This window comes from Eubalaena glacialis, chromosome 10, assembly GCF_028564815.1.
Source record: "Eubalaena glacialis isolate mEubGla1 chromosome 10, mEubGla1.1.hap2.+ XY, whole genome shotgun sequence".
In the NCBI taxonomy this organism is placed as follows: Eukaryota; Metazoa; Chordata; class Mammalia; order Artiodactyla; family Balaenidae; genus Eubalaena; species Eubalaena glacialis.
In genome coordinates this window covers 794,644-864,812 of record NC_083725.1, presented here as the reverse complement: position 1 = coordinate 864,812, position 70,169 = coordinate 794,644, and the positions used below count along the sequence as shown (strand labels likewise).

The 70,169-nt window shown below is 56.5% G+C and overlaps 1 protein-coding gene across 1 annotated transcript; it reads right to left on the bottom strand.

The window, feature by feature from the left end:
* Positions 1–23,620: 23,620 nt before the first annotated feature.
* Positions 23,621–64,915, bottom strand: IGSF9B (immunoglobulin superfamily member 9B). Its single transcript, XM_061202525.1, has 20 exons — positions 64,852–64,915; positions 55,676–55,873; positions 54,073–54,219; positions 49,154–49,305; positions 48,787–48,904; positions 47,596–47,737; positions 47,184–47,329; positions 44,845–44,987; positions 44,428–44,568; positions 44,229–44,345; positions 43,841–43,991; positions 42,947–43,058; positions 40,721–40,896; positions 39,423–39,649; positions 38,599–38,683; positions 36,636–36,797; positions 36,332–36,377; positions 34,121–35,770; positions 26,729–26,850; positions 23,621–23,829 (listed from the first exon to the last, which is right to left on the bottom strand). Exons 1-20 carry the CDS (start codon positions 64,913–64,915, stop codon positions 23,621–23,623), a joined length of 4,308 nt encoding a protein of 1,435 aa, XP_061058508.1.
* Positions 64,916–70,169: the final 5,254 nt, after the last annotated feature.

The window sequence follows — 70,169 nt, the reverse complement described above, 5'->3', positions numbered from 1 at the left end:
TCCTTCGTTCCTGAGGTCAGGTCATGGTCAGGTAATGATGTTCCTGTAAATCTCCACCGAAACAAATGTTATTCTCGGTTCTGACAAGCAAGGGCAAGGTCCCAAGTCACAACTTTCACCCTCCGAGGTCCAGGTCCCGGCTAAGAGACGGGTGTCCCTGCCCGAGCCAGTTACCCTGTCCGGGAACATTCGTCCAGCACTCAGTCTGGGTCCTCCCACCAGTGCCCAGGCCCAGCTGAAGAGGCAGATCCTAGCTGATGGTGCCCTCAGGGCCAGGTCCCCAGACCCTGGCCAGACGTCATCACTGAGGGAGCCAGGCACCCAGGACCCAACTGGCCCTCAGGCTCTGCAGGCCATCCAAACGGGGGTTGGGGGGCGCGGGTCCTGCGGACTGCAACCCATGCAGACTTCCACTGCCACTAGGTCATGGAGGCAGGGATGGGGGAGAGGTTCGCCGCTGCCTCAAGGCCTGGGCCCAGCCAGTGGGCGGCCGTGGCAAGGGCTCTGGAACTCTGCGGGGCACAGGCCCCAGCCTTCTCCCCGGGCGCCAGCTCACACGCCGGCCCCAGGGAGAAGGCCACGACCCGCCTCTTAGCGCACTCTCACAGCCAGGACCACCACCCCGCCAACCACTGGCCCAGCGGGGCCTCTAAACCCAGCACTGTGGTCTCTCGTAATGGTTGCCTGGTAACGGCTGTGCACCGCCCCGCTGCTATTACAAGTATGTGCACTTTTTTGTACATCAATTATACCTCAGTAAGGTTATTAAAAAAAAGAACTGAGATAATAAATATTTACTGTTGCTTAAAACCATTAAGTTTAGGAGTAATTTGTTATGAAGCAATAGATAAATAATACTAAATGTATATATATGCATTTTTTGCACCTTTTTTCAATTTAATAATATAGCCTAGAAATTATTCCATGTGATTTCATAAAGATCTTTCTCATTTTTTTTGTAGTTTATAATACTACATTGTGTACCTGATTGAATCTGCCTCTTGTGAATGTGCACTTCCAATATTTTCCTACTGAGATAACACATTAATAACCCTGTGTACATTTGTTGTCGTCATTGATGTTGGAGGTGGGGCTTCGGGGTAAATCTGTAGAGGTAGGCTTGCTGCTTCCATGTGTGATGTACGTGTAGTTTTGTGAGATGTTGCTAGATTTCCCTCCATGGGGTTGTACCGTTTTTACTCCCACTGGCAGGATGTGAGCATACCTACTTCACCAGGGCCTCACCAACAGAGTGCTTTACCAAGTTTTTGAAGTTTTGCCAACCTGATAGATGAGAAATGGCATCTCTGTGTAGTCTGATTTGCCTTTCTGTAATTATGAGGAAAATTGAGCATGTATTCATTTGTTCAATAGCCTTTACATTCTTTGCGAAGTCTTCACGTGTTTTACCCATTTATCTATTGAACACTTAGTTTTTACTTTTATTCTTAGAAGTTCTTTATACATTAGGTATATTCGTCCTCTGTTTATGCTATATGTTACGAATATTTCCTCCCAGTTTGTCATTTTCATTTTGGCCATGCTTTGCATGGCCTTTTTGCCATGTAAAAATTTTCCTAGCTTTTACACAGTCAAATTTATTAATTTTTTAATCGCATCTGGATTTTGAGTCATAGTGAATTATGTAGGAATGCATCCATGTTTTCATCTAGTGCTTGTGAGAGTACTTGTTGTTACATTTATGTCTCCAATTTGGGGGGAGTTTATTAAGAATATCAGTCTTCCCTGTGCATCAGTTATTGATTGCTCAATAATGCTACATTAAAAAATCAACTATAAAATGTCGTGGCATATAACAATACGTGTTTATTCCCTATCCTTCTGGAATCAGTTAGGTGTCAGCTAGGTATCTCTCCTGACCTTGGCTAGGCTCATCCACGTATCTGGGGATCAGCTGGTCTACCCTGGCTTCCTATATCGGCTGCCTCCAACTGGAGCAGGTAGAGCAATGTGGCCCTGCTTCATGTCCCAGTAGTCTTCCAGCAGCTACCACGGATGTGTTCTCGAAGCAATGGCAGAAGCACAGTAGAGCAAGCCTTAAAGCACAGGCTCACTCAAACTTTTGCCTGTGTAACAGCTGCTGAAATCCCAGTGGCCAAAGTAAGATACCTGATCAGGTCCAAAGTCAAAGAGGGAAGGCTAAAAAGCTACACAGCAAAGGATTTGAATACAAGAAGGGATAAAGAATTGAGGGCATCCACTACATCCTGCGGTCTCCTATATCTAGTTCATCCTAGATCTCTGCTTATCATCTCAGGCTTCTTGAAAGTCTTTATCGCTCACTGTCTCTATTTCCTCATCTCCCCTTCCGCTGTATTTTGGCTTCATCTCTTCACCTTTCCACTAGAACTCTTTTCAACACGGTTGCCAATGGGCTCTAAATTGCCAAATCCAACATGCATTTTTGGTCCTATTTTATGGGACAGAACATGTTAGTTGAGCGTTAATCTGAGTCCTGATTCTGCAGGCAGATGTCTGTGCCAGACTCTTCCAACTACCCCTCAGGACCATTCTCCACCCTGTTCTCCCTGCTCTCTTCCACTGTGGGTTACATCAGTGTACTCCTGTACTAGTTGGCTTCAGTCTGTGGAACCCTTGTCAGGAGATTGGAGGGAGAAAGGAGAATAAGATCAATGTATTTGTTCCCTTGGTCCCATACGTGAGGTTATCTGGGGCTGGCTATGTCCTTTGTTACTGCTCCTCTCCAGGTGGCCTGCTCTGTGACTCCTTCTCCTTCCCAATTATGGTGACCTCTCCTTCTCCTCTTGCCTCCAGGCCTAGGATGGTGTCAGTCAGCCACTAATTGCCCTCGGCGCCTGCACTGCCCCACGTGGTCTTCCTACGCCCCTCCCACACCTGTGAGATAGTTCCTTTATAAATAAGCCTTCCTCTCATCACCTGCTTCCTGGTGGAACTCTGACTGACACAGCGTGGCATCATTCATCACCCCCCTCTCCGTCTCATCATGTCCATTTACATGTGGGCTTGGATGGTGCTCCTTCTCCTCACCTAATCACACCCAGTAATTTACACTGAGGCAGAGAGGGAGAAAATGGAGACAGTTCCTGATCCCTACCTTTGAGATTCTAGGGACTGAGGTGTCCTCACAGGAAACAAAAACAAGCACATAAAATAGAAGGAGCTGGCACTTCACGAATGCAGTGTGTGGCTCTCGCCAGGCTGTGGAGCTCAGCACTAACATGCATCCTTCCGGTCTACTTGGCAAATAAGATATGGAGGCATTGAAATGTACGGTTTCAGTGAAAAGCTATCATGATTTTCACCCCAGCTCGTGAAGACGTGCAGGTGATATTTACATGACCTTTCTGTTATCCTTGACCGTACTGACCACTTCCTCCTTATTGAGACTCCCCACCCCCTGGTTCTCCTTCCCTTTCTGACCTATCCTGCTAGGTCTGCTTCTTAGGCCCCCTTTTCTCTGCCTGCCCCTTAAACATTGATGTTTCCCAGGATTCTGGTTTTGGCCCCCTGCTCACTCCTCTCGCCATGTTTGCATAAGGAATCTCAACCACTTCCATGATCTAACATGAGGCTCCATTTGTTCTTCCTCTGCAACACAATGACTTAGGGACATGTTGGAAAAAGCCAGGGTCAGGCGAGGAACCTGGTGGATCCCAGCGAGAGCTTGGTGTGCAGAGATTCTGAGCCCCAGGGGGTGGGCAATAACAGCCATGGGACTATGCCTAGTCTCTCTGTCCTCCAAGGAGCAGAGGGAGAGCTTAACACATGAGCTGAGTCTTCTCTTGTCCCAAGCCTAGAAGGATGAGAGATGATCAGGGAGCCGAGAGGTTCATCTTGGTGCCTTGAAAGAGGGTTGGAAACTCCCTGCTCCAATATTGCTTTCACAAGGAGCCAAAAAATGATATTTGCAGATATGCATGGTCCAGAGACTGTATCACCTATGAATATATCTGAGTAAAGAACTTGAGGAAAGACTTTACTCTCAAAAAATCTTTTCAAGTCAAAGACTTTAAGATAGAGGATGATGGAAAAGAAACAGTGGTAGGTAATAAACACATACAAAGTCTTATATATGTACATAGATACATTCATAGATATCATTTTATATACGTATGTAGTCAAATATATTGAAAATGAACATTGAGAATGTGTAATTTAAGAAATAAAAATTCTTAAAATTTATCTATTGCAAGATAAATTCTAATAATAGCTTAGAATAAATATACTAAGCTATCTCAGCAAAACCTAGATATTAGGTGGGGAGGTAGAAATGTTCAAAGATGTCGTTGCAGATCAGGAAAGAGGAAAGTAGGGATGTGAAAATGTTCTAAAGCCTTATCATGTGCAGGGTGTGGGAAGCAGTCAGATAACAGGTGGGGAAGGACATATGGACTTAATAATTAGGAAAGGGAATATAATCATTAATGGAATGGGAAACAATAGTTAATTTAATAAAAGGGTAAAATAGCAATAAATAGCAACTGAAAAATAAATAGCAAACCTGCAAAAATAAGGAAAAGGAAAATCAGGAAACCACAAAATAAAAAGAGTAAAAAATATTAAATAAATTAGAATGCTATATAGTGTAACAGTTGTTACTCAGTGTGAATGAACTGAATGTTCCTTGTTAGACTGAGTTAAGAAACATATTTATAGGGCTTCCCTGGTGGCGCAGTGGTTAAGAATCCACCTGCCAATGCAGAGGACAGGGGTTTGAGCCCTGGTCCGGGAAGATCCCACATCCTGCGGAGCAGCTAAACCTGTATGCCACAACTACTGAGCCTGCGCTCTAGAGCCCGCGAGCCACAACTACTGAGCCTGTGCACCTAGAGCCCGTGCTCTACAAGAGAAGCCACTGCAATGAGAAGCCCGCGCACCGCAACGAAGAGTAGCCCCCGCTCACTGCAACTAGAGAAAGCCGCGCACAGCAATGAAGAACCAAAAGCAGCCAAAAATAAATAAATAAATAAATTTATTTTTTTAAAAAGAAGCGTATTTATAAATATGCTATTTAGAAAAAAAAAAAAAAAGACAGCATACTTTAAACAAAGATAAAGGTAGGTTGGAGACTTCCAGTGTTGGTAAGAAGGCCAACCAGATAACCTAAAAGCTTCCTGCCTCAAGGTCCTAGAATGCTGGATAAAATAAAACAAGCATACTCCTGAATGGATAGCCGAGTTTATAAGAAAGCATGGATTATTGTCAGTAACCAAAAAAGTGAATTGGAAACCAGAGTCCTAACCTGAGCCGATGCTATAGTTGACCTAAATGGGGGTGCCTGTGGAGGGGGTTGGGGGAGGGTCCAGACCTGTAAGTAGAGAGCTGAGGTTTTAACACTGAGTGGCAAGGTATGAGTTGTATGCCTGCATAAGGCAGAGTGTTGCCCTGACATGCATGTAAATCCAGGACCCCTGAAAGACCACATCCTCTTGGCAAGGAGGCTCATGTCAATCAAGAGCACTTCTCCGGCAATGGGGAACCTGTGAGCCATTAGCTACCAACACTCAAAGAAGCTGGGGATGGATGCACTTGTCCAGTGTAGGGGATCTGGGTGGGACACTACAGCACCACCTACTGTGCTCCCAAACCTTTAATTGGTGTCCTGGGAGACTTCCACTCAGCAGTCATCAAATTCTGCCATGCTGTCAGAAATTTCCTGCCTCCTAGGCCAGGATTCATCAGTGGTCACTGTCCGACTTTCTCAGCCACTCTGTCCCCACCATTCCACTGAGGCTACCCTCGTCAACATCATCAGCCACCTCCCTCTATGCTGTCCAAACCTAAAGTCACTTCTCTGTACTTACCTGAATTTTCTTCACTCAGTGGCTTTTAGTACCTCTCTTATGCACCCCTTCTCTTCTCTTTCGACCCTCTTCCTAGCATTCACATGCCACCTCTCTGAGGATGATCCCCCAATCCATATCTCCAGCCCCAGTCTCCCTCCGGAATTCCAGACTCATATATCCAATTACCTACTTGGCATCTCAAAAACGATGTCTAATAATCATTTCAGATGTTACAAACTCTTGACTTGCCTCCCCTTTCATATCTCCTCTTCCTTCAGTCTTCTCATTCTCAGTCACCCAGGTAAAAATGTAGGAGTCATTCTTGATTCCTCTATCTCCCTCACCACTCACATCGCCTCTTTCAGCAAGCCTGTCAACTCTCCTTACAAACATGTTCCAAACTTACTTCTCTCCATCTGGACTAGGACCACCCAGGTCTAACATGCCATCTTCTCAATGTTGACTACATTAGTGGTCTCTCACCAGCTTCCTGCTTCTGCTGTTACTCTCCTGCTCTTACCACCAGCAGTTAGAGGGATCTTGCCTTTTCCCAGTCTAAAAGTCTCCAATGACTTTGCGTCACACTAAAATAACGTCTGACTCCTTGTGCTGGTTTACAAAACCCTGGCTTCCCACTCCAGCCTTATCTTCTTCTCCTCTTTCCCTACACACTCAGCATCCCACTGCTTTTTCTGTTCTTCAGACGTACAGAACTCAGTCCTGCTCTGGGGTCCCTGCATTAACTGCACCCTCTATGTGGATGATCTTCTCTGTAGAACTTTACCTGGCTGGTCTGTTGGTATCACCAATGAGACAAGGCTTAAATGTTACTTTGGAGAAGTCTTCCCTAACCACCCAGTTTAAAGCAGCCAACCAGTTGCTCTATGTAATGCCCATTACAATTTAATATGGATGGGTTGATTGATTGATTGATTGATTGATTGATTGGCTGGCTCCCTACACCAGAAAGTAGGCTGTGGGAAAGCAGAGACTCTATCTGCTGGTTCCAGGTCATTCTCCTCCCCTTCAGGCTGTTCCTTCGAGGTGTAAGCCTTTCAAATCTACCGCCTTTCCCCTCTCCTCGTTGCTGACATCTCCCATCCTCAAGACTCCCTTTTATTCATTGATGGCTCTAGCTCCTGCCTCAGTCTTCCTCTCCTTCCAACTCCGCCATCCCTCTCAGTGATGGCCTACCTAGGTGATCTACCCACCACCCTGGCCTCTTAGCTCTTTGAGCTCCTCATCTTCAGTGAACTTTTCTCTCACCCTGTCTGAGCCATCCACTCCCACAGGCACACCATGGACCTGGTCATTACCAGAAATTCTTCTTCCTTTAAATTATGAACATGTCTTACCAAGATCTCACCACAGGCTCCTATTCTTCAAGCACAGTGGCTCAGCACTGCCCCTCCCCCAAAAAACAAGACTCCAAACCACTCCAAACCACTGGACCCATCATCTTATATTTGTGCATATGAGTCTTGTTCTCTTATTTACTTATCAACTTTAGATTCCATGGTTTATTATGGTTATTATTTTATAATCTCCCTAAACTACCTTGTCCCTCTACCTCCATCATACGTTCTGAGAAAATCCACTAGTCTGGATAAACCCCAATGTATTATCACCAACCTCGGATTGACACAGAAAACAGCCCAGCAATTCTCAGCAATTCTCAAGTGAGCTCATTTACTCTTCATAGTTTTTCCATCACCATGACCCCTCAGACTTTTCATCTGATAACCTCGTCTCTCACTTCATAGGAAAACACAAGTCATCAAAGGAGAATCCGCCCCACCAATTACCATGACATCTGGCATCTTCCTCCTTCCTGTCCCAAACAATAAAATAGCTCAACTTTTCTCAATGGCTGGTTCATCCATGTGTGGTCTGGATCCCCTTTACTGTCGTTGTATCAAGGACCTTGTTACTTTTGTTATCACCTCTCTCTCTTGTCATTAGCTTCTTGCTCTGTTGGTTCATTCCAGCGGCATAAAAACATACTTTATTTTGTTGTTGTTGAAATGTAAAAACATACTTTAATATCTCCCAACATAAAAGTGAGTAAAGCTCACCCTGTGACATCATGTCCTCATTGGTAACCATCCCATTTCTCTGTTCCTCTTTGCTACAAGGTGTATTAGCTCTGTCTTTTATTTTCTGTATTCTGATGCTTTTTTTATTCTGGAGCCTTGATGACCCTGGAGGGACTGCCCCTCCCAAGATTAGCCACTTTCCAGAGAGAGCAGATAACGTGCCCATAAGTTCACTTTTCAAATACAGGCCAACCAATCCAATGCCTACAGCACAGCCACCTCCTTTATCAGACTCTCACACTCCAGGACGTTATTCCCCACCCTAACCACCCCAGGGCCAGGTACCAAACAACCAGTGGCAGCCCCTATGCCCTGTTGAAATTACTCAGATCAGCCCATCCTAAGCCTGCCACCCTGCCTCGCCCATTCCTTCCCCTGGAGACCACAATAAAGGCTCCTACCCACAGTCTCCCCCAACCCCCAGCTCCTGACCACCCTGGTGCTTCCCCATGTTATGGCATGGTATGTCCCCCTGTACTGGCACTGTAACAAACTATTTTTTTAATGGCAATTGTCTCTTGATCTGTTGGCCTTACTATATATACACAAATGTCCTATATTTTAAAACACCAGGCTTCTCAAAAGTGTGTCTCTAACTGCTCACTTCCCGTGCCTCACCTCACTCCAGCCTGGTGTCTGCTCCATCGTCCCACTGCCGCCGCTCTTACCGAGGTTACCAATAGCCTCCTCGTCCAGGATGCCAAGTAGAAGAGGTGTTTTCTGACTAATCGTTCATTCTTTCAGCAAGTTTTTAATAAGTCCCTCTTTTGTGATAGGCACTCGGGCCCCAACAGTGAACAGGACAGACAGGGCCTAACCCCCAAGGAGCTTACACCCTAGTGAGGCAGACACACGATGAGCAAGTGTGTCAGAGTGTTATGGGCACTTAACAGGCAACACTCCTGCTGCCTTCAGATTGGCAACCCAGACTGAGGACGAACAGGAGCTGTGTGCCTCTCCTTCTCAAGAGGGCCGGTTACCTCCAGCACACCCTCCCAGGGGGCAGCCTGGTCGGCCCTAGCACCACGCACCGGGCCTCTGCAGCCTGGGGAGGCTCCAGTGCAGAGTGGCTGCCTTGCAAGGAGAGACTGTAAAGGCTCTGGCACATCCTCTCCTCGCTGTGCGGGTTCAGAAAGGGTGTGCTTCCCCTCAGAGCCAAATGAAACAAGGGCTCCAGGACAACCTGTCCCAGCAGGAAAGCGCGTCATCTCTCTCGTGGCAATGGCCAGTGGCTGAGCCGCAGAGCCTGTGACTCAACCTAGGGCCTAAGGGGGGTCCTGAGGGACTGCCCAGCGCCCCTGACCCCTGACATTTGAGCCTGTATGCCACCCCGCACCCCACCTTGTTTCTAAAGGAGGGAACCTGGCAAGACCAGCTTCCTCAGGAAGGATAAATGGTTTGCCCGCGTTCATCAGTTACTAAATGGGGAGCCGACATTGTAAGTGCAGATGGTTTAGGGGCTGGGGCTGAGGCATAAGGAGAAAGGCACGGTTTCTCAAGAGCAGAGTGATCCGGAGCTGAGATCTCAGGGTCCTGGGGAAAGGACCCTGTCCCCGGCTGGTGAAGAAACAAAAGCATCTTGAGATCCTTCCTTGACAACATGTTTGTAGACAAAGGGTCTGAGGCCCCTGACCATAGAGGAAAAGAGTTCAGTGGAAATAGGGGAAAGGGCCCCAGAAGGGGAGGCTGGGGACACAAAAGGAGCTTTGGCTGGTTTACAGATCTGACCCGGCCACACCCTGTACCATGCCATCGACAAGGTGACGAAGGGTCCCTTCCTGCCCCAGGACCAGCCCGGTCTGTCCCGCAGCCTAAAAACAAAGGGTCTGGATCCCTGAAATCAGCATTCTTGAGGTTTGTAAAGTCCATGAAGTTTTCTTGGCACATGATCTCTCCCACCTTTTTTTGTCACCGTAATTTACCTGAATTCCCATTAATAGGTGTACTGACATTGCTCAGTAGGGCTCCGAAGTCTCATTCCCCTACGTGACCTCACTGGGGACACAGATGTCCTGGGGCTGGTTTGTGTCTGTCTGAAAGTTAGCCTAAAGAAAACAGTGCTGGGCCAGGACTCAAGACTGAGGCCTCTTCTTGCTTTCTAGGCAACTTCTTGCTGCCTCAAAGCCTTTGTGGAACAAAGAGGGGTATGGAAGGAGGAAGGGGAAGGAGGGAGGGAGGGAAGGAGGGAGGGAAGAACGCAGGGATGGTATAGGCAGTGGGGGGGGAGGGGGGAGGGGAGAGGAAAGAAGGGACATTGGTTGGTTGGCCCTAATGGGTCTCACTGCCCACTCCTGTCCCTAAAAAAGACCACCACCTGTTTTACTTAATCCATAAGGTCACCATGGGCAGCAAATGAAATACATGTAAAAGAATGTTCTAAAGTGTGGAGCACTGGGTTAGCATGAAGTTAGGGACAATTTATAATAGATTAAAGGCCCTTAAATATCACAGTTTAACACAGAGGAGGGTCTCCTGACCTAAACTATTTATTTCTCCTCACTACTTAATTTTTTTAAAACTTAGCTTTGCCACAGAGCTGACAGATCTAAACAAAAAGGTTCATTTCTGCCCATTTTCTCAGCCATCCAGGGGATGGCTCACAGCCTGGTGCAGAGGCGTTTGAAGGGTTGGCACTTTTGTGTGAAAATGGGAGACTACAAAACACTTTAAGTATCTGCTTTCAAAAATTAAGACCAGAGTATATGAAATACCACAAAGATTTTCATTAAGGCTCAAAAAGAAGAAGGACCGAGGAAACAGGAAACAGACACTAGGAGAATTGTGACAGTTCATTGAGGCAGAGAAAGCCAGATAGACACTAGGAGGCGCTCTCCCGGCACAGCAGCCCCGGGGCGCGCAGCTTTTAGGGCATTTATATGGAGACTTTTTTACCACGGCAGGTGTTTTTAAATTTGTAGATGGACCTGGTTTTGTTTTTTTTTTTTTTTTTTGGCTGGTGGGTTGGCTGTTTTCTTCACTTGGAACCATGAGCATAAATAGAAATATCATATTTTGGTATTTGCCCTCCACCTAAAGACCAGATGAAACTAAAAATAAGCATAGTAGGAGCTGATAGATTACCAGAGTATTGCCTAGACAGAACATAAGGAAGAGAGGCTGTTAAGGAAGAGGAGGGGTGCCGGTGTGGTGGGGGAAGGTGAGCTGATCTCGCAGTCGGTCCCGCAGATCCACCCCAGGGACGACAGCCCCTCCGAGTGGGAGGAAGCGCGTTCACCACGGAGCAGGCGCTGCACCGCTGACTCGTACGTGAATGTTGCCGCGGGCCCGTTAGAGCTGGGACCCGCTTAGACAGGTGGAGTCAGGCCCCAAGACTGTCTTCATCCACACAACTGAAGAGTCAGCTATCTTCTCCCTGTTCTTAAAGATGTCAGGCATTGTGAAGTCTGCAAGTTGAAAACTTTGAGTGGTCCGTTCAGCTTTTGCTCAGGGGCTGACTTCTGAGCGTGAGGGCCCCCCGCCAGCACTGATTCAAACTGCAGCCCACGCTCCTCCTCACTCCACCTGCCCCTCATCCTGCCCTAGTTTCTTCCCAAAGCTCTTATCACCTTATTCTACAACATGTGATTTTCTTATTGCGATGATTGCTTGCTGTCTGTCTCCCTACCACTAGCATGTAGGCCTAGAAGGGTAGGAGCCTTGCCTACTTGTTCACGATGGCTCCCGAGTGAATTGTACAGTGACCCACACATGATCTACCCTCAGTGCACGTCTGCTCAGTGAATGAAGAGTATTTCCTTCACCTCCAGCCTCAAATCCTTTCACAATCATGTTGAGCCATGAGTTTAAAATCTGGGGTCGATTAAGGAAACCAAAAGCCAGAGGTGAGATTAGATGTCATCAGAAGGTACCTCCCAGGTATAAATAAAAGTTAGAAAATGAACTTTTTTAGCAAATGTTTATTTATATCAAAATACAAAACATTTCTGAAGCAGAGTAATGTTACATGAGAAGCAGTTAAATCCTAAACTTCTTTAACTTGCAACACTCCTGGCATTCCTTCACTGGCTACACATCTTGTCTCCCATTGTGCCCTTTCTTTTCCCTTTGCTTGTTTGCCCTTGTTTGTGTTTGCTTGTTTTGCTCTTTAACTCACTATATGAACATGCAGTGTTACTGGCGATGCATTGGTTAGTATCCAGCAAGCCTGGAAATGCCAGCGAGGGGAGCCCGGCACAGTGACCTGAGCCGAGGCTAGCCACAGGTCCTCTCCTAACTGAGTCTGGGGTGTCACTCAGCTTTCAACTGGCAAGAGCCTAAGGCCAAAGGTCACTGTCCGTGGTAGGCAGGGCAGGCGTTATTGCTTAGGCCACAGAGCAGGCGTGGCCAAGGGGCACCTCTGGCTGGGTCTTCTTTGTGGATTGGGAAGAAGGGGTTGGGCAGCCTGAAGGGGTGGCAGCTGGAACAGGCCCAGGCCCAGGACGGGAGGTCAGGGGACCCTGCAGGAGGAACCCCTTCTCCAAGAAAGCAAGCCAGAGCTGGGAAGGAGAAAGGTTCCTGCCCATCCTGCCAGTCTGTGATTTGGTGGTTGGAGGTGCCTGCCTCTTGGACGGGCCCTTTATAAATGCTTAGACTTTGGAGATTTTGAGGAAAAAGCACCTGGTTGAGAGTGTAGCTATTTCCATAAACCTCCATTCCCCGACAGAGAGGAAAGGGAAGGAGACAGGAAACGGGGGAGGACACCCTACCCCTCTCATTACAACCAGCCCACTCCCAGAGCCAGCCTGGGTCTCCCCTTCAGGCCCCCGGTTGGTGCATTCACTTTGGCATTGTGCACCTGTAGCACACCTACACACATACACCCCAGCCCCCCCACATGCACACACATGCACACACACACACAAATGCCTGGTGTCTTTCCAGAGTCTACTCAGGAAGCAGAATGGTGCCCCATCTTCACCATCATCCTCCGCTCCAAGGGGTCTCCTTGGCCCACAGATCCCCGAGACCCGGGCCCAGGCTGGGCACACACTGGCATTCCCAGGCTTTGAGAAGAGGGTGACAGGACAGGGCCCTCACCAGAGGCAGGTTGTACAGAGTGTAGAATATGTTCGTATAAGGCTTTGGTACAGCACCGGTTAAATGTTCTTATCATTTGATTTCTAAGTTGTCTCTTAGAAGAAAAAAAAAGCTTACTGAAAAAATAGTGTTTTTATTTACTTTTGAGTTACATACCTGAAGTTCAAAAAGTAAGCCTCTAGTTGCCATTCAGATTCACACTCAAAGGTGTTCTGTGTGCATCTGTACAATTTGTTGGTTTGTCTTTAATGGTTAACCAAAGTCAGCCAACCAATACCATGAAGTCAGCTGCCCATGGTAACTGACTTTTTCCAGTGCATACATACAGAAAAGACAGAGAGAGTGAGAACACAAAAGCCACCCCTACGTCTCCCACCCCAAACCCCTAGGGGAAAAATCAAATAGAGGACAAAATACAGCAAGATTTAAGGAACCAGTTGGTTGAAGGAGGTTCAGTCCAGCTGGCCTCTTCAAGAACAGCACCATAAAGCACCCTAGCGCAGTTACGTTGTAGTACTCAACATTCGAGAAATGGAAACGAGGTTTGAAGGATCTTCACGAGAAGACCTGGCATGGATGGGGGCAACCCCCAAAGAAAGTCGAAGAAGGAAAAAGCGTTTGCTATGAGAGCAGGAACTCCCATGACCAAACCGAGAGTCATACCCAGATTCCTCAGAAAAGAGCTAATGCAAGAGGCCCCGGGCAGACAGAGGCGCAGGGCCGTTGGGGTGTGGTGAGGCGGCCGCGGGACCCCTCCCCGCCCCCCTCCGTGTCTACAAGCCACTGGGTGAAATGGGGAAAAGAAATCCACACACATGCTTCCAGGTGCGCGATGGAAGAATCATACCCAGGGTGATAGAGTCTCTCCTGGTGGAAGAGAAAAAGCTGGAGATGAGAGGAACCGGGCATCACTGACATGAAGCCAATAGAGTCCCTTCGGGTCAGCGGCTGTGAAGAGGAGGAGCAACTGGTGAGCACACACCCACCCGCGCCCCTACCTCTGGCCCCGCAGATGGCGGTTCAGAAATGAAATCTGAACGAGGCATTAAGACCTCTGGAGACGGATGTATACGACTTGGCAAGGGGGGCTTTAAACTGCTATTCTTCCCTAAGCCAGCCATTCCGTCTAAAATCCCAGCGATCAAGACCCCTGCACACAGCGACCCCTCCCAGGCCCTGGGCACGGCAGCACAGAAGAGACCCCTACGTGCCAGCACCGGGGCCAGACCCTCAGGGACAGGGAACGTGCCGTGTGGGTTCTCCTTTCTCCCACCTGCCTTGACGTTGCGCAGAGTGGGTCAGCATGAATACCTACAGCAAAGAGGAGCGGAAGGGCCAGAGGGCAATGGGCAAGCCCCGCTTCCCCAGCTACTACTCGATGACCGAGGAGAAAGGACACGGCCCACGCTGATCCTTGGGTGAGCAACGCTCAGTGAATCTGTCTACTCCAAACCCTGTTCCATAGAGCGGACAGAGGTAGCAAAACTAAAACAATTCTGTAGATGCCCCCACCACATACCAACAGGGAGAAGCCCCAACATTCAATATCCCTTCCACCACACGGGGACCGAGGAGTATGGCACAAGCACCTGGGGTGGCGCGTGGCTCCAGGCCCCAAAGACCTAACCAGAGCACCCATCCCACCCGCCTGTCTTATCAACTGAGAGGTTCAAAGACAGAAAACTTTGCTTACTCCACATATAATCAAATCTCAATCCATTTTGCCCCACCTGCCTTTGTGAAAGGCTGGTTCTTCAGAGAAACTGGAGATCTCGGCTGGGCTATCTATCCTTTCCCCGCCAATGTCTACCCTTTCGCCATCTTTCTGAGGCTCAGGGCCAGGATCACAGACCAGGTAGAGATAAATATCACATCCCCTCCAAGCTCTGAAATCTCAAGGTAGGGCTATGTCCCTTGTCTTCACTTTTCTTCCCATAAATGAAGACTCCAATTGGAGGTAGAGGGATGGGATGGGAATGCACAGGTCAGTGACTCCTTGATGCTAAGGACCACATCTAGGGTTTCATATGGAAAGAAGCAAGAGTTTGAGAGTAACCCCAGACCCAGTGGGGTACTAACCCTCTGAGGGGCCTGTGATGCCGAGGTGATTTGTTTCGCTGGTTGCATGGTACCAGAAGTGGGACAGGGTCTGTGGAGAAAGAGAGAGGATCGCTCTAAGAGCCAGAAGAACAGTAATGGAAAGCCCTCTTGGTGTGGAGGTTTTGGCAGGTTGGAAAAGGGTGCAAGCCGGGAAGGGACATAGAATGTGCTGCTTTTCCTCTTGTTCAACCTCCCTGAAAAATCTTACAAGAAACATCTGGCCATATCCTCCTTTGGCCTCCTGAGAAGATTGCAGGAAAGATGAGTTACCTTCCAAGGATGGACACACAGCCAGTGGGACCCAGTATTGGAGCTCCCCCGGTATTGCATGGACAGAGCCCATTTTCCTTCAGTATCCTTGGGAAATGAGAATGTCTTGAGCAGGAATGCAAGGGACTAAGGACAGTGCCTGAGTGAATGCCAGGGCCCCTTAAGTCTACAGTATGGTGGGAGAAGGGTCAGGAGTCAAACTCGAGCTCCACCCCTACCTATTCTTCCCATTAATACCCCAAATGTAAAAAAATGCCCTTCCCATGGCTGAGGCATCTGAATTCCTCTAATGACCAGACTCCATAAGACAAAAGTTCTTGGCTACCATGACACTCTAGTTGGGGAGGAGGGGTTAGTATTGCATTTTTTTAGTTGACCAGCCGGGTGTGGGCAGAGAGACTGCCTGCACAGGTCTCTCCTGGCTGTCTGCACCATTTGGCCCTGCACCAGCTTCAAACACATCACTCTGAGCTCTTGGCAAGTCAAGAAAAAGCTAGCACCCAGAGACGATTGCTGAGGCTGCAGGGTGCGTGGTCCTTGCAGCGTATTTGAGGTCTTGAGTTCTCAGCAAGGTAATCTTCAGGGCACACAAAGTTTCTTGCTCAAGTGCCACCGAGTGCCTGCTCCCCAGACTCTCCAGTTCTGGGTCAGACTCTACTGATACATTGTTCAGTTCTGGAAGTCCCAGGCCAGGTGCCAGAAGGAGGGTCCAGCGGCCCCATCCTCCGCATTACGCCCCAAGTTCTCCTCTCACTTCTCCTCCTCCACTCAGTGTCCCAGGATTGGACCATTCTGTTTCCAATGCCACCTATTTTCCAATTAAAATAATAACTGGAAAAAAGCGTCTATGATGTATTTATACCAGATACTACAACCACACTGGTTCCAAGAATCTGCAGCAAGAATGACCAGGGTGTTCTTCTCCAAGACCAAGCCCATGCCATTGGCCTCACAGAACTCTCCTGAGATGCCACACCCTGCAGGAGTGCTTGCGTCCAAGTGCTGCAAACCAGGATAGGTACTGCTGTCAGCCCCCAGGTAACCTTAGTGAGGGCACCACCCCCAGCAATATGGAATATGGGCACGGACTCAGAGTCTTCCCCTCTCCACACTCACTATATTAAGCGCCTGTGCCAAAGCTTTCAAGCCGCAGTGTCCCCTCCCAGTAACAAGAGACGCTGTGGATCCTGGCTCTCCAGGGCTATCAGATCCAGTAGCTTCCCACAACCCTCGGCTCACTTGTCCTCTCTTCAGCAGCACTGTTTGTTTTGTTATTTTTTAAACGTTTACGTACACATTTCCATCAGAAAGACCCAAGCAACTCTGAACAGAGAGTGTCTCAAAAGACGAGGCATGGAGGATGGATGGTGAAGGAGGGGGCACCAAGGCATGAGCTAGAATCCCAGGTCACCCCAGGTGGTCCTGCTCCACACGACTCTAAGCACAAGTACAAAAATAAAGCCAACTATGACTGCGTATGGATATATAGACAAGCTAGATAGATAGACTTTATATAGGTTTTCTGTCCATTTATATATGTGTGCCGAGGGCATGAATCCCCGATCCTCTCGCCCGGCTTTAGTCTCTTGCCCTCCCATTTCCCACTCCCCAGATGTCCCACTACCTGAAGCCTCCCAATCATGACTACTGCATACTATCCCTGCACCCACCCACCCCCTTACATAAGCTCCCCTCGCTCCTTAAAATAGAACAAATTATATATATTTATATAATTTTATATACAATCTCCATAAAAAATACACTAAAGATGGTATATTACTAATTTCACCCTCCTACCAAAGTAGGAGTTGCCTCGCAAAGAAAGACTCAACCAAAAAGAGGGTCTCCTAGGCCTGAGGCTACTCAGGCCAATTAGTGTGTCCCTCCAAATCTCTTCTACACATATACACACTCAAATACATACCACAAACACACCACACCACACACATACCATACACACCACACAACACACCACACACACACCACACCACACACACCCCACACCACACACACACACCATACAAACGTCACATACCACATGCATGCGTGTGGACACACACACACACACTCTCTCTCTCTCTGTCTCTCTCTCTTACTTCCTGAGCCCAGGAAAGGAACATGGACAAGACAGCTGGCTGGGGCTAGAGACCAGGGAGATAGCCTGGTGACTGCAGAGAAACAGGTGAGACAATCCCACCTCTCTGCCCCAGCCTGGACACTGTCTGCTCACAGCAGACCCCTCTTGGTTCGCAGTAGGCAATAGAAATATTCGTTGAGAGTGACTGACAATTTCCCTTCCAAAGACTGCAAGATGGCCGTCAGGAGGTCTACTCCCCATGCCAGAAACAAGGTCCCTTAGATGCCATAAGCCAAAAGGGACCAAAAAGCCCCTAAGCCCTCATCAACCAACAGGAGGAAAGTCGGCATTTGCCCCTTCCTTCTATGTATGTCGTACATCATCAAAAGCATGCTCGCAGTGTTTCTAAGGCTGAAAATGCAAATCCCCCCTCCCCAGCCCAAACCTTCTCCCCTCTCAGATTCCCTTCCCCACCCAACCACTTCCCCATCGTAAACCATGCACAAGGTCAGGATCCCTGGAGCCGTGAAGAAGTGGGATAGGAAGGAAAAGGAAGTAACTGGTGTGTATATGGGGCGGAAGGGAGAGTGTGGCCTGGGTCCTAAAATAAAGCCAGGGAATCCAGTGCCAGGGAGGGGAGGGATTGGTAGAGCATATTTCTTCAAGGTCCGAAAGAACAAGAGGCCCAGCAGCCATTCATGTCACCATCAAGTGGGATGGGAAAGACAGATGGCAAAGGACCAGGGACAGGAACTGAGAACTTGTACCACTTCTCCCTGACCCCCGAGTCCAGCTCTCCCAGCCAGTGATCTGAAACTACTGTTTCTTCAGCCTTCTTCAGAAACCCTAACTACCACTGCTGACCCACCACAGAGGAGACTGTCCAAGCGACTTTATGAATGGCTGCTGTTCTACCAGAGTATTTAGCAGTCAAGATGCACCAGCTCTTCTAGAAGGTATGGGCAGCCAGCCGTGATGTTTGCACTTATGCCTCACTTTTCCTCATCCTACACAGAAACCCTTGGGGTGTGGGAATGTCTTTGGATAAGAGTCAACCTATTGATTTATTCTTCTAGCTTAAAACGGGTCATAGAAACACTTCTACCCTCTCAGTAACCCAACAAACAAAATATTATATTTGCTCATGAAAAACTTATTTGAAAGCGCAGACAGGGGGCCCAGAAATAAAGCACTGGGCCAGTGTGGATTCACTGCCAGTCAGAGGGGGTGATAATGGACACCACTAACCAAACATCCAGTTGCTAAAGCGCTGAAGTCCAATCTGGGCATTGATCGTTGGTTTATCAACTTTTTAAATTCTGCCTCTTGACGTGAAAGGAGGCAGATTTGGAGACATCAAAGAGGACAGAGGAATGGCTGGTCTGATTTCAGGGTGAACCCTTTCACCCTCCTACGTCCACCAGACTGGTAGCTTTCATCTCAGAAAAGAAGAAAGGTGAGGACGAAAGCTGTAGGAACACAGCCTCTGTGTAGCTCTGTGATCTGGAGCAGTCTTGCCCCCTCAGGAGGAAAGGTGCAACCCAGCCTCAGTCCCTCCTCTCCATCCCCAGCGACAGTGTCTCAGGACCAGTTTCAGATCATGTAAGAGGCCACCTGCCCTTCTCCTTATGAGAACAGACGCAAATCCGTAAGAACAGTTCTTCCTTCTCCACTAACACAGAGCTGGTGGTAGCATGGGGACCTCAAGACAAGTTTCCCAGCTTTGGGCCTGAGGAGTCCCCACATCCTCAGGCCCTGACATCACAGAGAATGATGTCAGACCCTGATGTCCCTGACATCACAGAGAATACGTCTGTGCTTGGTTTGGGCACTCAGTGTCGTAGGCTGACTCTAGAGGGAGCAAGGAGGTCCAGCCAAGAAGCAAGACCCCTTTGGGATCCAAGACTCACCCCCAGGCTTCTTTCAATGACTGTATCGCTCCCCTCCAAAGGTCTTCACTGCCTCCACCCCCAGCCCGCCCCACCCCAGGGCAGCCTCTCCTCTTTCTCTTCCTAGGACCACCCCCAACCTGTACATGGCACCCTGAATGGTAGCTAAGTTACCATGTGCCCAGAGAAAAAGGTAAGCTTGATGTCCCTGGCTTTGGTCTTCCTGTCACATCCATCCCCGCCTCCCACTCCGGGGCCGATCTGGCTGTCTACTCCCCTTCCGGCCTTACAGACACACGGCTGCCGACCTCCTCTCCACACTCCAGCTCTCTAACGCCCTTTCCAAAACACTCCTGGGCCCTCTCCTCAAAGCAACAATGCAGCCCCACGGGGCTCCGAGCCTCCAGCCTCCCTTTATTTTGAAGATAGAAAGGCAGAGCTGAGCCATGGATGCCCGCTTCCCAGAGTGGGTGGGGGACGAACTCAGGGGAGCCCCCAGGCACCTGCCTACCTCTACCTTCCTGCTGTTCCCCAACAATCCCTGTGATGCCCCCCGAGAGCTCTGTCACATGCAAGCAAAGCAAGCCTCGGATTAACCATGAGCTTTTCTTTCCCTATATTTCTCTACATAGTAATAAAATGTACTTTATGTACAGTTCCTCCCCCCCAGCCCACCCCAATCCCCCAAAAGGCTTTTTCTAACAAAATTGGAAGAAACAGCTCCAGCTACGCACACCTTGGCCCCGAATTCTAATCCTGGCGAGTGACAAAGTCGCCCTGATGCTCTGTGAAGTCTGTTTCCTCCCTGAAGCTATCTTGTCAACCTTTTTAAAAAAAACAAAAACAAAAAAACCAAACCCTAGTCAGGAAATTTCACCTGTGAATCCTACCAGGTTTCCTCTGCATGAAAAGGGCAAAGGAAAACAGCTGAAATCAGTTTAACCCCAAATATTTTAGATCTCAAATCAAAAATACAGAGTATTGAAAAATATTAATAATGACTCCAATCCACCCCTGCTTGAGACACCGCCCCACACACGATCATGGGACATGGGCCCCTCCTCAAAGGGGGCGCAGACCCTGCCCACCCTGTGGGATGCAGCATCCTTCCCCTGGAGAAAGCAGAGTCTCAGAAGGCCTCTCAGACCTGTGTCTCTGAGGAAAGCTGAGGGAGACAGCCTGGGAGCTCACGGACAAAGCTGACCACCACGTGCTGGGCGGGGTCCACACTCAACCCCACCTGGTCAGCCAGCAAATCAAGAAACAGGAAACCCACTTTCCTTATTGCTTGTTTTTCCCCGAACAACTTATGGCATCACTTTACCCTTTCCCTGGTCTCCGAGTCACCTAACCTGAAACAGCTGCAGTCTCCAGGCAAGATGCAGGATGAAGGGGCAGGTTACTTCTATGCAAGGCTACCAGATCATCCAAGGGGCAGTTTGGAAGACACCTCATCTCCCATGGACTGGAGCGTGAAAGTCAGAGGAAGCTTCAGAGTTGTCACTGCAATTGTTCAAGGGCAGAGTGCAAAGGACATCTGGTCCTTAGAAGTGGCTGCACCCCACCATGCAGACATTCACGAGCACACCCTCTCACACGTGCACACACTCAGCACTCCAGTGTGTGCCTGTGACATCCCTGTCTCCATCTCATGGACAGAGGGAACTGTATTCTGCCAGTTTCCATCGCAATCCTTACAGGAGGTACTGAACCAGCTCCCCAAGGCGCAGGAAGGCTGCCAGTCTCCGTGCACACTGTCACAAGAAGGAAGCCCTCTTGGGAGGAGAAATGAGTCCGAAGCTGTTGAGAGATAGGTCGGCCTTATGTCCTTCCCCAGCTTTGGGGACACCCAGCACAGCTGCCACCCAGTGGCCAGCAAAAAGCACAGCTCCAACCATTTGGTCTTCTCTGCTGAGGTACAGGGCACAGCCAGAGGAAGGAAGGAAGGAAGGAATGAAGGAAGGAAGGAAGAAGTCAGCACCTTTGTCACCACTGGGGATGGCTCACAGGCGGGGCCCTGTATGCCACCCTAAAGAAGCAGAGCCTTCCCCCATCTCCTCTTCTGTTGTAACCTTGGGGCCTACAGTCCCAGCACGGGGCTCAGAAAGGGTGGCCTAGTTCACCCTGAAGACACACAGCCCTGACGTCCCACGCACAGCCCAGCAGGATCTGCTCTGCTCGAGAAACAGCCACCATGAGAGTGCAGACAAAGGCCACAACCGACCCCAGGGCCCAGAGGAGGTGCCCGTGCGTCCCCTGTCGGGCACGGTGGCAGAGGTAGTGCTGCCTCAGGAAAGAAGCAGAGTCGCTGCTTCGCTGGAGCTGCCGCCCGGAGGGTGGCTTGGACTTGGACTTGGTGTCCAGCGAAGTGCATTGGCCAGAAGGTGCAGGTTCCACCCAGGGGCTGGGCAGTGGACACGGAGAGGCCACAAATGCTGCCCCTGCCACTTCTTTCTCCACGATGTGTCGCGTTTGGAAAGAAACTGTGGTTTTGTGACTTCTGAGGCAGAGCCTCAGGGGTGGAATTGGTCCCCACTCGCTGGGCGAGAAGGAAGCACAGGGCGGGTCTGCGTGGCAGCGGATTCACCCCTAGGATGGAAGCTCCCAGGGATGCGCAGCTGCCCACTCTCGGGCCGCCTCGCCTGGGTCACCGGGCTGAGAGCCACAGAAGTCTCCAGTGCTTTGACTGGGCCAACATCCAAGCAGGTATCTGGGGACAAGGGATGTCCCCAAACCCACCAAGACAGCAGCACCAAGAAGGAAGTACTTGGCGGAACCTGAGAGCCCCCTCGGTTCTCGGGTGGCCAGAAGAGCAGCCTCCTGCACGAGAGGAGAAGAAAGAGGCCAGACGCACCCCATCCACACTCAGGCCTTCTGCCCGGTCGAGGGCAGTACCGTTACCTTACTGGAGGAGAGAGACACATTGATAGTCGCTGTAAGACGACCTCGCAGAAGCTTCTGGGTGCTAAGAGTCTGAGTTAGGACAAGAATTCGGCAGGGAAAGGATGGAGCCTGGCTCCTGCCTCCCACCCCTTCCAGCTTCACTCCCAGGCCTCAGCCAGTTCTATATAAACAGACCTGGGGGAAGAGGGGGCCTGAGCACCCCCAGAACCCAGAATCTGAGGCCCCCCAGCTTTATCTGATCCCATCCTGTGGGAGCTCAGGTCTGCGGCGGGGTGCACGTGGGGAGCATGGAGAGGAGTGCGGGCGGGCTCCCCACACGTGGCAATTAATCAATCTGGGGAATTAGCTCCCACAAAAGGAAAGGAGGAATCCAATCAGGGCTTTGGAACAGCGCTCCGGAGGGTGCGGAGCCAGGCTGGGATATAAATAGAGCCGCGGCGCCTGGTGCTCGGCACAGATGGCTCCAGAGTGGGAGGCCCTCGGCCACAGGGCTCCCGGCCTGGCTGGACCAAGCGGCTGACGATGAGCTTGAGTCTGAGCACAGGGCCACCTCCCAGCCCCGCTGCTAAGCAGCTTCTACTTCTGAGCCAAACCATGAAATGAAGAGAGATGCCCGTCTGGCCGTTCACCAGCCCCCTTTCTTCACCCAGAACCAAGAAATAAAGGCTGTGTTTAGTTCTGTGGTAACTCACTGCTGAACCCCCCAAAGCAGGCAGCAGGAACCATGGCAAGCCCCTGCTTCCACTCTGAATGGGAGAAGGTCAAGACAAACGGGGAATTCAGCTGAGAAGGCATGAATCCCATTTCAGAAGGACTCATTCCCGAGATATAGACACCAGGGCCCCCGCCAGCCCCTCTCACAAAGCCCACATGCCAGCTGCCCTCTCCCTCCTCCTTCCATTGACCACAGAAGTAAACAGCATTTGCTTCCACGTACATATATATACATAAAGAAACCCACAAACTACACACATACGCATTTGCATCTATATCTATATATATGTAGAGTCTGGAAGATGGCAGGAAGTCCAGCCCTCTTTCAGGACTTGAGAAACTGAACAGAAGCAGACAGCAGTGAGAGCCATTGCTTCCTCTTTTGCACTCCAGAGATATTTGAGGAGGTGGGAAAAATCCATCCAGTGAAGAGGGGAAGGCGGGGGAGGAGGCATCTCTCTCCCCGTCCCCAGTTCACTTCCCGAGCTCTACACACAGCCACAGCGGCCAGTCTGCCCTCAGCCCTCTCTCCTGGACAGGAGGCCAGCAGGCCAGGATGAGGAGAAGACACCCGCTCAGGCCAGAGGGGGAACAAGCAGAACCAGGGTCTGAGCAGCCCTGGAAACTAACGGCCAGGCCACCCCTCCACCGGCAGAAGAGGACGAAGCCCCGCACACCCATCGCCCGTGCCCACCCTTGCCCCTCGGCCAGCATCCTCGCCCAGGGGACGCTTAAGTTGTGGCATCACAGCAAAGTGGCGTGGCCAGGGTCATCATGCTCCACGCTGCTGAGAATTGCCGTCTGGTCTTCCGGAAGCTGGCGGTGGCACAAGTCTGAGAGGCGGGCAAAGGGGTCGGGCCGGGAATGTCTCTTCTTCCTCCGGAGGCAGACAGCTTCATCGGGCCACAGGACCTGAGAGTTTGGAAGGTTCTGAGCCTGGGAGGCAGAACCATCTGGGGAGGAGCAGGTGCACACACACAGGAAAAGAGAAGAGAGTGGTGAAAGGGAGAAGGCAACCTCACAGCCCCAGCCGCCCTCTGCGGGCACGGTGCCCGGCCTCTCGCGTCACGCGCCGGAATCACCCCAGTGCAGAACGTGCAGCAGAGAAACCACGCAGGGCCAGCGCCCGGGGCCGCCCCAGGTGCTGTCCTAGTGAGAGCCAGGAGGCAGGACGGCTGTGGCTCTACTTCCTGCAGGCTCACAGATCTCGTCAAGCAACATCTCTTGTTCATCTGGTATTTAATACGGAATATATTCAGTACCTTTTACCTAACATTTCTTCTATTTATCGATATTAAAGAAATATTCATACGTCTCTTAGTGCCTCCTGGGTAGCAGGCATCATTCTAGGTACTGGGGGTGGGACTCAGCACACTTTTTCCCCCACCGCCTCCCCCAAGCAGTGACGGACGTCACACAGATTTTATCCATACACATGAGAGTCAGGTCTGGCCCACCCTGGACTGCCAGGGACACAGAGGTAAAGCCCTTGCATTCTAGAAGATTATACTTCAATGTGGCAATGGGGAGGAAGAGACAAACTATAAAGACTTAAAAACTACAGATATAAAACTGTCAGATACTGCAAGTGCTACCAAGAAAGATAAAATAGGATCACTAAACGGCAAATGAGTGAGGCACTGCTTCTACTCTGAAGGAGTAACACCGAGGCGAGCCTTGAATTATGAACCTTCCACAGACCTGGGGGAGAAGTGTTCCCACAGTGTGAAAGCCCCAGGCTAAGAGCAAACGTGACCTGTTCTGGAGACCGAAGGAAGGCCATCACGGTAACGCAGAGTGGGCAGAGTCGGTGAGGCAGGAAGGGCAGGCAGAAGTCTGTTCTGATCGCACGGGGAAGCTTCTGGAGGGTTTTAATCAGAAGTGTGTGTGTACGTATGCATGCGTGTATGTGTGTGCACACTCCCGTGACTTTCTAAAACTCACTCTGGTCGCTGTGTGTTGAATACACCGCAGGAGCCAGGACGGAGGCAGGAGGGCCAGAGAGGAGGCGCTGCTCTGGGCAAGGTGAGAGATGGGAATGACTCGTAATTCAGCTTTAGCATTGGAGACAGAAAAAAGTGGTCACATTCAGGATGTGTTTTAAAAGTTAAGTCAACAGACCTTACCAGATGGACTGGATGTAAGACGTGAAAGGAAGAGGGTCAAGGATGAAGTACCCTGAGCAACTGGGCAGGTAGGAGTGCCTTTTATGAAACTGGGGAAGAACCGAGGAGAAGCACATCTGGATAATCAGTAACTGTATTTTGGACACGGTAAAGGCTTACAGAACGTCCAGCTGCATGTGGAGTGGGCACCTGGAAATATGAGACTTGAGGTCATGGACAAGATCCGGGCTAAAGACGGGGGGCACTTGGGAGTTGTGAACATATGACAGGGAACAGGACCACTGCAAGCAGAACAACAGAGAATACAGGCATCTCGTGGGACTTTTTTGCAAAAAAAAAAAAAAAAAGGGATAATAGATAAATGATAGGTAGGTAGGTATGTAGACGGGTCTTAACCTGAAATGGGCTTAAATGGGTTGAAAATTCAGCTTTGGGCTCTAATTTCTCTCCCAAAACCTAAAAAATTCATTTTCTTTCTCTCCACCTCAGTATTCCAACCTATAAACTAACAGGATAATAGTACCACCTGAAGGCTAAGTGAGAACTAAGTACTCACTGCCTCCCAAAGATTCAAGGGCCTCTGTGTATCACTCTTCCATAACCCAGCCTCTGCAGAAAGTCGCACTCTGGTAGATAAGAAAGACTGGCAAGGAAGCTGTGCAGTGGTCTTCTTGGACGGCCTGTCACAGCACTTCTAAAACCACTGGTAAAAAGAGAGCACATGATAAATATTAAGGAATTTTCTAAGTCTGAAAAAGGGCTGAATTATTTTTGCACTATATTAGAAGCTACCTATCGCTGCTGGATAAACATCACACATTTCAGTAGTGGTGTCCTTTTTATGAAATAAGGCAATTTCACTCTATCTCATGGAGAAAAGTCTGGCCAGCCCGCAGAGGCTGAGTCCATGCCACAGTGACCCCTTAACACTGAGTAGGACCCCAGAATTTCATGTCCAACCAGAGGCCTGAAATGATAAAGAGGAAATATTTAAGAAGATAGGGATATGTCCAAGGCATATGGCAGAATGAGAAAAAAAAGTACTATTTATGTTGTTAAAAAATACAGGGGACTTCCCTGGTGGCGCAGTGGTTGAGAATCCGCCTGCCAATGCAGGGGACACAGGTTCGATCCCTGGTCCAGGAAGATCCCACATGCCGCGTAGCAACTAAGCCTGTTCGCCACAACTACTGAGCCTGCGCTCTAGAGCCCGGGAGCCACAACTACTGAGCCCGTGTGCCACAACTAATTAAGCCCGCGTGCCTAGAGCCCGTGCTCCGCAACGAGAAGCCACCGCAATGAGAAGCCCGCGCATCGCAACGAAGAGTAGCCCCCACTCGCCGCAACTAGAGAAAGCCCACGCACAGCAACAAAGACCCAACGCAGCCAAAAAAGAAAAATACACTAAAACAATGCCATGTATTTTCTAAAGGTGTATGCACAGAAGGGTTCTGAACACACACACCCCCAAGAAGGATGGTTCCCAGGTTGGATGAAACAGAACTGGGAGGATGATCAGAGACTTTTAACCTTACTTTTCTCATTTTTTGATATGAAAATTCTATTTGTGTATTACTTGACAATTAGTATTAAGGAGAAGCGAAGAACGAGATAAGCTGGAGGAGTCGATTGTGCAGAGAACCCAGGGCTGGGATCCTGAGCCAGACAAGCCTATAGCGGCAGGTCAGGGTGGGAAGAGAGGAGCAGGGTGCTTCTCGACATTTACCGGATCGTTTCTTTGACTTCGAGGAGCCCTTGGATGACTTTTTGGGCTTCTTTATCCGTTGGTATTTCAGAGCCTCCAGCCTCTCAGGTACAGCAGCATTCCCAGGCTCAGGTGGATGTGTCCTGGAAGGGACAATTGGAGAGGCACAGGTCAGCTCCCGGACGAGAGAGCTTTGGAAGAGGAGCTGGAAGAAAGCCAAGTAGCTGACCCAGAGGAGACAGAGCACAGCTCTACGGAGTCCCAGGTGCCCGCGACGGCTCCTTGACACCTGCCTTCCTGCTGCTCCTGGAAGAGAGAACCCCAACGGAGAACTCCAGCAGTGGGAGGCCGGCTGCAGGTGGACACCAATCTGTAGAGCCATCAGATGACCTAGGAAAGGGAGAGACGGGCTTTAACGGCGAACCCATCACATGGCACTCCAGCTGGGGCAAGGAAGTCGGAGAAGGAAGCAGCTTTGATGTCTGAAGTGTGTGGATCATCACAGTCAAGACCTTGCAATGAAAAGTAAAGGGCAGATTAAAGGAGGGGGAGAACAACCCCACCCCACTGACTGTCCTCCTCCGGGAAAGACAAAGCCGGGCCGGACGGGGACCCAATACCCAGTGACATCATCCCCTCCATCGCCAAGATGCAGGCAGAACCCCGGCAGCCAACAGCAACTAACAGCTGTCGTCCACCAACATTTCAGCAGCAGACTGGGCTCAGGCTTCATCAGTCACGTGAGAGAACAGAAGAGGATGGAAGTGGGTTGTGACAGTGAGAGTGTCCAAATCAGGCAGGCTTGCAAAGCCCATGACATCCACAGCAGGTATCCAGTGGACCCATATTTTAAGATTTGACAGAGAAACCAAGGTTATGGGAGAGGAGACCAGCTACGTCAGCATCTCTTTCTGCACCGGTTGTCGAGTGGGTGTAGCCATTTGCCTAACAGAGCAACTGCGTGGTTAGGACAACGGCAACAACTTAACTGGAGCCTGTGCTGCCCAGGTGACAAAGGGGCCCAAAGAGAGCTGAGAGGATGGACTGTCTGTGACAGTCTGCGCTTACTGGAGAGAACTGTTCAAGGGTCATAAAAGAAGAAAATCTAGAAGATATGGATCAATGCCATTTCTTCTCAAAGTAAGCCAAACTTGGACCCTGAGGAGTAAGGGGGGGAAGAGAGAGACAGGTCGCTCTTTCTTTCCCTCCAGTGCTGGCATTAGCACGCCATCAAGGAAGCAGGGACACTCCAGGACACTGGTGGATGGGGGCGAGTCACTCTCCCTCCATCCCCACACCTCCCTCTTCCATCTCCCTCACAATCAGTGGTGGGTAAATTCTGATAGGAGGGAGTAGGACAGCCAAACCTGGGAGGGGAAAAAAGTCCCCGGTGGTGAGCAAGCAATCTAAGGTTTAAAAAAAAAAAAAAAAAAAAAAGAGGGGTGGGAAGACTACAGCCGCATCCCCCCAACATCAGATATCTCTGCAGGGATGAGAAAGAAAAACATACAGACTAATTGCAGATAAGCCTCTGGTTCCGGGGGTTTCTTGCACTAACTGACAGTGAAGCAACCTACATCTTCTTTGATGGATGCCATCATTCCATCGTCCTTTAGTAGATAAAGCATGGAGAAGCTCCTCCCAAGTTCAGGTCAGAGACGTATTAATTTTCAACAGCCCCCTAAGAGCACAGAACTAAGAACCCAGCTACATGCACACGGTGTCAGAGAGAAGGAGTCCAGCTCACCACTGGAGGTCGGGTCTTCACCCCGAAGACCTGACTGCCAACTCCCCCTTCCTTCCTCTTTCACAAACCCCGCAGCCTACCCATGGAGACCCTGCACAGCAGCAGTTGGAAGGAAACTTGGGAGGCAGACAAAGGTTAGAGATGGCCAGGGCATGAGGGAGCATGACTTCCCAGAGCTGATGCCACGTCCTCACCCCCCCCCGCTCATCCTGGACTAAGGCTTCTTCGTGCTGCCTAAAAGGAAAAAGACATGAATCCACAGCTCAGTTCATCTGCCTCCCGGTCCTGGCCAGCGTCTTCCAAAAGGCCATACAAATGAATGGTGTACAGTCTGAGGCGGTGCATGACAAGCAAGTGGACCCAGGGTCCAGTAAGCAAACAACACAATTCAGGGTGACCCTCTGGGCATGAGAGAAATGGGTACAGGGTGCCCCCGAAAACTCCTAGGGATTCTCCAAGCCAGCTGAAACTTCCAGGGACAACATTATTATTACAAGCAACATATTACTACTATTGTCACTTTTATCATACAGCATTTACTTACCACTTACCATGCCAGGCACTGATCTATGTTCCCTGCAGTAATTTTCTTTAACCCTTACAACATCCCTAAGAGGCAAATACTGTGTTGACCCCACTTTTCAGATGGAGAAACTGAAGTTAGGCAGTTTGTCTTATAATCCAGTTATCACGGGATAAGAGCCAGGACTCTCAACATCAGATAAACTGCGTGTCCAGCTTCTTCCTCAGGGAAACAGGTACAGAAGCTACATGGAAGGAAAACACTGCTTTCGCATTCACCTGAGCAATCAGCCTGCCCTGCATGCACTCGCTGCCCCAGTCACTGACATTCTCTGCTTCGGTGGCAGAGCCAGAGAAGACAGACCAGGGAGGGAGAAAGCTGGCTGAAGTGATGCCCTCAGGCAATGATTCCCGAGCAGCAACAATCCACTGGGGTGGGGGGGAAGCCAATTTTCCCTTGTGAAGCAGCCAAGCTCCAGCTCTTCCAAGACACCTGCCATCCACCTGTTTTCGCATTTGGCTTGGTGCTCAGGGCTCAGATGCACGACACGAGAAGGCTCCCCAAGGCACTGGAACACTCTCCCGGTACAGGAGGCAAAAAATAAAAGCAAGGGTCTGGAAGGACGGGAGGTGCAGGGGAGGGGGCAAAATGGGTCTTTATATTCAGCTAATTATGTAGAAAAGTCACATGAAATGTGTCCCAGCAGACTGGAATCAAACCACCTCCCTTCTCTGGGAAGGGGGAAGGGGGACCATGTCCCCTATCAACGCCAAGCCCCCCAGGGCACTTGGAGGTGCCGATGACATTCAGACAGTAGGAAGCTGGGTGAAGCAGCTCCATCCCATCCCTGGAACAAGGGCAGCAGGTAGGCCAGGGCTGACCAGTGGGGTGCCCTCCAGGGAGGTGAGGCCGGAGTTCTCTTTCCAGTCAGCCCCAGTTCTTCCAGAACACACAAGAATTCAGCAAACTTGGACCCCATCCCCCAGAAAGTACGAGCATTACTGAAAGGTGAAGACCTGAAATTAAAGCCCAGGGGCTTCTCCGGACTGTGTTCCCCATGAACCCCAGTTCTCTGTCCCACAGGTGTTTCTTTGTGGTTCACACCTACCAAAGACAGCCTGAAATTGACCTTAACACTCTCTTTTTTTCTCTCTCACCTGTTATAAAATCCATACAAAATCCAAATCACAACCATATAGCCCCAGAGGCCTTAGCTGCGTTATATCTCTATGCTCACCCAGAGCAGTGGAAGACAGACACAGCCAGGTTCAAAAAGGCAAACCACAGGGCAGGACAGTCGAAATCCTCCGGACTTTTCCTGCCCTCCTGCCCCAAGAGCTGGCCGTTACCCCCAGCGGCTGCTGTGCCCGGTGACAGGCAGGGCAGCGATGAAGGAGCACTTCCTTCCTCTCCTGAGCGCACACTCTGATGTCTGACTACAGGACTGGGGTGGAGACCGAGGAAACCCACTCACATCCACGATGAAGCCAGGACATGGGTGAACCCACCCTCTGTCACAGCACAGCCAGCCAGGAGTCCGGAGATCGGTGCCCACCAGCCCACAGACAGCCCCCCTCTGGTGGGCCCAGTGTGTGGCCTCCGAACTCGGGAGAGGCTTTTACCAACGGGACCTCCTTCCCAAGGTTCACCCAGTACAAGGGGCCCCAGCACGCTCCCAACCCACCTGTCTCGTGGAGGCCAAGGTCAGTATGAACAGGAAAGGGGATCAGAGGGGATGCAAGAACAGGGCTGCTACTGGTGTCAGACAGGGAACTGAGAGCCCCATCCACAAAGGGACAGGTCCGAGAAGGGAGCTGGGAGGAGGAGGAAAGAGGGGGAGGAGGAGGGGCGGGGCGGGGAGTGCGGGAGCAGGAACGGGAGAGCGAAGGAAGTGGGAACAGAGCAAGGACACACGTAGACGAGACGAGTCACACCTTCTCCAACGAGACCCAGCGGGGACACATGCAAAGGCAGAGTGAGGGGGGCGTCCGAGGAGGAGCCTGGCTCCTGCAAGGGCCCAGCAGCCTCCACCCAGAGCTCTCGGCAGGCAGCACGGTGAGGGCCTGACTCCCCAAGGCTGGAGAGCTGGCCGGCCCGGGCGGAAACCATCCCACATCGTGCCCCTGGTTTCTGGGTTTACCACAGCAGTGAGAGGACACTCAGCCCCCCCGGTCTGGCAGGTGGGGACACCGGGGAGGGGGCCACAAACGAGAACGGGGCCCGGGCCCAGGCACTTTCCCGGAGTGGAGTGAGAGCTGGGCCTGGAGTCATCACTCCTCTGTGGGCAGCAGCGGGGTCACAACTGGGGGCAGGGAGGACAGCAGGAAGGTGGAGGGCGGTCCCATCACTGTCACCCCGTTGGCCGCTCATAACTACGCTGTCCCTGGTCTCCCCGAGCTCATGGCTGTGGCGTGGCACCCGGCCAGCCTCACACAATCCCGCAACCTCTGGCTGCGGACACTCTCATAGCTGCAGATCATGAGGAGATGGCACGGCCGTCCTGTTTACGGGAGGCCATCCTTACGACTAGAGGAGACGGATGGTCCTGAGTTAGGACCGTGAGCCCTCCTGCCATCTCCAGGTGGGGAAGGGATGCAGAGACTTCAACCCGGGAAGCCAGAAGCGCCCAGAGGAGGCTCCCACTCCCATCTGAGTGCCTGGTGCCTGCACTTGCTTGTTGCCAAGCACGAGACTGGCGTCCGCGGCAAAAAGAAGCACCTTGTCAGCTGCCATGACACTGAGCAGGCCTCAGGTGACCACAGAAACCTCTCAGAGAGACTTGGCACCCCTCTGCTGTCAAGGTCCTGAGACCTCCACCTGGAAGAGGAGTCGCCCACACGGACAGCAGAGCTACCTTCTGCCCGGGGGCCTGTCCTCTCCTCCGGCGGAGCTCCTCCAAGACCCCTTCCCGGAGCTGTGGCCCAGGGAGATCAGGAGTGGCTACTGCAGGGGCCTTGAGAGCAACGTGAGCCCGCGGGCGAGGTCCACGCCTCAGTCCTGTGACAGCCAACAGGCTGCAGGGCAGGCTCAGGAGTGGTGACCTCTCCCTGCCCCTGCCCCCAGAGGACGACAGGTGGCCTGGTCCTGAGAAAGACCCGGCTGGTGAGGAAAGGAGCAGGGCCACAGCCCAGCCCCGTGCTCCTGGGAGGACCAATCATCAGCAGGATCCCAAGAGGACAGTGAGGGAGCGGCCACCCCAGGGGAAGATCTGCACCCAGGGGGCTTAGGGAAGAAGGGGGTCTCTACGCCTGCTACTGGGGAAACCGGGCAGAAAGGGGCCGGTGCTCCGAGACACCACATGCCCAGCCAGGTTTCCAAGGTGCAGAGGTGCAAAGCGCTCGTAGGCATTCTAGGCCCCTCAGGGTGCATGCAGGGCCCCAAGGGCTTCTGTGGGAAGCTCTGGGCAGCAAGATGGCGAGGTGTCTGAGTGCAAACACTGCAGGGAGGCTCTGGGAGGGGCTCAGAAGCTGCAGCGAGGCGGTGCGAGCGAGGCCCGGCAGCTGTGGCAGCAGCAGGGCGTGGGGACCCAGAAGCCGCGCGCCATCGGAGCGGAGGCTGCCGCCCCACAGAGGGGTGAGGGCTGTGGTCTGGATTCCCCTGTGGAGGAAGCGCTGGCCCTGCGGAAGCCCGTAGTCCGCTGGTCCGCCCCCTGCCCACCCACCCAGCCGGAGCTCCCTTACCTATTGAGCTGAAGAGAGGCTTGTCTCGACAACACTGCCCAGATAGCTGAGATCAATCAGAAACAAAGCGGTTATCAACATGGGTGCGAGGGAACCACCCACGCACACCCAGAGGGAAGGGGAGGAGCACGGGGACCAGAGAACCAACAAGCGACAAGCGAGGCCAGAGAATGGGGTGAGGAGCAGTAAGGAGAGAGACAGAGACCCAGACGGCACGATGGGACGAAGCAGATGAGGGCTGCACAAAGCACAGACGACAGGGCACAGCCCCCCGCATCTCCTGCACAGACAGCACGCAGCACTCCTCCACCTCCCGAGCCTGCTCCCCACCTGAGCCGGGGTGGGAGGTGAGGCTTGTGCTTCCAGGTACCAGAGTCGGGGGGAGTCAAGGGGGCAAGGGAAGGGCGCTGGGCTCCCTCCTCTCGACCTCCTCCCGTCTGCCTACCACCAGGCCAGCCTCCTCTGGACTCTGCTCCCCTGCACAGGCGGCCACATCAAGAAGAGACCAAAGGACGGAACCGGGGCGGGGGGGCAGGAGGGATGGGGGACTACGGACGGACGGTGCAGGCTCTTCCCAGCAAGTCGGGCCAACCCAAAGAAGATGGAGAAGGAAGAGAGACGGACAGAAGGACGGACTTGGGAGGAAGTAGTGGGGGGAGGAGGAGGGAGGAGAGCAGAAGAAAGACCAGAGAGAAAGAACACGGGCAGGCGTCCAGGCTGACTGGTACCTGGCACACCAGCTGCTACAGTTTACAGTGGGCTCCCCCAGGCCGGCTGATCGCAGGGGCTTGTCTGTCTGTCTGTCTGTCTGCAGCTCCCTGCGAGGCACACAGGTTGGGGTGGGGTGTGTGGCTCGGGCACACGGTTCAGAGGCCTGAGATTTTGCTCCCAGCCTCCAGGACGCAGCCTCTAGGGAGGCTGGGGGGCCAGGTGGAGGGGGGAGGCGGCACGCACTAGGCTGCTAAGGGCAGGAGGTTGGGGACGGGAGCCTGCTGGTCCAGGGAAGTCAGGCCCCAGGGTCCTGCTTTCAAGGAGGAGAGGCTGAGGAAGAAAAGGAGGCTGGATACAAGGTCTCTGGACCAACCCTGGAACCACCCAAAGCCAGGCTCACGGGGACGTGGTGGGCTCTCCACTCCAGAAGGCCCCGGGGGACCACTCATGGGGACACACCACACCTCCCCCGGCCATGTCCTCTCCCCGGCCCCCAGATGGCCTCCTGAGAGCTCTAGGCTGGGTGGGGAAGATACCTCACGCCCCTGGCAGGGTACCTGGGCAGGTAAGCCACACCCCCACCCCAGTGACCGCGCCCTGCCGCTGCCAAGACCAGCGCTCCTCTCCCGAAGGGATGCTGCAGCGTGTCCCGACAAGCCCTGTCAGTCGGTGGATGGAAGGGCGAGGGCAGGGGAGGGAGGGGAGGAAGACGACCAGGCGGAGGTGGGCAGGAGAGGCCGGCTCACACTCACCCTGCAGCAGGTAACGGCGGCGGGGGGGGCTCCGGTCTGAGCAGCTCCTCCCCCACCCTCCGAGGGGAAGGCGTCTGTCCAAATACATCCAAGTGGTCCACAGGCCCCGCGGGGCCCGGCGGAGGGGAGGGGTAGCCCGTGGCCAGAGTGGTGAAGCCCACCGTGGGCCGGTAGCTGGGGCTGCCACTGCGGCTGCTCTGGGACGGGGAGCCCGTGGACGGCGTGGACTTGCGCGAGAAGCTGACGGCAGCTGGCGGCTGTAGGGTGGTCTCTGACACCTCGGCGGGCTGCAGGAGGCCGGGGCGCGGCCGGGCCCGCGCGGCGAGCTCGGGGGAGCTGGTTCGCGAGCCGAGGGGGCTCTGGGTCAGAGGCGAGAGCCGGGAGGGCTGTAGCACCACTTGATGTAAACTGGGCTCGGTGCGCCTGGCCTGCCGGGGGCTGGGCCGGGGCCGGGGCTGAGGCTCATACCACGGGGTGTCCAGGCCCAGCGTGCTGGGGCCGCCGTGCGCCCCCGGCTCGGCCGGCTCGGGGTAAGGCAACACGGGTATGCCCATGCCTTGGCTGGTGTGTCTCAGCTGCCCTTGGCTCACCAGAGGTTGCACAGGCCTGTCCTGCCACTTGGCGGCGGGGGGCACTGGGGCAGGGCCTCTGCCCGGCGCCTTGCCAGCCCAGCCCGTGGGCGCCTCCAAAGACAGGATGCCCGGGTAGGCTGCGGGCACCTGCAGGGAGGTGGGCGGCAGTCCTCGGGGGAGGCCGGCCGCAGGCTGCAGACTCTCGGCCACATCACACGGGTGTAGCTGGTGGGGGAACATCACGGCCGGGGTCTCCAGTCCCCCAAAGGGGAACTCCGGCCGGCCCCAGGGCTCTGGGGAGCGCCCGCCGGTGGGCGTCTGAGTCAAGGGCAGCGTACTGTTGGAAGCGTTCTCTCCGTTCTCCTCGGGGATGGTGGGGTGGCCAAAAGGCCCCTCAGCGTGCAGAGGTGGCGAGGACATGACAGAGCTCAGGGGGCTGCCCACCTCCGGCATGTAGAAGGGGGGCGGCTCCACCTCCCCAGGGCTGCTGCTGCTGAGGTACCCGTAATACTGGCCGTGGTGGAAGGGCCGGGGGGCGGGCGGCCTGGCTTGGCCAGTGGCCTGGAGCCGGCCCTCCAGGCCGCCGGGGCCCTCCAGGCTGCGGGGCTGGAACCGAGGGCTGTATGCTGGTGGTGGCAGGTAGGACTCCTGGCTGGATGACAGAGGGGTCAGCTGGGACTTGAGGGCGGCCACAGACGCGGGCACCAGCGGGTCTTCATTCTCCTCGTCCGACTGGCGGAACTCAGGGTACATGTCGGTCTCCTCCGCAAAGGGGAAGCCCTCGATGCGCCGAGCCTTAGCAGAGGGCTCCACCTCGGAGGGGTCCATCACAAAGCGGCCGTCGGGGCCCCTGCTGATGAGCTCGATGGGCGTGGTGGCCTCCGCCTCGGCCTCCGCCTTGGCCACGCTGTACTTCTTGCTGCTGATGGCCCTCTTGGTCTTCTTGTACAAGGACAGCTCCTTTTCCCGCACGGGGCTCAGCATCCTCTTGGCCGCCGGCTGGCCCTGGTCGTCGGAGGACTCGGACGGGGCGCGGAGCGTGCGGATGCTCTCGGGGCTGACCTTGCCGGAGGACAAGCTGGGGACAGGGAGAGAGCAGGAGGCGTGAGGCGGCTCAGAGGACACTACTGCTTTCCGTTCTCCCTGCAAAGCACCACAAGCGCCTAGGAGGACGCTCGTGAGGAGGAGGAATGCTGGTGGGCTGCGTGTGCCGGCGAGAAATACTCTGGCCGACTCTCCACTCCCAACTGTCTAGGCGTGTGCTGTCCACTTTCCAAACGGACACCTCGTTTCCACGTTTATTCTGCCTGCTCCTATGTTTGCTACCTCTCCCCGGTCACACCTGCAACTTCACTCCCAGGCTGCTAAAGGAATGCAAGCTCATTTTAAGAGTAACTTAAGCAAAAGGCACATTAAGAAGATACACCTGTTAGGACGGAAAAAAATCAAAGAAAGAAACAGCTCGTCTACTATTCTGGGTCATCTACACTACTGCTCCCCCGCTTAGCGCGGACAACTTAAAATTACCATGCAGGTCAGTTAAGGGAAAAGAGCTTGGAAACACTGTCATGGGGCGGAGCGAGCCCTCCACCCTCCACCCCAGACGGCCGTACCGTCTCTCTGGGGCTGGACCACTTACGGAGACTCCAGGCTCTTCCTGCAGTGCGTGATGGAGAGTGGAGGGTCTGGAGGGAGAAAGAGGGGAGCCCGCTGAGGCCTGACGCCACACAGCCCTCCCCAGCTGTCAGCAGGGCCCAGAGCAAAGCCCCGCAGGGAGGCAGCACCCTAGCATCTGGCACGTCCGGGTCCAGGATCACGTGCCCCCACCGGGTCTGCCTCCACCCTCGTTTCGGTCCCAGCCGACTCTCCCACCATCAAAGCAAGTCCCATCGGCAGCTCTGCCCACGAGGTCCCAGTTTCCCTGTTTTCAAGGCGACACCTACCTTTCTTGCGCTTGAGCTTCCGCTTGCGCTGCTTGTTGACAAAGCAGGCAGCCAGGGTGCTGAACAGGATGGCCGCAGCCAGGAAGCATATGGTGGCCACGATTCCAGCCAGTACCGGCCGAGCCAGGCCATCATCGGTCAGGTCCGGCTGCGGGAAGATGTCTGGGGGGATAGGGGGAGAGCATGGGTTAGACCCTCCTTCCCCAGGGCCCCAGGTGGTTCCACAACTGTGTAGGACAGACATCACTAAGGCTCCGCCCTAAAAATGAAGAGGTGGCGTGGCGGGAAGACGGAAGAGAGGGCGTTTACAGAGCCGAGGAATCGCTACCTGGCTTGTGGAGAGGAAACACCATCTGTTATCTCTTCCCTGTGGGACGCCAGCTCTGTGATGGTCTGCACTGGCCCAGCACCTTACCAGCCACCCTCACCTACCAGCACGCTCTACACGGAACCCGTGACTAGCTGACTGGACACTGCAGGGGCCTAAGCGTCACACGGGCATCGTGACTCCCACCAGCCTCTCTATAGGACCAGGGCCCAGAGGGTGAAACTCTGCAGCAGCAGCGGGGCTGTTGCTCCAGAACGCAGGTGCCCCTTCCTGACCATCACGGTGCAGGCAGGCAACTTCCGCAGGGGGTCAGCACGTCCTGGTCACCACAGGCACGTGCTGGCACGGATAGGGGCATCAAACAACGTCCCTGTTCTACAGGCAGAAGTGAGCCTCACTTGGTGCCCAGGTTCGCAGAGCTCAGAGTGACAGCCAAGACTGGACCAGTCCACTGCGTCGCTTGTCACCTGGCAGTTGTGTTAGTAAGTGCTGCTCTGCAGGCTCATCAAAGGCGAAGCCTACGTATCTTGATACATTTGGCCAGAATCCATTGCCATGTCGATGACAGCGATGGATTAAAACAATCCAGATCATGCTGACTGGCTGAGTAGAAAATGAGGGCTCAGCCTTTGGAAGTGGGAGGCTTCAAGACAGGGAACGCTGAGGTAGCTGCATCCTTGTTTACCACGGGAACCTCCCGACTACCGGGAACCAGACATAAAGCCACCGAATGCAGAACAGTTCACGAGAGGCACCCCCAAACCCTCAAGTCCTCTCTTCTAGCTTGGCTGCAGCTCTCTTCCCTGGAGGGAAGCCAAGACAGAAGTACGCTTGTCTCTGCTGCTACAGCAGGCACCTCCATGTAGAAAAAAACAGCTCCACAGTGCCTAGTACACACGACAGAAGTCACAGCCGCTCCCCCACCCCCCGGCTTTCTCGCCTGCCCACCCCCGCCCTCCCCGCTGCCCCCATATCTCTCCCAGGCCCGAGCACGAGCTTCTTGGCCCAGGTCTCGCCCACTGGCTCCGAGGGTCTCTGCAGGCGCTGCCCGAGGACGTGAGCCACTGCTGGATCACTAAGCAAAAATCTCTTCCCAAACCAAGGGAACCACTTCTGGGGGAGGGACCTGCTACACGTGAGGGAGTGTAGCTGGAGAAAACAGAAATGGGACCAGGGCCAAGAGAAAGAAAGATACATGGAGAAAATGCTGGGGAGTTGGCTTTATTTAGCCTGAAAATATCTACGGAGAGGAAGGAATGGAGGAAAACAACACCAAACAGCAATTTTCCAAATGAAACACCCTAATTACAAAGCCGTCTTAACGAGAGATGTCAGTAAGTACTGCTGACCTGTTTCTGTCTCTTTGCTCCAATTCGCCCCCCGCCCCACAAGAGGATGACACTGGAGGAACAGAAATGTTATAGCAAAAGAGCTTAAGTCCTTTTTGACTATTCTAACAAGAACCTTAACTGGATTTCTTTCTGTGGTTACCTTATAGAAACGGTCATGAACGCAACTCTTTAGATGGAGAAATCCTACCCACCTGGCAGGCTTCAGCTGGCGCTCTCCCTCTACTTCCAGCTCAGCCTCTTCCCACAAGAGCTGTTCCACAGACGCCGCCCCTCCCCCAAGTACCTGTGCTGGAGACGCCGGCGATGTTGCTGGGCTCGCTGATCAGATCCTGCATGACAGCCAGGACCCGGAACTCGTACCACGTGTCCTACAGCCCCAGGGAGGACACCCCATCGTCAGCCAAGCAACCTGGACCTGCAACAGCCGCCCATCCTCCCCCCACCCCAGCTCTGCGACTCGGAGTATCTGCCGATTTCCATGGGATAAATAACTCCCACCGTGGCCGATTTCAAGCTACCAACGTGAGGTCATTGAAAGCAGAGTTGGGCAGAGATGCCACGTGGGCTCTCAGGAGCCGATCCCAGCTCCAGAGTATGCAGGGAAGGGAGATGGGAAGATGGGTGAGACAGTGGGCATCTGAGAAATAAGCTGCTGCCTCTCCAACTAGAGAGACATCCCGGTTTAAGGGGAGTCAGCTGGAAAAAAGTACCACCTTCTCCAGGGGCTCGGAATTGTTAAAGGAGGGACCCTACTCTGGGCAAGTGGAAGACAACCCTTCTGGGAAGCCTCTGCCCACATCAGACTCCAGCAGAGAGCTGGGCCCCCAGCCCACCCTGGCTCGTGTCGGCACCTGGAGACCCCTCAAGCGGGAATAGCACTCCCCGCGGCCACAGGGCAGGCCCTGAACCTGCGGACCTCAGCTGCAGCTATCTGAGGAGGATCCCAAACCCTGGCCAGAGACCCGGGAGCACAGGAGTGCAGGTGTGGGACGGCACGCAGCTGGCCCACACACACCTGAGCTGGTCACTCAAAGCTTCCAGCGATTCTAGGAAGAGTCACGTCACTTCCGGAATTGAGAAAAGCAGGGAAAACGCTAGGCACCTCACCTGGGACAGGTCCCTGGCAAAGAATTCCCCGTCAGTGCCGGGTATGGCGTCATCCAGCGTCTCCCAGCGCTCTCCGACGCGGAACTCCAGGATGTAGCGGTCGATGGGGAAGCTGTGGTTGGCAGGTGGGAGCCAGGACAGGAGCACACCCTGCTGGGTCCGGTTGGCTGTGAGGCACCTCGGTGGGGTAACCAGCACCAGGGGTTCTGGAGTTGTGACAGGGAATGCTGCGGGGGAGGGAGAGGTGATGGTGGGGGTGCCGAGGCCGCTGCAACCCCTCTACCCACACGTCCCTGTGGGGGCAGTGACCCCAGGGCGATGAGGGCCACATCCCCAGGGTGCAGGAGTCAATTCAGTACACGTGTCCCAGGAAGAGCCCTCCTGACCCAAGGGAAGGGGGCAGGGCGGGTGGGCCCGAGACTCCTGACTCCATTTCCAGAGCACTTCTAACGACACACACAAGGGCATCAGATTCCGTGAAAGGAAAAGAGTCAGGAACTTCAGGGAAAAAGGGAATGTAATTATCTTTTGAATAAGACAGTATCTTTGAAAAGATACTACAGGGACTTCCCTGGCGGTCCAGTGGTTAAGACTTCGCCTTCCAATGCAGGGGGTGCGGGTTCGATCCCTGGTCAGTTTCAACAAAGACTTTAAAAATGGTCCACATCAAATATATCTTAAAAAAGAAAAAAAGATACTACAAAACGTATCTTTCATTCTCTTCCAAGGAAGGAGGAACATCTTCCCTCAGCACTGCTGACTCCATCAGTTCCCCTCTGGCCCAGGTGGAAAAACAGGCCCCAGGGCCGGGGCGGGATGAGCCATGGCAAGAAAGAATGCGGGACAAGGTCGCAGCGACCTCTCTGGCCGCAGACAGGGGCCAAATGCAACAGCAGGCGGGCGGGGTGAGCCGCTGGGTCAGGGAGGAAGAGGCAGCCCTACGCCTGCCACCAGATGAGGCCGGGGGCCAGAGGAAGGGAGCGACGGGAGTAGAGAAGGAGGAGGAAGGACCCCCAACCCCCCGGGAGGCCACAGAAAGAGGCAAACATGGGGCCAACAAGGAATGATGGAACTGAAGCTCTTCCATCCATCTGAGGACACGTCAGGGCAGCCCACAGCGCTCAGACGGGGCACGAGGCACCCTGGCCCGGACAAACCGCGCAGGACGGTAGGACAGACCCTTACTGGGAGGTCAGTGTTGGTCGTATAAGGCACTTAGCAAGGCGCCCGCATACAGCGGGCAGGAAATGTCTGCTCTCCATCCCAGCTCCTCCAGGAGCATCCTGGCCCGGCCTCACCTAAAGTGTTCACAGTGACCAGCTCACTGAAGGCGCTGGTGCCCAGCTTGTTCTGGGCCAGGACGCTGAACTGGTACGCTGTCTCGGGCTCCAGGGCCTCCACCAGCAGCCAGCTGGGTCCCGGCGGCACAGGCACGGACAGCCAGTCGTGGGGCCCAAACTGTGCCCGCTTCATCCTGCCCGAGAGAGAGAGGATCGGGGACAAGGGCGCGGGGTGGGTTACACTGGAGACTCGAGAGGGCACACAGGTGCTGGAGTTGGGGGCGCTGCCCCAGCCTCCCCAGGTTAGAGGTCAGGAACAGGTCACAACCCCCCAGCTGTGGCTGTGCTGGTCCCCATGAAGCCAGGTCCCCAGCCACTACTGGTGCCTATTCTCTGAAAAGGGACCCTTGGCGTTACTGATGCTCGAGATACTGGTCAAATTACCAATTGCATTCTGGGAGAATCTCACCCTGGTCAGAGCCCTAAGAGTGGCGCAGCCCTGGGAGTGAGGACACTGGGAACAAGGCAAAGTGGGAAAGTGGGGATAAGCAGGACCAGGGGGAGGCTGGGTGCCCTTGGCCACCCAGCCTCCCGGGGACAGCCAAAGTGGGACCTGCGTGACCCCGAGGGCTCAATCTGTCCAAGCAGGCTTGAGTCACTGAGGAGGAGCTGGGCACGAGACAAAAATGACCAGCGCTTCCCCACGATGGGGACCAGGACCCCTAAGGCTTTCTGGGTTAGAAGTCACCAAGGAAGGCCATGCTGTGGCTACAGAACACTGGAACCAGGAGTGAGGGTCGACCCTTGCTCTGCGGCCCACCTGACTCCCTGCCAGCCATGAAGCCAGCGCCCAGGCGCAGTGCCCGGCACCACCACGGGGAGGACACATCGTCCCGTGGGATTGGCCGCGCAATCCCTCAGCAGCCCGAGGACCCCCGCGGAGGCCAGGCCCCTGCAGGCTAAGGGCTCACGGCTCACAGCTCAAGCCTCTGCCCAGGAATCGGAGCGGAGGCAGCCGAAAGCCCAGCGAAGAGAAACCAGCGCGGGAAGGAGGCCTCCCCAGCCCCGTGACCGCCCTTCCCCCGCCCAGCACCACAGCAGGCAGCAGAGTGACACAGCGAAGCAGAGCCGCAGGCAGCGAGGGAACCAGTCCATGCCCAGACCTTCAGCTCGGGCCTCCCCAAAGGCGGCCACACGCCCTGCCCTGGCCACGCAGCCTCCTGGCAGCGTCCCGCCTGCCCTGGGGAACAGGTGGGGATGGGAGCGGGCTCCGTTTCAACTCCGAGCCCCCCAAGCTCACCACCTAGGTCCAGTTGGCATCCAGAACTCAGAACGCCTCGGTAATCAGAGTCTGGGAAGCAGGCCAGGTCCCTCTTAACCTCCCTGCTGCTGAGAAGTATACAGAGGGCTCTCCCTGAATCTCCAGGTGCCCCCGACTATGCTTCCTCCTCCCCCGAGACCTGGTGAGCCTGGCTGGGGCTACACACCCAGATGAGACAGGTCTGGAAAGGAGAAGGTGAGGGCTCACCCTCCCCACTCGAGGATGTCACCCATGATGCAGGTGGCCAGTGCTCGGCTCAGGATAGGGATGTGGGGAGAGAAAATCCTAAGGCGAGGGGTGGACCTCAGCCGAGGCACCTCTTCCCAGCTTTTCTACACCTCCTGTCCTCAGCCTGATTCATGCATTATTAAGATGTCTGTCTACCCCGAGGTTTGGAAAAGATCTCAAATCTCTGCACTTCGCTAAGTGCATGTATAACCAGGTACAAAGACGACAGACACACAGTCCCAGAGAGAAAATGCACGTGTGCACAAAAGACCAGGAAGGTGAGCGCCACTTCACACTGGTTTCTGGAACCACTGGCGCAGGGCCAGAATAAAAGTTAGATCTATGCTTGTGGCTGGCTGTCTTACGATGCCCTTGAACATCAGGAGTCTCTTCCGGGCTCCAGAGAACACAGGAAGCTGGAGGAGCGAGCCAAGGACAGGGAGGGGCCGCGAGGTCAGCTGGGGACGCACAGCACAGGGTGATGGACCATCCAGGCCCCAGCCCCGTCGTCATCCCAGACACCCCACCCCCCCGGAGCCTGGTCACCGGGCAACACACCCCACCATCCGGAGGGAGGTAGGGCAGGTGGAGAGCCACACCCTTCTCATAACCTGCCCCCTGACCCCAGGGACTGACGGTGGTGGGGGGATAAGCAGAGAGCAAGGCGTGCGGGGGTGACTCACAGAGGTCCGTACCAAACAGAGAATGTCTGCTCAAATCCTCCATCGTAGCCTGGCTCCCAGGACACGTTGGCAGTTGTCATGGAGACCTGGACCCGGACACTGCCCGGGGCATGGGGGCTGGTGCCTGCAGGCCAAGGGGACACCTCAGGCGGGAGGAACTGAGCCCGCGGAGCCGGGCTGTGACCTCGTGCACCTGGCAAAAGCGGTGCCCCGGGGGAGAGAGGGGGACAAGGACGCTCTGAGGAGCTGCACCCAGCCCTGCTGGGTCATGGGGCTGGAGGAGGAAAACCGTCCCGCAGGCAGGCTTGTCCTTCCAGCAGGAGATGCGTGAGCATAGGAATAAGGGCCAGAGAGAAACCAGCCCCTGGTCATCCGCCCCGACCAGGCCTGCGCTCGTCTGGAGAGCATGGAAGCGCTGCCGACGGCCACAAGCAAAGCCCAAAGGCCCCCGTCCCACACAGCTCTCTGGCCTGAGACTCAAACACCAACGTGAGAGCCGCCCACCAGCCCAGCACGGCAGTCAACAGCTCCGGCAGGAGCTTGAGTCCTGGGCCCACCACTCAGTGTAGTGACGCCAGGCAGGGCGTCCCACCCAGACCAGCCTCGGTCTCAATGAGCGAGCGTGGGGGGAACCCCAGCTCCCACCTCACACACGTGTGTGGTGAGGCTCCACTAGGTGCTGAGCCTAAAGCTGGTGGTAAATGCTCAAAAAGCACGGGCTGTTGTACGACTGTGGCTGTCTGTCCCCGGAGGGGCACGAGGTCCTGCGGACGAGGTCTCAGGCAGAGGAAGTGGGCACACGTGCCCGGAGCCCCAGGTAAGGGGACACCTGTGCCAGGCCCAGCCCGGACCTGGGAGCAGACAGCCCCGCACCCGGAGCCCGGCCCGCCTGCCCGCACCCCATACCGATGACAGTCAAGTGGGTGCTGGCAGTGATGCTGGTGACCACGTTGGTGGCGACGCACTCCCACTCCCCGTGGTCCTCCTTGCTCAGGGCGCGGAACTGCAGGCTCCCGCTGGGCAGGGCATTGTGCTTGCTTCTGCTGGGCTTCCCTACCTTGGCCAAACACGGGGGCGGGGAGGAGGGAGGGAGGAGGGGCAGGGAAGAAGAGAAGCCACCAACACTCAGGGATCCAGGAAGGACAGGGGCGGCACCGGGCCCCAGCCCGCAGCCCTCCCTGCCCCCCCGCACCAGGAGTCACCGTCGCTACTCGGCCCCCGCCCCGTCGGAACAGCGCCGTTCCCAGGCCGCGCCCCTACCGCGCTCCCCGGGAGCCCCGGAGCCCAGAGGTACCTTCCTCCACGTGATGACGGGGAAGGGGTCCCCAGCGGCGGCGCAGGGGATGAGCAGCTCCCGGCCAGCCTCTTGCCTGTACTCCCAGCCTGGTAGCACCGTAAAGTACGGGGGGTCCTAGGAGAGCAGGCGAGGCCGTGACGTCGGGCGTTTCAGGCACCCGCCGCCCGCATGGAGCCGCCCGCAGCCCCGGCCCCACCTTCAGGACGAGCCTCGCGGGGGAAGACTGGCCCATGGTCCCCAGGGTGTTGTAAGGCACGCAGGTGTAAGTGCCAATGGCCTCCTCTGTGGCCTCCTCGATTCGGATGGAGCCGTCCTCCAGCAGCGTCCAGCCCAGGTTCTGCTGGGGCACAGACAGCGCGGGGGAGCTGGGGTCAGGGGCCGGTGCTCGGCCCAGGCCCCGCAGCCGGACCTGAGCTGCTCCTCCGTGCGCAGGCTGGGTGCGGCGTCTCGCGGAGCGAGAGCGGCCAGGCCCTGCCAGACTCGGCCCCCCGGAAACAGCTTTGCTCTCCCAAAATCCTGGGGGGAGGGGAGGGGCCCCGGCGGGAACCACATCCCCAGAGGCGGCACCTCAGGGCCGGGGGCCTCCCGCGACCGGCACACGGCCCTCCGGCACCTTCTCAACCTGCAGGGGGCGGCCGTCCTTGTTCCACTTGACCACGGTGGCTGGTGGCTCTGCGTCCACGGGGCAGCGGATGTAGCCGTGAATTCCCACAGGCACGTAGATCACGGGGGGCATGTTGAGGACGCGGGCTGGGTCTGCAGGGCCAGGGGTGTGGGGAGGGAAGCAGAGGTGAGAAGGCGGGGCCGGGGCCAAGCCACCCCGCAGCCCAGGGCCCCCACTCGGCGCAGTGCCAGGTGTCGGCCCAGCGGGGGCCACGAGATGGCAAAGCCCACCCCCCGGGCCGACCGCCCAGAGGCCACAGCAACCGTCCTGTCTGTCCAGCCCTGCATCCTTAAGAACACCCGTCTGAATGCACGGAGGCACCGCTGCTCCTGCCGCCTGCAGCTCCCCTCAAACAGCTCCGCCCGTAGACTCAGCAGCCGGCAGGGACCCAGTGTCCGCCTCCCCAGCCCCTAGACTCCCAACCTCAAAGCCAGCATCCTGCCTCTCGTAAGACTCATTCAGCATCCGGGACTCATAAGATAGCAGCACCCCTCCCAAGTCTCTGCGGGACCCCAAGCCCTTCCTCGCCCCACATCCTCTGCGGACGGCGACCAGGGGCGGAACCACAAGGCTGCGTTTCTGCTCTGCCTCGGTTTCCCATCTGTGCAGGTGGGCTGCAGAGTCAGCCACGGAGCCGCTGGAACTTTCTCGGGAGAGCAGGGGCAGCAGCCCTGTGACGTGGGTGAGTCACCCCCTCCGCGGCTCCCCGGGTTCCCCCCAGGACTCCCCGGGAGGCGGCGGGGATGAATGGGCGGCTCTGTTAGTGTCTGGAGCCCTTCGGAGAAGAGCATTACATAAATACCAGGCCGAAGTATATATTTAGACATAGCTTCCTACTTTTGTATGGTAGGTGTTTTTTTTTTTCTCCTCCAAGGTTTTCAAAGGGTTTATGAATGGGAAATACTCTGAACACTGCTTTTTAGCAGAAACAAAGATCCTTGTCTCACCCACCTGAAAATCTCACCCCCCGGGTTCTCTTTGAAGGCAGGAAAGAGGTAAACGACAAGTGGGAGTGGGTGATGGTGCCAGAGGGAGACAGGGAAACGCTTCCCTCAGCAGACACGGCCACAGCCTGGAGGATGGGAGCCTTGGTCCTGGTGGATCATCGTCCTTTGGAGACCACCCCTGCTGGCCCTCTCCCTCCGCCATTGCCCCCTCCGTGCCCGGGTGACACAGGCAGAGGGGTTCTGCTCCGCAAGGAGCCTGCCCTGCCCTTGGCACCGTCACAGCCTGGGCACACAGTAAGTAACTTATCAAAGCTTTTTCTCTTCTGGGTGGGACAGGCCTGGGGTTCTGGGTCACACAGCTTTCCTTGGGCCTCACAGCTCTTAAGAACTCGGGACTCATAAGACAGCAGCTGAGAGTTGTCCTCGGCTGTGGACAGTGGAGAGGAGGCCCCTGCCCCCACCAGCAGCATCACTACGTGAGGGCGTGAGGTCGGGACTCGGGGGGCCCACCGCCAGGCCCATGCTCTGCCCGCCTCCCGGGGTCACCAGCTGTTCTGCTAATGTCCTCAGCTCAGATGCCACCTCTGGGCCACGCCTCTCCAGATGGTCACACTCTCGCCCGCCCCTCCGTGCTGTGGGAGGGAGTGGTTCTCACACACGAGCCCTTGTGTGATGGAGAGCCTGTCACCTACCACGTCAAGAGGGGCCTTTGTTGTCAAAGTGACGGAGCCATCCTCCAATCAGGAGGAAGAGATTAGCCCTCGGCACTCATGCTCTCCCCCACTCGAGACCAGCAAGCTGAATGATGCTGCACAGAAGCCCTCGGTCGTTCCGGCCCAAGAGCAGCCCCTTCCCCTGGGTCTTGGGCAGCCCTGGAAGGCGCGGCAGGGAAGCCGCCAGGGGCCCGGTGCTGGGGAAGCGGATTAGTCATCTCAGAGAGGATCTGTCCCCCTTGCCCACCCAGCAGGGGAGCAGAGAGCGGCAGGAGAGCTGCCCCACTGGGTGTGAGCTACATGCCCTCAGATACTGAGGAAAAAACACCTCGTTCAAGGTGCGGACAGAGGAGCTGGCCAGCACCGGCATGAGGACGGTGTCCAGAAGGCCCGCCTGTCCCTGAGCCCAACCGGGGCAAGGCTGACGGAATGGATTAGCGGACACGGGCGGCCGTGCGGCCCGGAGAAGAGCCTGGCGGGGGCTCGATTCACCTCCGCTGACCAGCCCGGGTCAGGCCTCCTCCCGTGCTGTCCCGTCCCCGCCTCGGCCCCTCCTCCGCCCACGTTGCCTCCACGCAGCCCTCCAGCCCCCCGTGCGGCCAGCGTGGCCTGCGTCTGCCCCACTCACACTGCACGGTCAGGTACGCCGAGGCCGAGGGCGAGCGTCCCAGGCTGTTGCTGGGGACGCAGGTGTACTTCCCCGCGTCCTCGGGCTTCACCCGGAAGATGATCAGGGTCCCGTCGATCAGGATCCGCACCCTCAGCTTCAGGTCACTGCAGGGACACAGAACGCGGGACACGATGGCGGGGGGCGGGGGCAGGCGTCTTCCCTTCAACGCTGGACAACGTGCCAGCGAGTCCTCCGCACAGCCGAGGAGGCGGACAGGCGCCCTCTGCACACACACTGGCCTCAGCATGACGGACACACGGACCGGACGCCCCCAACCCCCGCCGGCTCCCAGAGCCCAAGGGCAGCCCCTGCTCGGAAGCTTCACCCCGGGGGGGCCTGGCTGGGCCCCAAGGGAAGGGCGGGCACTCACTTCTGGAAGTAGACATTCTCGTCCTGCCAGTACCAGGTGTAGGTAAGGTTGCCGGGATAGGCCTCTGCCCGGCAGGTGAGCAGAGCATCCTGGGATATGTTGACAGTGATGTTCTCAGGAGGGGAGACGATGAAGGGAGGCCCTGGGGGGACAGGAACAAGCGTGACCTCTCCTGGCGGGGGGGGTGGGGGGGGACCACGGCGCTGGGCTCCCAGGAGGCGCCAACCCTCAGGAAGGGGCACGCCAAGCCTGGGAGGGACAGCGGGGAAGGCACTGGTCCAGGAGCTGGCAGCGCAGCCAAGCGGTTGTCATGGAGACGCATCCAGCTGCTGCCTGTGCTCAGGTTCTTCCTCTCCCTGCAGGTCCCAGGGATGCAAGGGGTCCGGAGGTGTGGCCGTGTGCTCCCAGCCCGCTGTAGACGCCCACCCCACGCACAGCCCCTCTGTAAACCCGGCTTCCGAGCAGCCAGCCCACACACACACACACGCACACTCACACACACACACGCACACGGCCCTCCCTGCCCCTCCTTCTCTGCAGCGGAGCCCAGGGCAGCACACGTGCAGGAAGGAGAAAGGAACCGCCTTGCCACTGGAGGAGTAAGAGGCTGTGGGCTGACCAGATAGGGGTGGCGAGGCGGGTCAGGGAAGGGGAGGAGAGGGGTGGAGCTCCAGCAGCCCCGGTGGTGCTGGTCTTCCAGACAGGCCCGAGTCGCGGAAGCAGCGCGCAGCCCCCACCCCTCGAGCAGGACGGAGGCCGCCCCCTCGGGGGGCTTCGGGGCCCCAGGCAAGGCAGACTGGCATCTCAGGTGCTGACCCCAAAGGCGCCAGCCCCACCAAATGCCCTCTGTGTTATTTAACCCTCTGGGGTTGGACGGAATTCCTATCTTTGTTTACTGATGCCATCATCAGAGGGTGGAGGCCTGAGAGAGGGCTCCTGCCCCAGGGAAGGAGGAGGCCCAGCAGGATGCCCTCCGGACATTCAGAGAAAGCAGAAACCCACTCGGCATGGCGCCTCCCGCCACGTCACGGGAGGGCCGCCGCAGGCCACCAAGGAGCCCCACGATAGGGGGAGGAGCTCCCACCACCCCCAGCTGAGCCACCCACGCCCTGGGAAGAACCCCCCCACAAGCTCAGTGGAGCCGGAACTCCCTGCCAGAGGCCCTGGGCGTAAAGGCCAGGTCGCTCTCACCTTGGACGAGCAGGTGGGTGGTGTGGATGGCCTCCCCCTGGATGCTGTACGCACGACAGGTGTAGGCACCTCTGTCCTCCCGACTGACCGATGTCACCGTCAGGCTGCCGTCACTCACCTGGGGCCGAGGAGAGTCGGGCTCAGCTGCCAGCCCTGGGCCCGCCAACTCCATCCCAGGTGGAAGTGGCCTGGGGCCCATGCACCTGGGGACACGGAAGCAGGCTTCTCCCTCCGAGGACACGGGCGCCAGCCGCTCCGCCTGCCGCCTCCAGCCCCACCAGCGCCTCCGCAAGCGTGAACGGTCACGGGGCCAGAGGCGCAGGGCAAGGAGGAGAGGGTGCCGCGGCCGCGGCAGACCCACACTCACCTGGTACTTGCCGCTGGCGCCTAGCAGCATCCCCTCCTTCAGCCAGGTGACAATGGGCTTAGGGTTCCCAAAAGCTGTGCAGGTCATGGTGACACTGCTGCCCTCCTTGGCCTCGATGTACTGGGGGGGTGTTTCTGTAAAGGTGGGAGGAGCTGCAAGAGACCCAAGGCGCGGGGTGGGGTCAGCTAGCGGCCCTGCACACAGCAAGGGCCCTGCGCTGGGCCACCCCATGAGGCCGGCGCCCTCCAGGAGGTGGGAGGTGACACAGGTGACAGGCCCTGCCTTGTGGGGGGGGACCTGGAACTCAGAGGCAGTGTGGCTGGATCCCAAGTCTAAACTTTCCCCATTGCATACACCTAATTCCCAATAAAGGACTGTTTGTCCAGCACCCACAGGGAGGCCCCCCATGCTCAGCACCAGGGATGCAGCAATAAACGAGGCACCCGTCACCCCACAATCATCCAGACGCCCCTCCTTCTGTAACCCCAGCCCAGCCAGGCCCACGATTCTGGGACATTTGCCATCTGAGCCCTGTCAGGCCTAGCGCAGATCACAAGCCAGGTGACAAAGAATTGCCCAGGCTCTGCAGCGACAATCCCCCACCTTCCCCGCAGCTGCCTTGGGGACCAGGCCGACAGCCCAGTCTACGGGCTACTCCCTTCCGAATTCTCGATGACCGTGCCAGGCTGTCCCCCAGCACCTGCCTCGGAGTTCTAAAATCCCATCCGGTATGAATAACACACTCTGTCTCACCTGTCTGAGCTGCCTATAGAAGCCACCTGATCAACCCCAACTCCCTGGACGATCATTCGGGGTCTTCTGGAGTGGGGGGAAACTGCTGACACCAGCCTAGGGTCCACAGCACCGGGCTCAAGGCTCCAAGTTCAAGTCCAGCTGCCACTCGCTCTGTAACCCTGGGCTCAGCCGCTCTGGGCTCTACCTAAACCCCACCCTCCAGACCAGTGGCAGGAATTAGCGAGGTAAAGTCCGTGAAAGGAGCTGGTAAAACGTAAACATGTGAAATGGTGGTCATTTTGTCATCACTGTCATCGCTGTCGGCCGCCCAGGGCTCCTGAGGCCCCGATGAGAAGCTGTGAGAGGGGTCTCCTCGGAGGCTGCCCTGCCCCAGGCCCAGGACACGCTGGGGGTCGCGGCCACCCACCACCTGCCACCAGCCTCACCTCCCGTCGCACACCCCTCAACTCTGCTCCGACACAACGGCCTTCCCGCCTTCCTACACATGCCAAGGACTTCCATTCCTGGGGGCTCTGCGTCGGCCATCCCCGCTCCCGGGCTGTACCCACATCTCACGCTTTCGGTGCCTGCTCGCCTTTGCTAAAATGCCACCTCTGCCTCACCTGGTCAGCCGGTCTAGCAAGGCACCTGCTGCATTCCTGTCTACTCAGACTGTTCACAGCACTTACGACCAAGTCTCCTGAGAGCAGAGATTTCCAAGAATCCCACTATGTGCCCAGCTTTTAGCGCAGTTCCTGGCATGTAGGAGAGTCTCAACAAACATTGGTCGAACAGACAGATGAATGCAATGAAAGAGCCGCACACATGCACGCACGCACGCGCACACACACACACACACACACAACAGGCCAACACAAACGCAAACATAAAACCGAAGACAAGACCACGGCGAGACGGCTTTCTTCGACATCTCCCCACCCCTCCGCTGAGCGTGGCCACAAAGGGGGCACAGGAGTGAGGACTGGGCAACCAGGAAGCAGGCTTCATCACGCACGACACATCCTAGAGAAAGTCCATCCTCACCCAACGTCTAATACACCAAAAGTGAAGGTAAAACTCATTCCAAGTCCTTGCAGAGGGAACCTGGCATCCGAACCCCAGGCCCCTCCTGGCCTGGCCGTGCGCTCACCCCAGCAGAGCCCTCCCGCCACGCCTGCCCTTGAACTCCAGCTCACACAGCCGTGGCCTCTGTTACCTCTGTGTCACGCTTAAAGAAAAGATAATATGGTAAATTACATCCTGAAGTGACAAATTAATTACTAATTACATAATTACTTTACTATTTAGGTGCTAATCAGGAAAGCACTTTGAACAATTTCGAGTTTTCCGGAAAATAATGGTTTGACTCCCGATTATTTACTGGATTAGGTGTGAGCTTACCAGCTGCATTTCTAGGCTTAATTCTTTTTTACAAATGCCCTATAATTAATCGTGCACGTTAGAAATAGGCTGGTCTCTCCTCCAAGCAATTCATCAACCTAAAGCAAGGTTTGACTCTGGCTTTCCAGGTATTTTATATGCAATAAAGAAATAATTGGGTTTGTTTCCTCCCAACTGGTCTTCAAGAAAACACAGAAGGAGAATAAGACAATCTGTGATTCTAATTTTTCATTTTCCAAAGGTGATCCCAGTCAGAAATGCCTGACATTAAATATTCTAGTTTGGAAGCAACGGAACGTTGGTGCTCCAAACTCTTTCCTTCGATAACGGAAGTATTTACGCGGGAAGGAACCTCAGAATGCAGGAGGAAGAAAGGGTGAGATCGCTCACCTTTGGAGGTGCCTGTGGTGTCCACCCTTTGAGAGGGAGGCCCCTGGTGAGGGAAAGCATCCGATGATGAGCCCCAGTGCTAAAGCCTGACCCTTCCGGATGAACAACCTGCCAGGTTGCCTAAATGCGCCGGCTCTCCTTCCTCTGGGCCTCCAGGCATACTGTTCCCTCTGCCCTGGAACACCCTTCCCGCCTCCTGCCCCAGCACCTGGCAGACTCCTCCTCCCCGAAGGGTCTCTGCCCAGGGCTCATTGCCTCAGAGGAGCCCTCCATCCCTCACGCTCCCAAAGCCCATACTGCAATTCTCTCTGGACCTGACTGCCTCTTGACGTGTCCTTCAGAGCTGGGTCTGGGTCACACCCACTGCGTTTCCCCATAGCCTGCCAAGTGGATGTTCAGAAGTGTGTGTTGAATGGGTGACCGTGGGTGTATTCCCAAGGGCTCTCCGACCACCACAGGCCACCTCTCCCAGCCTGAGGCACCTCCTGTGCGACCCAACTTCATCTTTTTCTCCCTTAAGGAAGAGGATAACCAGCATCCTGCACACAATGACCCCGCGCAGCCAACCTTCCAGGCGCGGTGCCAGACATCTTCACCCACAGCGTTTCCCTTCATCTTCACAACAGCCCTACAAACAGGCTCTGTTCTTGGAAACACAAAAGGGAAGCTCAGAGAGGTGATATGGGTGCCAGGGATCAGACAGCTAATGCGGTGGATTCGTGAAATAAGCCGAGTCTCATCGGGTCGCATTCCGTGCCGGTCCATCCGAGCAATGAGGAGTTCCCAGCCATGAACTCCCCCTGGGGCAGACGGAGCCCGAGCTCTAACAGGACACACGACTCCGGATGAAGCTCTGCGTCCCGGCTCGGAGCGTCTGCGCATGCCTGCTTCTCCGCTCGCTGGACCGGACCCATTAGTGATGTGAGGGGAGGAGGTGGGGCTGCAGGAGGCGTCGGCCCGCCTCGGGAAAGGGCACAATAAAGCAAGTAGCGTGGGGCTCCTGGCTCGGTGCTCGTCAGTGACGCTGTCAGCAGCAGGTTTACCTTCCTAATTATGTTTTGCTTGGGCTAATATTAAGCCGAGTTTTCATTCTGGGCACACACAACAGCTGGCATCGAAAAGGGATGACTCAAAAACTCGCGGGTGGTGGGGACAGCCCAACCAAGATTTAAAATAAGCCTCCAATCGGTCTCTGGGGACTGCCCAGCAGGAGCCGCCTGCACCCAGAGGCTCAGGCAGCCTGGACCACTGACCCAGGGCCACCGTCCCTAAGGTTGCTTTCCAGAGACCAATGCTCTGGCTAAAATACTCTGTTCTTCCAGGGCCTTGGATGGGTTTTCAAGGCGGAAGGAGCATGGCCTGACCCGACCCCACAAGGCAGGGACCGTCGAGGCTCAGAGAGACTTGCAGCCCAGGCAACCGCCCATTCCTCTCTCCCGACCGCAGCACCCAGGGTCACAGACATCACACCCAGAAAGACCCAAGCAGTGGGGGGCGCGTCCAAAGCACATGCACTGTTGACACCTCAATTACCAGTTCAGCGTCTGCAACACGCGGCGGCTGAACACGTCGGCTCATAAACTGAATGAAGAGTAACTGTACGGTCAGAAAAACAAATCAAAGCAAAAACCCTGCTCCCCTCCACCGTGGGGACCACTTCTCCTTCCACTTTCTCCCGGTTCCGGCGCTCCCTGGCTCCTCAGGAATGTCCCCTCCCAAGGGAGGGCTCCCAAGGGCACAGGGGACCCTCGGTCCAGGGAAACCCCGGCCCCCTGGGAAGCACGGCACAGCACGAGGCCCGTCACCCTTCACCTGGGCGGTAAGTACCCGCGGGCATCAGAAGGTTACCCTCCGGACCGGGACCAGCAGGATCCCTGCCCGGCCCTGGGTTTGCTCTGCTGCTGCCAATCATCCAGCGTAGAGACTGGCGCCCAACGGTTACTGAGGCGAATGGACTAAAGGAAGGCTGTAACAGGGAGGTGCCCGGAGAGGGTCTTCCTGCGGCTGCTCCCGAGTCCGCCCCGCAGATCCTCAACCCTACCGGTTTCAGATGCCGGTTTCCACCTCCCTGCGCTGGGCTCTGACGACCCCGCCCGCGGCAAACGCCCTGGTGCCGGGAGCTGCCAGGCCTCTGCGCCCACGGCCCCCGGGGGCTCCAGGACGAGCGAGCGGCCTGGGGCCCCCAGCCCGGAGGCGCGGGAAGGAGGCGCACACGCATGCACCACATATGCAAGCTCTCACGCAGGCACGCACGCACGCTCACACGCCTGCGCGCACACTCACACAGGCACGCACCACGCACGTCTGCCCGCTCACTCGCACGCACGCACGCACTCACATGCCTGCACGCAGGCACGCACCACGCACAGGCCCGCGCGCGCGCACGCACGCACCGTGGATGGTGAGGTGCACCCAGCTGCCGTTGTGGAAGGTGTCGTATTGCTGGTCCAGCAGGAGCACCTTGCACTCGTACCAGCCCTGGTCCTCGGCGCGCAGCTGCTCCAGCCGCAGGGACGCCTTGTCGTGGAGGCTTGCGCGGCCTGTGGAGAGGGGACAGAGTGGGTCAGGGCCGCGCAGAGCACCCTTGCGACCCCAGCCCGCCGCCGGGCAGGCCCAGAGCAGGGCGGCCCCGAGAGCCCCAGCCTCGCTGCCCGCCAGCTGCACCGAGAAAGCCTCAGTTCCCTGCAACTTCCCGTTCTCTTGGGGCCAAGGAAAGGCAGGAGGCATACGGAGCTGGCGGGAAGGGGGCCAGAGAGCCCAGAAGAAGAGGAGCGGGACCCCGCCCCAGCAGGTCCCCATGGCTGCCACGCCCAGCACCCTGTCTGCCCAGCACCCCTACGGGGGGCGGAGAAGAGGCCGCTGGGGACAGGGTGCCGGCATCCCCTCCTAGTCCTGTCACGGAGGCCAGAGAGCAGAGCGCTCATCCAGCCAGAGCCCAGGTTCCGAGCTCGGCCGCAGGGCCTGTAGCCCGAGAATGAGGAGCGGCTGGCAGGCGAGCAGAGCCCCGAGCCACCCTCCCTAACTCCATCCCCTTCCCCAGAGCAGCCCTCGGGGTCCCCCCTCCGCTCACTCTCCACTCGGGCCCACCCCTCGCCCCAGTGTCACGACCTCCTGTGCTTTCCTCCTTGTCTCCTCGGCAATGGCAATCTGCCTACAAACCAGACAGTCAAAACCAACCAGGGCCGGAGAGACATAGACACAGGAGGAGGGAGAGGGACAGAGAGAAAAATAGAAGCTGAGAAAAATGCAATGCAGACCTCAGAAATCAGAAGTAAAGATAAAAGCTGTGTCCCACCAGTTTCCTCTCTTCCTTTAAACCCCAACACACGCGCATGCGTACACACACTCAGAGATGCATGCACACACACAAGCCCACGTGCAACCCTCGCACAGGCACACAGGCCCCTCACTCACACCGCCCCACGCCCTCCTCCTTGGCGGGCAGGCCCTGACAGTGACTCAGTGAGGCCACCGCTGGCAGGAGTAATTGCAGAGCAAGACAGCATTGGGGCCACAGGGGGAGGGAGGAGGGCGGCCGGAGGACGAGGCGGCGAGTGGAGCAGGCGCCCCGACACTTCCTCGCACTCAGGACTCAGGATGGGATGAGGCCCCACCTTCAAAGCCAGAGGGAGGGAGTGGGCAAAGCCAGACAGAGCAAACCCCGCGGCCGCCATGGCTCTGACACAGCTGCTCCTGCCAAGCCGCCCTCCCGCCGGCCTCCTCTCCCACCCATCGGCTCCTGGCCTCCCTTCTCCTCCTCCGGCCTCGGCCCCTGCGGCCCAGCGGGGCTGTGAGGAAGCTCTGTGTCTGCTCCACCTCCGCGTCCCTCTCCTCACGCCACTTAACTAAAGCCTCCCAGAGTGCAAAGGATGATGGGAGGACAGAGACAGTGACGGGAAAACAGAGATACGAGGCCCGTCGGAAAAGACAAGAGGCCACGAGACACAGGCAGGAGGGACGGTGCGGGGGCCCCGGAGCCAGGCGGGAAGGCCTTACCTGCATACTCAGGGTCCACGTGGGGCGGGTAGTAGCCAAACTTGATGAAGATGGGGATGGGCACCCCGAACTTGAACCACTCGACGACATAGGGCGGGGGCTGCCCCGTCACCGGGTGGACCACGTCGCATCGCAGGACCACGCTCTCGCCGGCCCTCGCGGTCACGAACTCGGGCTCCTCTCGCAGGCCGTGGGCACCTATCGGGACAGCCACACAGGGACACAGGAAAGGAGGTGAAAGGAGATCCTGCCCGGCCCCCGCAGAGGCCACCCCTGCCCTGCCAACCCCACAGAGCGGAGCCCGACCGCGCCCTCCCCCATGACACCCCCGCCAGCTCTGAGGAGCGTGGCCACTGAGAAGGTGGAGGGGCCTCGGCCCCTCTGCGGACACTGTGGCCCGGGCGCTGCAGCGGGTGAACAAGGGCCGTCTTCCTGCACCAGGATGCTTCCCACTGGAGCCCAGCAGGAGCTGCAGAGCCAGCCGTCCTCCCACACCCCGCCCCCAGCTCAGCCTGATGTTCATGGCACAAAGCAAGAGTGCTCCATGCAGGAGCGGGGAACCCTAACAGGCCGAGCAGAGGCTGCTCGTGGCATCACCAGAGGGAAAACCCCGGGGGCCGGAGCTGGCCTTTCTGCCCCTCCTCCCTCTGTCCACTGCGCCTGCCGCAGAGGGGGGAGCGGGAGGGGCCTCCAGCCCGCCAGTTTCCACGCCCCAAGCCTATCAGGCTGCGAAGCCCCAGACATCACCATTAAGACCGCAGGAGGCTAGGGACGCAGGAGGGGGACCCTGGGGCCGCTAACCTCAGCCAGCTAAGGGGAACATCCCCGCCTCCGGCAGAGGACGAGGCGCACGGCTGGATAGGGCTCGGCCACCCTCCCGAAAGGGCCTGGAAGGGACGGGAGATGAGGCCAGCCCCACCCCCAGCCGCAGAGAGAAGCGGTTAACCCAGGCTCCGCCCCGAGGCCTGCACCCCCACCTCCAGCCCAAAGGCACCTTGTCCAGCTCCCTTCCCAGTGAAAGAGGCCCCTCCCCCACCTTCCCTCCAGTTCCCACACTACCCTCCCACCCCGCCCCTCCCCGCCAGTCCCGGCTGGGCCCCTCCAGGCAGCACCAGGGACAGCAGCCTCCGCGGAGGCTCCCAGCCGGGGACGCCCAGGAGAGCCGCGCCTGCCCTCCGCGTGCCTCTGGGCCTGATTCTGACCACACCTCCCTCCCCTGCGGGCTCCTGCCCCGCTCCTCTCGTCCGTCTATCCTTCGTGTCTCTGTGTCTTTCTGACCCTCTGGCTCTGGCTCCTCCTCCAACGTCCGTCTCGCTGTGTCTCTGTCACTTTCTCTCTAGCTCCCCGCTACATGGGTGATTCTGTCTACCTGCCAGTCTCTCCGCACCTCCCCGTTTGTATGTCTCTATCAGCGCGTGTGTGTGTGTGTGTGTGTTGGGGGAACGTGTGGGGTTCCGTTCGCCTGTGCCGGGGAAGGGGTTTTGCTTTTCCACTGCCCGGTCTCCGTGGTGCGCTCTGCCTCCATCTCTCTGGGTCTGTGTCTCTGCCTGTCTCTCCTTTTCTCCCTCCCGCTCCAGCTCCCTCTCCTCCTGCAAATTGCGGAAGAAGGAGGAGGCAACCCTTCCAGAAGCTGATTGGCTACCGGTGACATCACTGTTTTCTAGAGAAAGAGCTAAGATCACAGAGTATTTTTGGAGCAGAGCAGAGTGTTGCCCTCACCTGCCTGAGGCCCCAGCCGGTTTCCCAACCCTCCCAGCCCTGCTTTAGGCTAAGTTTGAATCCCAGCCCCTCAGGGAGAGCGCAGCAGGCACCCCCGCTACCCCAGGGGCACCAGGTGGGGACAGAGCCCGCCTCGCAGCACCCGGGCACAAAGGCTGATCCTGGACCCTGCAGGGATGGGCAAGGAGCAGGCCGCCTGAGCGAGCAGGGAAAGCAGCATGTGTGCACGCGTGTGTGTGTGTACGTGTGTGCGTGCACGTGTGAGTGTGTAGACTTTGGAGGAGAAGAAGAGAGGAAATACAGGAGCCAGGGTAAGAGGAGGGGGCTCCTCGCGGGGGCCATCACCTGGGGGGCAGGGGTCTCCACAGAAGGGGCTCCTTCCCGGCCCCAGCGCCTGGGGCAGGGGGCAGGGTCGCTTGCCCCCCTCTCACAGCGAAGGCTCTGGAGGCTCTGGCGGGGTGAGGGTCTGCACCTGGGCTGCCTCATTCTCTCCGCACAGCAGCGAGGCAGCCTCTTCCACACCGGCCCCCGCCAGCCTGGACTCAGGGCTACGCACCCACCCCCCCAAGGCCCACCCGGGCCTCAGCCCTGCCTCCACGGTTCTTCCCGAGGACCCTTCCACCAGCGGCCGGCAGCTGGGAGAGGACACGGTGAGGCCGGCAGTGCAGAGACGGGGAGCAAAGCCAAAAGAGACCCGTTTCCCAGGAAGAAGGCCGGGGCGGGGGGCGGGGGGAGGCCCTGCCCCAGCTTCCACGCTCAGACCAGCCCTCCTGGCTTTCTGAGTCCTAAAATATTTATCAGTTTCCCTCCTCTCCTCAACACACACCCACACCCACACCCACACCCACACCCACACACAGCGCGTGCTCTCACTCCATCACCCGCGAGCACTTCCCCCTCAGCCTGAGCCTTTCTGAGCCAAGCATGTCTAATAAAACACTTTCTCCAGAAAAGCTCACTGCAAAAAAAAGTAAACATTGCTGGCAGCAGAGACGGAAGAGGGGCTTGATGGAGGAGAGAGATGACCTCAACCCTAGGAGGACACGACCCAAGCCGAAGAGTGAAAGAGAGTCCAGGGGCAAGAATGGAGACAGATGGTCAGGGTGCAAACAGACAGAGACAGAGAGAGACAAACAGACAGGGAGAGCTCAGAGGCACACAGGACTCAGCCTGGGACACAGTGACACAGGCCTTCAGAGGACCCAGAGCCGGGAGGGGACAGAAGGGAGGCCGTTAGTCCAGAAGCAGCAGTCTGCTCGCGGCTGGTGGGCTCAGAAGGGAGCAGGAAGGAGGGGGGAGGGCAAGACAGGGATGGGTGGTGACCTGAGGGGGAGGGCTGCAGGAGGGGGAGGCCCCAGCCCCCTCCCCACCACAGAAGCCTGCAGCAGCCGAGGGACAAGGCCGCGAGCCTCAAAGGGACGCTGGCGTCTGCAGGGTGAGCACCGCTGGGGTGGGAGGTGTCCTGGATGCCACACACCCCTTTCAGAGAAGGCAGGACACAGCTGTACCCGGAGGAGCAGAGCAAATTTGCATCTTGGGGACGCACCCTGGTGGGCAGAGAGGGCAAAGGAGGACGCGGTGCCCCTGCGGTCTGGCTGACCTTTCCGAAAGCCCACAGGGGACAAATCTCCTGCTCTCTGGGCCAGGTGGTGCCCGGCGGGTAGCCGGGTCCAGGGCTGCCACTGGATCCCCCGTGAGCACAGGACCACGGGGCATCCAGGGCCTGGCACGCCACCCCCCCCCCAAGCTGGGGCTCTTCCACAGGCGGGGCTGGGGGAGGAGAGGTGCCAGGACGGGAAGGTCTGACGCCGGGGAGAGCCAGCCACCAGGCAAACCCGGCTTCCTCTAGGCCGCTCCTACATACCCGGCCCGTGCTGGGTCGCAGCGCTCGCTGACAGGCGTACTACCATCTCCATTTCACAGGTGAGCAGGCTGGGGGCCCCCTGGCTGGCTCAGCCGCCCGCCGGGCAGCGGGTCGGGGCAGGTTCCAGCTGCTGTGTTTCCCCTTGGCCCCCACTCACCCGACCACAGGCCCAGGGACCAAGGACGAAGGCCCCTCCCGCGCCAACCCAAGAAGCAGTCCCCTCCCCCCGCTGAGTCAGGCCAGCCCCTCCACACCACACACTCTGGACAGGTTCTCACAGCCAGAGCTCTGCAGCCCCGGACCCAAGAAGGACGACGGCGGGGTGCGCCTGGGTCAGAAGGCAGCTGCCGGCGCTGGGCTGAGCCCCCTCCACCTGGGACCCGGGAGCTGGGGCTGGGTGTGGCGACGGCGCCAGCCTCCTCCTCTGTGAGTACAAGTCCTCCGGGAGCCTCCCCTCCCCTGTCCCCATCCTTCTCCCCCTCCCCCTCCCCCTTGGGCACCAGGCTCCCAAACCACAGGCCTGTTGTCTAATAATACCAGCGCCAGCCACCACCTCCATCTGCCAGCCTAAAAATAATCCCTGCTGAGTCCAAAAAAGGCACAGCCCCCAACAGTCCCCCAGTCCCTCCTCCCTGACACGCCAGGGGGTTCCAGGAGATTCCAGGGAGCTTGTGATTGGGCTCCCCCAGAACAGCACCCACCCCCTACCCGGGGGGTGGAGAGCCAGAGGCTTGCACGAGGAAAGCGGAGAACAGACATACCACCCAAAGCCAAGTGTGAGATGGAGGAACGGCTGTGTCCACGTCAGGCCGCACCCTGATTGTTCCTTCCAGAAGGCAGGTGGGCCAGAGGGCACCGGGACAGCCTGCCTCCGGCCAGGACCTCCACCCCACCCCCGGGCAGATCCTCGGAGAGGTCCCCACCCTCTGCAGTCTCCCCAGTGCTGTCCTCACGGCCCTTCGGCCCCCACGCCCCATCAAACTCTCAGGGCCCAAGTCAAGGGTCAGTTGAGCCCAGCCTGGCGCTGGCTGGGAACCTTCCCATCTTCTCTCGAGGCCCTGGGGGAGGGGCAGGACCTGCAGGCCCCCTCCTCCGTGGGCGCCTCTCCACCCTAACCCTCCTGGCCCAGGCAGCCCCAGAGGCAGCAACGACGCTATTAGCAGCCTTAATTTGCTCTGGGCTAGATTGTATTTCCAAGAGCCTTTCCCCAGGAGCCTTTCACTGGCAGGAAGCAGTCAGCAATCCAACCTCCGCTCTGCTCCTGCAGCGGCTCCTCCATGGGCAGACCCAGCGACACCCACCCTGTCCGCCTGCCGGGCGGGCGCAGGCCTGGTCCAAGTGCCCGCGAGCCGGGAGAGCCCTCGGGTAAGGCGCCAGGTGGACACGAGTAAGGGGGGGATCGAAGCCCGTGTCTGCTCATAGTGAAGCGTCAGCAGCGCTCCCTACTCAGAAGCCAGAAACCAGGACAGCGGCTCCCCTCGTACAGTGTGTGCAAGTTACCTGCCACAGCCTGTGGCCGGGCCTGGACCAGGAGGGAGCGCGGGGCGGGGCGGGGTGGAGGGACGGGCTGAGAGCAGCACCCATTCCCCCCCTTCCAGGAGGACAGGCAGGCTGGCTGAGACCTTGCTCACAGTCTGGCCCACGAGGAACTGCTCTCCAAAACCTTCACAGAGGCCCCGACTCTGCTCACCAGTCTCCTGCTGATTCACGCAAGAGAGAACAGAAAAGCAGGAAGATTCCTAAGAAAAATAGGTCAGCTGCCTCGGGCAGGCTGGGCTCACCCCCGTGGGCAGGGCCAGGCTACAAGCTGCCTCTGCGCCCGGCTCCCCAGGGACCCAGCCCCTTCTCCACTCAGGAGTCTAGGCTACTGGGCAGCCGAGGCCAGAGCCCACCTTACAAGACAGACCCGTCTTCTGCATCCCCGGGGCTCTGCCCGTGTGTGTCCCCACTGAGGCTTTCTCTCGGCGAGTTCAGGCATCCTTCGACCAGCCCCTGAGCTGAGCTTCTGGGCTGCCCAGACTCAGGTGTGGAGCAGGGGGCAGGGAAGCCAGGCGTCTGCTCCAAGTCTAGCCTTACTGCCACCCACGGCCATCAACACTCAGACGGGAGTGATGCCCACCTCGTTCCTAGAGACTCTGGGTCGCCTGTCTGCTGCATTCACGTGCACATGCAAACACACAGCTGCACACACAGCGTGCACACACGCACAGCGTGCACACACGCACATGCACGTGCACACACACACACGCGTGTGCAGTCACCTCCAGCAGCTTGCACCAGTGACAGCTCTTTCCACAATTCAGACCCACTCTCACACAAGCTGCTTTACCCATCCTCGGGCGCAGACGGGAAAGAGCTGCTCCCCGCGACCCGAGACCCGGGCCCAGCCTGAGGAGGCATGGGACGTGCGGGGGGACAGGGAGCCTTTCAGAGAGAAGAGAGTTCGTCCCTCTCGGGCCTCACCCCCTCGCGCCCAGGTCCGCCCTCACTCCCTCAGCGCAGCAAGGCTGTGGCAGCCAGGCCCGAGGAAGGGAGATCTGAGGGAGGAGAGCACAGGGCCAGGAGCCAGGACAGAGGGCAGCCAGAGCAAGGCTGGAGTTCAGCATCTCCCGGCCAGGCAGCGTCTGCTCCTTCGGTAACCAGATCCCAGCCTTCTGTCTCAGAGCCTCAAACCTGAAACCACCGGCCCTGGGACCCGGCAGCTCCAGGTCCAGCACACGCCGATCTTGGGGCCAGCAGCTGAAAGCTGATTCTTCCCACACACCCCCTGCTCAGCTTCTCCTGAGCGCGGCCTGCCAGACACACCCCTGCCTCTAGCGTGTGTGCTGGGGACACACACATGCCACTTGGCCACGTCCTGCTCAGCTGAGAGGCTGCCCGTGGGTCTCGCAAGCAGCCTCCAGGCCTAGACCTCCTCCCTCCCACCTTCGCTGCCAAAGGGAGGGAGGAGGGTCAGGGCCAGGCCAAGAGCACAGGGGCACTGGTCCAGTTACCAGCAGGATCTGAGTCAGAACCCACTTTATTTGGGGACACTAGTCATGCAGGATTTGTAGTCAACAGGAGGAGGCAGCCTTGGCGGTAAAGGCCCGGGTCCTCCCCCCAGGCTTGTTCAGCAAACGTCTGGGATGCAGACTCCAATAGCCATCTTCCAGGCTCTTCTGCACACCCTCCCCAACCTCTCCACTGCCCCCCGGACACACGTGACTCAAGCCCATCCCTCCCTCTGTCCCAACCCTTTTGCCCCTCTGCTGGAGCAGCCCCTGCTCAGCCAAACCCTAAGACTGGCACCGCAAAGTCCCTCCCCTCAGGAATCTCCCGGAAGTCACCTCTGCCAGTCGGAGAACAGCTGAGCTCACACAGCAGCATCTGAATGCTGGCAGTGTGCAGGCGGCAGCCTCACAGGCCCGTCTCCTGCCCCCGGAGGCTGTGCGTGATGAGCTGCCTGCCTCCTGGGCTCCCCGCATTCTTCCCACAAGGCTCTGGCCACTGACAAAACTCCAGTTTTACAGATCTTTCGAAGGATTTCCGAGCAGCCCTCCACGTCTCCCCGGGCAAGGTCTGCCTGGCAAACCAAACTTGGTTCCCGACAGAGGCAGCATCTGAACTTTACCCCAAGGCATTCCCAGCTCCCAATGCCCTGAATGGCTCAAGGGAAAGAAATTGAGAGGGGGGCCTGGAAGCCCCAGACACTGAAACCATCATCATCATCATTTACTTACTTACTACAGAACGCTAATGTTCACAAAAACCCTACAAGCTCAGGTTAACCCCCAATGAGGCAAGTGACAATCAGAGAAGCGAAGCAACGTGTCCAAGGTCACAGGCCAGCAAGTAGCCAAGCCGGACTTGAGTCCAGGTCCTGTGACTAGACCTAGGTCCTTCACCACCACACGCAGAGCCCCTTTGGCTAAAAAGTCCCCCAAGACCCACAGGGGTGGCGGGCAGGGGTTCATGTCCAGCCACCCCAGACAGAAGAAGGCAAAAGCTTCATAGCCAACAACCTTCAATGCTGAGAAGTCCTTCCTTCTGTCTAGCCGCTTTGTGTGCTGCTGTAATAAAGCCCATTTTCCTTTATTCTGTGCTTAAACTTGCAAAAAGTCCATCCGCCTCCCCTGAAGTCTCAGGCTTGGAGGCTATTTCAGAGCCTCCCTTCGGAGTCTCTTTTTTATTCAAAGATCCCAGCACATCCTTTTGTGCTTTCAGCCACAGTCCCATAGCAGGAACATACCAAAAACTGGAGGGGAGGAAGCTGCGGGCATCGGAAGACTACAAGGGAATGGGGGGAGGGGGGGCTGAGGCTAGAGACAGGTTCTCAAGCGCAGCTCGAACCACCTCACACCCCACTCCACGAGCTTCTGCGGTCACTCTGGCCTCAGTTTCCCCACCTGACAAAGGGAGAGCTTTAAAACCATCCAGGTCACACACCATTTAACAAAATCACCCTTCCCTTCGCCCTCCTCTGTTTGTATTCACACCCCCCAAACAGCACGGAGACCTATTCCATTCCAGAAACTTTCCCAAATCACTTCCCCTCCCCCTACACAGCCCCAGACACGGCGAGGAGAGGACCCTCCTGCGCGAGCGCGGCCGGACGCGGGGTATCCCGCTGCGGGTCCTCCTGCTGCCGCCCACCCCCCGCGGTTCTCCCCGGAAGCCATCCCTCCCGGCCCTACGAACCTGTCCGCAGCCGGGTCGTGTCTGCGCGCTGAGCACCGTGAGCTCCCGGCACCTCCAGGCTCCGCTCCTACTTCCATACAAGGGCCGAGAGCCGGGGTGTCACACAGAGGCGGGCAGGTGGCTCTGCCGTCTCCAGAGCACAAGCCCGCGCGCTCACGCGCGCATCACCCAACGCGCGGGCTTCCCTCTGGCCTCTGCCCAGCTCACACCGGAAAAACGGAAAGAGGAAAACCTCCCTCCGCCCGGATACGCGGCAGTGGGGACCCCCTTCCGCCGCCCTCGCCCCCAGCCAGCTGTGCCCGGCTGCGGCGCGCTCCCAGGGAACTTTTGCCCGGCCGGGCTCAGGTGCGGCGGAGCGGGGCGCGGGCAGGGCCAGCCGAAGGCGGCCGCTCCTCGCAGCCGGCGAGGGACCCCGCGCGGAACCAGCTCTTCTCCTCTCGCGGGGCTCCGTGCGCCCCGCCCTGCGAGGGGACCCGACCTCCAGCTGCCAAGACGTGTGGTCCGGAGAGACGCGAGCCGGAGCCAAGCCCCACAGCGGCTCTCCTGCGGAGCGGTGGCGCTGCGCGGGGTCCAGCGTGCCGCAGCCGCCCGAAGACCCGCAAACTCCCCGGCGGCAGAGTTCAGAAAGCCGCCGCCTCCCCAGCGCTCGCGGCGGCGGCTGCGCCCGCGAAGGGCACCGGGCGCGGCACCCGCTGTGAAGCCCTGGGGCCAAGGGTGGCGAAGTGGACCCAAGCCCGAGGCGTCCTCTCCCGAGCGCCGGCAGCCCGGGCTCAGGCCCTTCCCGCCGGCCGCGGCCTCGGCCCCCGCCCTCCCCGCGGTGCTCGGAGCGCGCCCGCCGGGAGGGCGCGGGCTCGGCGGGAGGACGGGGCCGAGAGCGCCGGGAGGCGCAGGGGAGGGACGCTGCACTTCAACTCACCTTGAGCCGCAAGACCTCGGGCGCTGATCACACTTGCTATCAAAGTGGCCACATACCAAATCATAGTACTACCGCGCGCCAGCCAGGAGCCTCATCCTATCGCAAAGTGCCCCGCGCCGCCTACGCCCCGTGCCGGTGCTCCCGCGGCTCCTGCGGCTCTTGCAGCCCGGGCGGCCCGCTCCCCATCCCTCCGCGGCTCCGCTCGGCTCGGCGCGTAGCCTCCCGCCCGGCGCAGCGGCACCTGCACTAGAGCCCGAGCGGAGCGCAGCCAGCGCCGAGGAGAAGCCCGGCCGCACCGCCCCAGGCCCGCCCCCGCAGTCCGCCCATTGGGCGTGGCTCGCGAACCCGGGGCCCGATTGGCTGGGACGCCTGCCCGTCGCGGCGAAGGGGGAGAGCCGTTCAAGGTGCGTTGACGTGTGGCCAGCCCAGAGCCGCAGAATCATGCGCATTGCCGGGGAGAAGGCGCTACCGCGTCTCCGCTCGGTTCTGCTCCCTGCTCCCGCTGCCTGGCAAGTTTCTGGGGGAGGGAATGTGGCTGCCGGGCCGGCTAACGGGACCCTGGAGTCTCGGGTACCCTGCTGGTCTGAGGGGGTCGGCGCCCCCGCCCACCTAGTGAACCCAGCATCCGGTTTCCATCCAGCAAAAAGGCGTCCCGGGAGGACGGTGCTGATTCAGTGATGGGGAAACCCGGGAACGGCAGCCTGGGGAAGCTGGGAACGTCCTTCGCCGGAGATCTTTTCAAAGGGGTCACGCGCTACCGCCACCACCCCCCTCCCTTCCACACACGGCCACTCTTTTGTCCCCAACGCACCCCCTCCCACCCAAACGTGAGATTACGTTCAGCTCCATCCAGCCCGAAGGCAGGGGGATGACTAAAATGACCTCTAAAAGTCGCTAAGATTTGGGGTGATTCATTGGCTCAGCTGCGGGAGAGTCACGGGCCCCGTCGGGAACACACGTGTGCACACTGCCACCCCCAGTGCGGGTCATAGTTGCTCATCACCACGAAATCTCGACTTTGAGCAGTGAAAGTGTTTGTTCTTCTTCTCCTAAAAAGGCTGTCTCCTCAAGCACAAGGTTCCTCCCCCCTCCCCACCCGCCTGGGAGCCTGGCCCCATCTCAGCAGCATGAAGCCAAATGGATTTGGGGAGCAGTGTAGGGGTCTGGGATGGAGGGACCCAGGGAAAGTGGGCTTCTTATTCCTACAGTAGAGGACAGGGAGGAAACTGGAAGGTGTTCATGTTTCCCAATCTCATCCCCTCCCCCAGTGCAGTTGTATTTGCAGAAGAAATAAACGAGTGTCATGGAAACATCTACTACAAACAATCCCCTCACACGGGCGTTCTGAGGCTGCAGTGAAGATGCCTGTTCTTTCAAGGAGTGAGAGCAGTGGTGAGAGGGGCACAGCTCCCCAGGATGGGCTGCTGCCACAGAGGGGAGACAGAGGGGCGGCAAAGGGGAGCTCACTGGTTCTAGGACATGGAGCTCAAAGGGAAAAAAAAAAAAAAAAAACAAGAGGGAAACTTGCTTCTAAGAAAACACACACACACACACACACACACACAGACCATGCATCAAAAGTGGCCTGAACACTGGAGAAACAGCCTTCCCTGGAAGGTGAACCCTCTTAGCTCACCGCCAGCCAGGAGATGGAAAGCTGGGACCCCCTCCCCAGCAGAGCAGCAAATACACTGGTAAAGTTTAGCATTTGGATGTAACCTGGAGAACCAGAATCCTGCCCTGCCCAACTGCTCCAGTCATGAGACATAACTCTGGTGATACAGGGACAGTTCTCCCTGAGCCATCACTTTAGGGTCTCTTTCTCTGCCAAGATGCCTTTCTTGGGGATGTGAAATGAGTTGGAAGCTCTGGTCCCCCACTGAAGGGCTGATTCCCAGCCAGCGTGTCCAGGAACTAGAGCTCTGCCCTCAACATATACATGTGACCAGGGTCCTAGGGCTATGAGCCTTAAGGGATCCCTTTGCAGAACTAACGATAACAGGATTCTCTTTGTAAAGCCCCTAAGCAGCTAGCCGGCCTAAAGAGGAATGCTGGGTCCCCCAGGGCCGCCCCAGTCCCTAGCCCTTTGTAGGCATAAACACGGCAGAGGAGTGGGAAACATTCTTCTAGGGGCCTGGAGGGTAAGGAAAGGGGTGGAGCCACTCTCACCATCATCTTGACTGTATTTGCTTGGCCATTGACTTTGTCCTACTCAGCATGGTGGTTTCTGCTAGGGAACTAAAACTGTCTGTCAGATTGAAAGGAAAAAATAACATAAAGAGCTTAAGAGCGTGAGTTCGGTTGGGAAGGGTTTCAAAAGATCTATCTGAAAAGGGAACTAAATTTCTTCTGGCTAAATCTACCGGAAATGCAGCAGAACAGGGGAGTGAAGGCAGAGAGAAAAGGGAGGAAAGTTGAGATTCAAAGGTAAAAGTTAGCGTCATCCTCAGACATGTCTCAGTTTGGTTTCATATCAACTCAAAAGAGATGTACAATATCAGGTCACAGTGAGGAATGAGACAATTAAGTCTTTCCCTCTTGGCACGTGGCTAATCTCGGGACCCAAGAAGGATGGGACACATCCAGTAATGGACTCAAGGTGAGCATGGACCCCAGCATCCAAGACGGACATGAGGGAAGGATGTATGCCACTCCTGGGAGCAGCTCCTGGGTGTACCTGGTGAGTCATCAGTGTCTCTAATAATGCAGGTGTGTACATCAGGTAAGGGAGTAGATGTCATCCCTCCTACATTTTGGAAATACAAAATGCTAGTCTTATCAGTTCCTCCATGTAAAACCATCTAGCTACCTACCCACACATCCCCCTGGAGCCCTGAAGGACGGGTGTCTGCGGAAGCTTCAAATCTAGAAGAGGAGGGGGTACTCACTCCCTCCTCACATCCACTGAGCACATAGGACTCAAAACCAGTTGTTCACTCACTGTCATCCCCCCTTCCTCAGTGGTCCCAGACCTCTTTGTAGAATCTAGGTGAGGACAGCCGTCAGAACAGCTGCTTGTGAGGAAGAGAGGCATCTCCAAGTCCAAGTAATTTACCCCAGTGAGCACCAGAGAGGGTGTTTAGTGTTTCTATAGTCAGGAACTGTATCGGTTATCTTGCCACATAAAAAAAAAAAACCATCCCAAAATGTAGCGACTTAAAGCAACAGGAGTCACTTATTTGCTCACAAATCTGCAATTTGGGCAGGGCATGGTGGGGACAGCTCTTCTCTGCTTCATACAACATCTGACCAACCGGTGGAGGGAAGCTGTGCGCTGGAGGCGGCTCACTCATGTGGTCAGCAAGTGCTGCTGGCTGGCAGCCAGGGCTGCAGGCAAAGAACTGCAGTTATTCTCCAGGTGGGCTTCTCCACGGGATGCTTGGGCTTCCTTACAGCATGGTGGCTGGGTTCCAAGAGCTGGCATCTCAGTAGAACCAGGCAGAAGATAGACTTCCCTTTATGTCCTAGCCCTGGAAGACACATAGCACCACTTCCAATAGAGTCAAAACCCAGCCCCGATTCCAAAGCAGAGAATGTAGATCCCTACCTCTTGATACGAGCAGTGTCCACATCCCAAAGCTCGTGGGATGGGAGGTTGTGCTGTAGCCACTGGGGAAATGATACAATTTGCCAGGAAAACAGTCTCCAAAATTCAGCCAAAAATGAACTCTAGAGGAAATCCCTAGAAAGAAAGCGTTTGTAGACAGACAGTATCTAGATCTTAGAATTTTCTCGCTTGAATTCAAGCTGCCACCACCAGTCCCAGGCACACAGGGATGTGAGCGTGACCATTACAGAAGCCTAGCCCATGCATGAAGCAACTTCTTTCACCTTGTTTTCTCTCAATATGCCAGAGACCAGTCAGCATGTTTAAAAGAACTTGGAAGGAGAGAAGAAAATAAACAAAGGAAATTGGATTTCCGAAGTATAAATATCTCATCTTAAGATCTGATGCAGGAGAAGTGGGGAAAATCTTTGCAGGATTCTAAACCTTCTTATCATAAGAATTTTCCATCTCAGCTCAGAATGCTCACAGATCTTTGCAGGCACCTGCAGCCTCTGGCCATACGTTGTTTTTCTGGACCCGAATAGCTGTTCTAACAGTCCACTTTGTCCTCTCCAAAAATAAATTCCTGGAGACTTTGCTTTTTAAAACTCAAACTTCATTATGATTCTAATTTCCCAGAATATCCAGTATTCTCCTGCTCAGTTACAGTTTCCCTGAAGGCCACATCTTGGTGAGATGGAGGTGGTGACTGGCCCAGAGACAGATCCAGGCCTTCCTGGCTTAAGACACCTGTTCCCACCACATAGGATCATTTTATGACGTCTCATCCAGATGGGTCCCCAAACATGGGAGGGGGTCTACCAGGACCCCACCTGTTACAGAGCGTGATACTGCAGAACCGTGTGTATGGTAGGATATAGCAGGTGGGCGCCAGTTCTTGGAATTTTAGCCAAACTGTATTCGTTTCTTGTCTGGCTGAAAGAAGATCAAGTTTTTGCCCAAGGAAGAAAGTAGAGCCATAATTTAGGATGATTTTATCTGAAAACCAGACGATAACCCTCTCAGCCTTACCAACCACGCTCCTCTCCCTTCGTGGCTTTCCAGGCCAGCTATGAACAGTCTCAGAGAAGACGTGTTTCATGTTTTTGTGGCTTAATGTAAGAATGCAGAAAAGAGGTTCTCTGCTTTGCATCAGATCTGTCCTACAGAGCTTAGGAGCCCTAATGACAGCCCTCCCTGTGAAGTACCCACAGGAATACGCGGCCGTGACTCTTCAGAAACCCCTCACCTTGCCAAGGGCTGCGTCACAGAGAATGTGATTCACAGGACTCCACCTGAGTCTGCCCTTGCCTGCCCGGAACTAAAGGCCCAGCAGCGAGGCACTGGAGCAGGTGGAAAGCTGTGGCCCTCACTTACACGCTCTGGCTTCCAGGTGTCTAAAGGGGCCATCCAGCTCTGGCCCTAGCAAGCTGGGAGTCTGGGTCATTCTTTTGTCTGAGCCATACTCTCTCCATCCATAGAGGGGACAGGAGAAGGTAATGGGGATGAGGGTCTGCGGGAGAGGAATCTGAAAGGACGTATGTGCTATTTCTCTGTCTCCAGTTCTGTGCCCCTGCTGCATTACATCCGAGAAAAACTGGGCCCAGCCTCTTCCCAAGACTGTTGACTGACCAGGGATTCTAGTATAGTGTGGAAGCTTCTACAGAGGCACATGGAGCCATGGCTTGGAGCTCCTGGCATCACTGAAGTTGGCAAAAGATTGATGTCAGCGGAGGATCAGGAATTTATGGGGAATCTGCCAAAGAACAAG

Coding starts and splice junctions, on each gene's coding strand:
- IGSF9B (XM_061202525.1), bottom strand. CDS start 64,915: ATGATTTGGTATGTGGCCACTTTGATAGCAAGTGTGATCAGCGCCCGA. Junction 47,738..48,786: donor CACCCACCTGCTCGTCCAAG/GTGAGAGCGACC, acceptor CTGTCCCCCCAG/GGCCTCCCTTCATCGTCTCC. Junction 44,569..44,844: donor GCCCCCTGCAGGTTGAGAAG/GTGCCGGAGGGC, acceptor GTGCCCCAGCAG/AACCTGGGCTGGACGCTGCT.